This window comes from Oxyura jamaicensis, chromosome 8 (genome assembly GCF_011077185.1).
Source record: "Oxyura jamaicensis isolate SHBP4307 breed ruddy duck chromosome 8, BPBGC_Ojam_1.0, whole genome shotgun sequence".
In the NCBI taxonomy this organism is placed as follows: Eukaryota; Metazoa; Chordata; class Aves; order Anseriformes; family Anatidae; genus Oxyura; species Oxyura jamaicensis.
In genome coordinates, this window is record NC_048900.1 from 17,686,527 (window position 1) to 17,758,615 (window position 72,089).

The window sequence follows — 72,089 nt, forward strand, 5'->3', positions numbered from 1 at the left end:
AATGATTTTATTCTTCCCTCTTGCAGCCTGCACAGGGTAATTATATATTATTAATAATGCAGCAGTACAAATGATATTAAATGAACTACATTTGTTAATGTAGATTTTATCCAACTGCTTTTTTCATTGGTGGACTGTTTCTCATCAGGGGGTACTAATTAGCTGTAATATGTGGAAAGATGGGACAGAAACGCAAACTGATAAATAAGATAGATTCAGAAAAATCCATGAAGGAAGAACACCATTTAAGACTGTGAATGGATTGCTAAGAGGAGACATGCATTTTTTTTTTTTTTTCATATATTTCATGATAATTTGAAAGCTGGGAAGTATCAACTCTTGTTCTCCTATTGCTATAAAGGCCTCACAGAATATTTCGGTTGTCAAATTTTTAATGCTGTTTTCTTTTTCAGTAACAAAAGTGAATATAAAAGCTATCAAAGCCTTTACTATGCTTGTTCTTGCATTTAAAATAATGTATTAATGAAAATCAGCAATTATTTATTGCTGTTAAAAATATATTTTAAAAAAATCACCAGTCTCCTGATGAAGTTTATTTTCCCTGTGTTTGAATAATAGTCTCTTAATTTGTATTTATGTTGTCATACATTTAATATGGTTGTACAACATATATACGTGCATAATGGATAAAGGTAAAGGATTCAATCTGATTGCTACTACAATCAATTGTAAGGTTGTTGTAGGCTTCTGAGGGTGTGTTATGAGCCCACCTAGCTGTTCTTACAGCTAACGTACAGTTGAGACCCAGACCACATCAAAATGAAACCAACGTAATCTCATTTGAAAGCAATTGTTTGCACCTGTGTTCACAAGATGGAAATTAAATTAATCTCATTCATTAAGAAGCTTACTACACATTTTCATTGTATTTCTTATCACCAGAGTCCAGTGGATCTTTTATGCTGTGGGACCAGTCCCATCGGCTAGACAGTTTTCTTTTCCTGCCCTTTTTTACAGGTATTCTATTTCTAGAAGTCACCAAAATATTCTTCTAAATATCTAAAGCATGTGAAAATAGAAACTTGCTTGAGAACTCATGGCAGCAGACTTCACCCTGTGGCACGCAGAGCTGTGTAAACCACCACAGCAGGTGCTGTTCAAAGTCCTCAAGCAAGAGGGATTGCCTCATGCATTTTTAAAAATGATCTATTATAGGACTTTATGTTCCCTTCTGGTGTGATAGAATTTCTCCTTTTCCTTAAAGTCCCCACCCTTGTTTCTTACTGGTGGCGCGTATGATCACCGGTCATGCCGTAACAGGTGCAGCATATCCCACTGCCGTGCAGTGGTGTGCACGGGCAGGGCGTGCAGAGATGTGCCCATGGAGCCCGGCCATGTGTGCCGGGCAGCTGGTGGAAGCCATCGGCGCAGGATGCATTATTGCTGCTGGCAGTCTCAGCATCCAGGAAGCTGTGCCTCTTAAAAAGCCTTCACAGAAACACATAGATTCAGAACTGTTTACATTTTAATACAACTATTTCATGTAATTAGAGTAAACAGATAAACAGATCAATATGTTGAAACAGATGTATAAATATATAGATAGACATATTGCACGGAAACCTTAATATTTCATCCAAATGAAATACTCTATTCCAAATATGCCCCGTAGGAGTTTTGCTCAAGGCTATGCTTAGGTATACTCAAAAATTCCCGATAGCTAGTCACGAGGGAAAATATGTTCTCTTACAGATAATTGCTACTGGCAGCTAGAGACCTAGAGAATTTGATGTGCAATAATGTGACCTGACTACGTATTAAACTTTTTTGAAGGACATGTGTAAAGAAATTTTATATGCTTCTCACACTCCTTAGTTTTTTGGATTTCACTTGTGTTAGCACATTTTTAACAACTTCCCTATGTTTAATCCTGCTAGGGTTCATCCTAATAGTTCTCAGCCATAAGAGATCCTAGTATTGTGTTGTGTTTTTTTTTTTTTTTTTCTTTTTTTTTTTTTTTTTCCAGACAAATGAGGTTTAGAAATGTAGGATGGAGAGGAGAAGGGAAGAAGAATAAAGCCCAAGTAACTTGTAAGGAATATGTAAACAAAGCAGAATTGCATTATTGATGATAGAACGTGAAAAAAATGAAACCAGTAAATAGTTTTTCTTTAAAAATACATGAGATTAACTATTCAACTGCTGCTTGTTTTCCTGCTTTAAATTTCAATGTTGTCTTGTAAGCATCTGCATCATATCTAGATATGTGCTAGTTACTGCCCTGTTATCTCTTAGGAAAGCTTATGATTGCCTTTCTGTATTCAAAAGGGTGTATGTTCGACACCACTTTTTTCCCATTGGAAAGCACATAGTAATTACAGAAAAACAAAACAAACAAACTTTTAACAAACAGTTCTGAAATTTGCCTTTTGGACTTATATTTTCCTTTAGTGCTGGTTTGTAATATTTGTTTCCCAACATTCAGTATTATCACTAAGCTAAGTTTGATTTTTCATAAACCACCAGAAACTGAAAATGAAATTCCAAAAGATACAAAATGATGCAATGACTCCAATAAATATCTTCATATAGCTTATAAAAATACTTGAATCATATTATTTTCTTGTTGGCAGATGTTAACAGGCCATAAATATATATATTGTTGTTCACTGTCCAAACAAAGATAAAAGGCAAGCAACTGTTTTCCATCATTATGAAATCTTCCAATTCCTCTTAAAAAAAAAATAAAAAAATCACAAATTCCATATTTATATCTGTAGTCAATACAACTGACTGAAATATCTTCTTTTTAATTTCTATTATTATTTCTATTTTTACTGGAAATTTTTATATATGAATATAGACAGCAATATAGTGTTTGTATATAGGTAGTGATAATGCTTTGATATAACATGGAAGTTAAAGTGCAAAAACATTTGACTTCGTTTTTATAAACTAATCCTGTCTTATTCTTGTTAAACAGACAACAATGATATAATCAAAAAAAACCCACAACATGGATTTACTCAGTGATAGTTGTGGAAAATATTAGTGTGTGTAATATAATAACTAATTAGAAAAATGAATTACACTCCTGTTCCTTGAAACTCCTTGATTTGGTCAGTTTGACACATTTCTAAGCTTCCTTTGGTACCTCACAGTCTTATGGAGATGAGTCCAGTACAGATGGTTTTGCTGGGGTAAGTCTTAAGTCTTGATCATACTTTCTTTTTAAGATCCCTTTGCATTGTTGCCAAGCAATAAATATGGCCTTTGATTATCAGGGTTATAATGAGGAATTATAAAATTGTCACACAGTTTTGTCAGGAAGGAAGTCCCATCACTCAATTGTCAGTGGGGTGCATGTAATTTAGCCTTTGTCTCTCTCCTAATATGCTGCAGAACTGATCTTTCCACCTTTCTGAAGATACATGAATTAAAAGTGGTTCCATTCGAGTTCTGACAGGTTTGGTACAGTGCTCCTTCAGCTCTGCGAGGAAGGACCTTACTATCGTGTCAGTGGAGTTATGAACATATTGGGAGGGAAATTTATTTCCAACTTTCTGTGTGGTGGAGACGATCTGGTCCCAATTGCTGTATCATGTGAGGTAGACAGGTGGCATCAGGCAGTTAGCAAATAAAAGATGAAGGCAGCAGCAGCAGGTTACGGCCTCGGGCTCAGCAAACTCTCAAATCAGCTGCAGCAGGTTGAGGCCTGAGGCGGGACAGCACGGCTGACTCCTGCGGAAACAAAGCCAGACCTGTCACCAGTGCAGCTTGTCCATGAATGCCTGCAACTGGGATGCTACAGAAGCTGTGCAGAGCCTCGCAGTTACAGGTCAGCCATGCCGTGTGCGACATCTGGCTCACTCCCGAAACCAAGAAGTCCCCCCGAAATCTGAATCAGGTAAAATCTGCTGTTGCAAAGAAAGTATTTATTGAAAGGTGCATTATGAAATAATGCATTTCAGCACTTAGAGGATTTTTGAAGTTGTATTAATGGATGTGAAAAGGGAGATGGATATAAGCCAAGAAAGCGTAAACACAGATGTACCAGGTGTCCCAGTCCTGTGTACCTGCTGCTGCTGAGTGGTGAATGCCTCCCATTGGATCTATGGTAAAAACTGAGGAGCGTGGGAGACGAGAGTACACAGGATAAGCAGAATTAGTTGCTTTTCAGGGTAAAGCATAAAAGAAAAAAAATATTTGCATATGCCTTTAAGGGTTTCTATATTCAAGAAAATTTATATTTGTTTCTCATATGCATATGCTTCTGATAAAAAGTTTTTAGCCCAAGACCTTGTTCATTTTTCCAGTATTTGTCTAATAATTATTTTTATTTCTCTCTGTAATTTGTGCCTGTCTTGGATTCTTATGACCAATGTTGGCTGTAATAGCTTTACTACTACTCTTTCAAGCAGAAAAACAAACAAAAAAAGCTCTTCTTTCTTAAAAAAAAAAAAAAAAAAAACACAAAACAAAACAAAAAAACAAGCCAAAAAAACACATAAGAACTAATGAGACGAGGAGAGCTTTCCACCATCCAATATTCAAAACACAAGATGTGAATTCCAGCGAATAGAAAAAAAAAACATTTTTTTAATTTTGAAAAAGACAATGCAAGTTGTCAGCATTGAAGCAAGGGAAATAATATCTGAACAAAAGTTCAAGTCCAGGTGAAGCTGTGATGTAAGCTACATGAGGGAATAAGCAGTTACCTGTAAGATAATGGCTCACAAAGTGTAAATAGGTACAGACCCTTACCAAGTCCCTCAGCCACAGCGGGCTCTCAGTGCACATTGCTGGCCCTTCATGAAAGCAAATAGGGTGCTCCTCTGGCTTGGCCTCTCCCAGCAGAGCTAACTGTGGTTCTGGCAATCACCCTCTGGGGAAGGAAGCAAATGAGTTAAGTAAGCACTAAAACAGTCACTGCAAATTCACAAAGTTCAGTGGTAAGAGTTGTTGTCCTTCAGAGAAACACAGTGGTGCCTACAAGGTACGTGATAGAGGTACTAGTAGAAGTGACTTCTAACTGGACTGTTTGATGCTGTGCTGAGTCTAAGCTAATATCTGAAATATTAGCTTGAGCTCAGTGGTCTTTTAACTGTGATAATGGAACTTTTAATCACTTTAGAGTGGAGGAAGAATGAGCTCGTACCTACCTGTGGTTACATTACAGTCAAACATTTAGACTTGTTATTTCTGGTGCTTAGTGCCTGAAGTCAATGAGAATATTTCCATTAATATGATGCTGCAGATCAATCCTGAGAGCATAAGTTTTATTCACTGTAAGCTAGACATCATCAACAACAAAAGTGAAATATAATTCATAGAAATCAGCTGATGTATCGATCTTCATTTGCTGATAGCAAAAAACAAGTTTGCTGTTTTTAACAGTATCCTCCGATAAAGTCTTCAAGTGGATCAAGAATCAGAAGAAAGGGTCTGGCATTGTGCCGCCTTTACACATGAAGCTCTTTTGAAATCAGTAAAGCCTGTAAAACGACTAAACTAAGAACTGCATCCAGAGAATCTCTGGGTCAGTGTACTAAGTTTTCTCTTTTGCCAAGCATTCTTAAATTTGCTGCAAATGGGATAAACTTGCCTTGCTGGAAATGTGGTTGTCTTTTTTTATAGAGAAGTGAGAAATTACTGATCTCATCAATGACCTCAAAATATTTGGGCAAAGAAAAGGAATAAACTTCTGGTGTAAGTGTATAATGTTTTACATCAGTGACAGAAACTCTGCCAGTCTGAATTGATCAGTGGCTATGCTTTACTGTGATTTCTAAAGCAAATGCTGAAGTCTAAGAATTCAGGGTGGCAGTTATGAAATATTAAAAAATCCACAGGGGACAAAAATCTGTACTACTAAACACCAGTAAAAAACTACAAAATTACTGAATAATCATTTTTCTTGCAATGAAAAGTATCTTAACTTTTTGAAATAATGCACACTTAACATAGATTGGTATCTCTGAAGCAGATGTCTCCTTGACATGTGCATTCAAGCTGTTGGCGGTGACCTTGTAGGGTGAAGCGGCTTTGAAAATTAGCTTTTCCTCCCAATCTGTGAAAATAATGCTGTACTGAAGATTTAATAAAAGTCATAGCTTCTCATAGAAGCTTATTTCAGCAAAGTAAACTATTAATTAAAATAACAAATGTCAGCTATTTCTCAGCTTGACAGTTAACACAACACAGCTTTTGCCTAGCATGATGTACAGAATGTATGGGAGGTATACCTATAATTCATTTTATCTATGTATGGTTCACTTCTTATATTTTAATACAGTGATAAATTAACAAAAAATGCTGCAGTTTTCTTAGTGGTGTGAGAGCTTGGGGAAAACCCATCTGGCATGTAAACAGCGTATGGCTAAAATGGGGAGAAAAAATAAATTAGGGAATTTCTGAAGGACTTAAGCTTTAGAAAACAAAGAACACTTTTAACCCTGTCACTTGCCCTTTATGTTCCATTACCCCCTGAGGTGGAGCAGATGTGGAGGGATGGGAGAGGAAAGTGTGTGCTATTGTAATGTGTTTTTTGCTTTAAATTAAAAAAAAAAAAAAAAGGCAAGGGCAGGGCATTCTGGCCTTGAGTTTTATGCCACTGTGAAGGTAAATGCCTTTCAGGAATTGAGGCAGAAGGCAGCTGCTGCCACCATTTTTTTGGAAGTTTAGGTCTGGCAAAAGGTTCTGCTGGACCTTACCATGAGTTAAAGCAACACTTTGGGGGCTTGGTGTTGCTGCTCTGTGTGCCAGGGCTATGGCGAGCACAGGAGGAACTGGCATGCAGACGTGTTTGCCTTGCCTATACATGGGATTTTTGTAGAGGAACTGATGTGGGCATTTCTGTGGATGCTGTCTTCTTTTGCTGTGCTGATGGTCTGGTCTAAAAACACAGATAATGAACATCCAAGCTTTTGGGATTTGTTCTTGACTTGCATCTGAGCAATCTTGTTAGGCCTATGTGTGAGAGAAACAGGTCAAAAGTAACCTCTTACTTGCGGCTCTGTGTTTCTGTGAGCCCAACTTGAGTTGTCCACACACTTGTAATTTCAGCTACAGGCACTGCTCATTCGTATGCTCCTAACTTCCTGCCCTCTTCTGTTGAATTCCCAGAACTAGAGAGCACTCTTTGAAAAGCGTGTCCTTAACCTTTGCCACTGGTTTCCTGCCAACAAGGTGTATGGAATACAATACTTTTTTTTTTTTTTTTTTCTTGTCTGAATGTTTTGAGAAATACAGGTAACTCAGCATCTGATGTTTTTGTAGAGTTAACTGCCCCTTACGGCTGAGAAAGCAAATCACAAAGACAGGCAGAAGGCCATTAGCCAATATAAATAAGACGATGGATTCAGAGAATTAAAAGCGCAGATTCAAAAGCAGTCAAAAAACTTATTAACCCTCATTTGTAAAGTTAGCATTTCTGAAAATATGATGGCCAGAAACTGGGAAGTTGAAAAGTCAAAAGCAATGTACATAGTGTGCTTTTTCAGGAGCTAAAGATGTTATTTACTAGAAAACTGTAACTTAACGTGTATTTATTTGAGTGAGAGGCTGCTTTCCTTTTGGGATGTGGTTGGGAAAAACTTCTATTTATATAGTTAAGCATATGAACAATTGAATTCTGCTGTGTCTGACTTTATTTATTTTAATCCTGTATTCTGTGGTGCAATGCTTATTGGTCAAGGGAAGGAACATCATATACGAGCACATCATCAAAATGCTGGTTTTGGAGCTCTGAAATTTCTCCATAAATAGTTGAGAATGCAGCAGCCACAAAAGGGGAGAAAAACCAAACCAAAACAAACTATTCCTGCTGCTTTTCTCTCTCTCTCTCTCTCTCTCTCTCTCTCTCTCTCTCTCTCTTTTTTTTTTTTCTTCATGGAGTGAAGCTGAACGTATGCAGAAATCCTGAATAATTTGCTATAGTGTTTAAGCAGCGTTGCATTCAAAACTGACCTGGTAAAGCATAAATATATATACATATTTTTCAGTTGTGATTCGGAGACCAAATTCTTTCCAGTTTCTAACTCAATGTTTAGTAAGAAAACAAATCAGGAGTTAGATGCTCTAGGGCTGCTGTGAAAAAAACCCTTCATCTGGCATTCAGAAAGACACTGAATGAATTGCAACTTCTCTGATATAATTTTATTCACATAGATGCGGTAGCACTATTTAGCATTTAAATTTGGGCAGGTTCTGGCCTTGATTCCATGCTGTGCATTGCATTAAGTAGAGTTACTGGCATAGAGTAAGAATACAGCACTTTCACATCGGCTTTCTTGCATTCTTCCTCTTCTTATTAAGCCTGAAATCTTGTGTAAAGTACTGGATATTGGGCAGTGTTAAAAATAAGTAGTGCATGGAGTAAAAACAATTGTTTTAGTCATTAAAAATGGCTTTTATTGCTCTAAAACTTTGCAATCTTGAGTAAACAGATGGATCTTTTTCTCACTCTGATCAATGTAGCTTTAGCTGACATACTTTATACAGCAACGTTGGCTGCAACAAAGCAACGGGAAGGAGTCACTGTGCTAGCTGGTAGTCTGTCTGCAGAGCAATTCCACAAGAGGAGGCCAGGAGCAGTATATAGCAGTATGTGCTAGATATGAGGCTTGTGTGGCCAAAGTTGTTGACATTCTCACATTCACAAAGGGAATTTTTGCCTTGTGGGTCTACAATCTGTCAGACTCCAGGAAAGGATGTACTCAAGGTACTGAAGTTAACAAATACAGACATTAAAGGCCAGCCTGAGAACTCAGTATCAAGGGATGTGTCTGGGGAGAGAGCTCCATCCTAATACTTGTATTTCTCTGGATATAAATGACTGTTATTGCAGCTCTGTTCTCAAAGGAAGGCCTTCCTAAGGTGAATATTTGGTCCTCCACTGCAGACTTTTTGGATTTGATAGGGGAACATTTCTTGAAAGCAAAACAACCCATGAAACTTCCACTTAACTAATAATTCATTATTTAATTATGACAATTGTCATAATTGCTTTAATTATGAAAAATTAAAGCTATGACAAATGAAGATTATGACATTAAAATGACAAAATGACAATTAATTTCAAATTAAATCATGGAGTAAGATTTATTGAGGTAGAGATCTGAAAATGTTTAGCAAACAAGTGCATTTACAGAAAAAAAGTTATGTTGTGTGGATGATCCCATCTTTTCAGATGGCTATGTCCCATCTAAGCAGCAGGAACTGTGTGCGTCTTCCCAACAAATGTGAGGTAAAACATGTTGGTCTACATTAAGGTGATATTTCTTTTTGAGAAACTACCTGGAAAATAGCATAAGACAGTACATTTAATTTCACATTTGTAAAGTGCATGCACAGTGTTAGTTACTATGGCTCAGCTGTATGCTTCACCATAGGTCACAATCAACCAGACATGTATAGGCCCCCAATGTTACGCATGTATCTAAAATATACCATTAGGCCAAAACTAACAAAGAACACAGTTGAAAGATGAGAATAGAATGCATTTATGAATGTATTATCTTAAAACATCATGACTCAGGGAATTATCACAGATGGATTATTTGCTGTAAATGATCATGTGGACACACACTAGAGCATCTGATATCAGTAATATCAGGTTGTAAAGAAGCTGGTGTATGGACCTTAAATTAACAGAAGCTTCAGACAATAAATTTGTTTCAGATTTGCTCCAGTTATCCCCAGAACTGCATAGGTCCAAGTATTACAGAACTTTGGCTAGGTGATTCTTTGTCTACACTGGATGTAAACAGACATGAATATCCAGAGGACTGGGGCAGAGGTAACACTGGGACCAGAATGAGGGCCAAATCTGAGACAGCTCTGGCAGCTCTGTGTATCCCCACAGAGTAGAGCCAGTGCTTTGAGCTTTGCACTGCTGAAGACCAAACCAGCTATCAGACTTCAGTGCTGCATTATGTAGCACATGTGCTTTTACTAGCCACCACCAGCACCACTGGGACACTTCAGTGCATTTTCCCCAATATAGTTAAAGTTTTTCAAACCTGAATTCTCATAAAAACTCATATTTGAAGCATACATACAATTTGTAAATAAAAACACTATTGTACTTCAAGTACATGTTTCACTTAATAGTGTTGATGTTTTTTTGTATTTATTTGGTAACAGATTTGCAAAGAAAATATGGTTCTCCTTGGAATCCATTATAAAGTGCTTTCTTTGGCTGATCAGAATGCTGCCTAAGACCGGTCTGTTCTAATTGTGTGATGCTTTTCATAAAGAGGAAGCTGGCCATTTCAAAGAGGGTGCTAAGCTGCAAGAAGGGAGCTATAATACAGAAATGTCGAATGCTGCTTTTGCTGTGCCCTGTATCAATATATGCATGTCAGAGTGGGTCAGACAGAATAAGAACTAGCTCAAACATTTGTCTTTGACATAAATAGAATAAGGTTGTCGTGTTATTTCGCAGGTTTTAAAATACTGAGTTAATAATGGCTATTGCAGTGCCTGCTTCCACTTGATATGTTCAATTACCTTTGCTGTGAGGGAGTAAGGAGCTTATATTCCATTTTCCTTTCAAGGTATTTGTCATACGCTTTCAGCGCTGAAATTTTGGGTGCTTCTAAGGAGTAACTTTTTTGCCATATTTTTTCCCCTTTTCATGTGAGTAAAAGCTGAATGAATGGGTCTCATCATTTTTTATCTGCTTTCCACCCTAGAAGGCAGACAGTTCTACTGCAGCAGGGTCTCCAAATACTCCTTTTAAATGTTTTGATTTATAAAGTTTTGCACTTGTCATAAACAATCCTAATATGTAATTCCTCTGTATGAAAGTAATATAGCCAGAACTGAAATTGGTGGCAAACTGTTTTTATGCATAAAGCTGTTATTACAGGAAAAATGTACTCTCTGTATTTCCTGCAGGAGAATTTCCCTATATTTAGTAGATTTTGAGGAGAAGTAGAATGTATTCATTAAGTCATAGTTTCTGTGTACTACGTGGTATCTAAAAACTAAAATGTATATGGTATCGGTAAATATTTATCTGAGAAATAGTAATCTCCTGACACCGGATCCACATTATATCATAAATTGACACAAAATATATGAATATTTTGGAAAAAAAACCTGTGAATGTACCATTTGCTTTAGCTTTTTAACAAGAGTGTAGTCAATTACATAAGATAAGTTGTTTTTCCCAAAGGTGGGTTGTAACAAAATATATAGTATTTATAAAGCCATTGCAAGGTATTGGTAAAATTGGAACCAACCCATTTTATAAGTAACCTGAGTCATTTTCTGTTCATTCAGAAACAGAGCCTGACAAGCAGTGATCAGCTTTCATCTCTTTTTATCTCCAGATAAGAATATGTTTATTTCCAACTCTTTTTAATTCACATGAAGCAGTGCTTAGAACCACTTGTGAAGACGAGACTGACTTTAGAAACTGGCATCAAACATTCCCTTAGTAGGACATTAACCACTTATTTCCTATAACTGTTTCTAGAAATCAGTCATTGTTCTTAGTGTGAATGTAGTAGTGGAGGATTCTGGCGAGAATTGTTTAAAGTAGTTGAAGCAAAACGTTCTTTATGGGACGTTGTTATAGCCATGGTGGTTAAGATTCAAACTTTCAAAAGTGGCCACAGTTATTGGAACTCAATGTGAACTATCTGTGATCTCTGGAGATTTTAGTTTGGTATTCCAGGCTTGGATTACAAGTATCTCTGAAAACCAGGCTGTTACTGATGCATTAGTGCATACCACATGTTTAGGTGCTTCTAAGAATGGACAGAATGTGTTCTTCCCCATTTTTTTTTTATTTTTTATTTTTACCCATGATATTATGGTTTTTTAAAGGTGCTCCTAGTAAAACCAATAGGATCTGCAGGTACTCTGCACTTTTAAAATCAGGCTAGGTCTTGATTTTATAGGGTGCTAAACACCCTTTGTGCTCAGTGAGTCAGAGGCAGTTGTGCTTGCTCATCAACTCACAAATTTCAGTCCTTATTGCTGATAGGTGCAATTGGAAACACTGGCTCTTTTCCTAGAATGAATCAGGTTTAACACTATGCAGAAAAGGAGAGCTTGTCCTACCCACCCTTTGTCCTCATGCTCACAGATTACTTATATTTAGCTGATATTGCTGGTACAGAATAACTCATTTGGATGCAAAAGCCCACTCTTCATGCTTCAATCACTCTAAAGGCTTCCCTAGCAAGCAATGTTGTAGCTCTTCTGTAGTGAAGAGAGCCCTAAAAACTATTTAAAGCATATATGAAGTGTCTTTCTTGAGAAACGCATCTTATAATGCTGAGTAAGTGCTGCTCAGTTGTGTTTAGTGAAGCAGTATCAGTAGTGCTTGACAGCCAAGTACTTTTAGAAACTAAAAGAAAAATCTCACTTTTTTCTCTGTCTTTGTTGTGGATAAAAAATATTTGTAATGCAACTCCACTAAACTAGAGAAATGGGGATAGTCCTGCTATAAAGTAGGCCTCCATCCTGACTAGGGGAGTTAGGACTGTGTTTTTGAGAGGGTGAATAATGACAGCTGTAGCTCCTGGCTTGTTCTGTCTCTGCTACTGTCACTGATGCTATTAATACCATCTCAACATTTTTTGTTACAAAACACCAGAAGAAGCAATACTAATAATCTAAAATTAGAGGACCAGTCCATCTCTCAAGAAAATTGAGCACCATACCTTGGCCACGTCACAAATAGGGATCGTTATTTTTTATAGCCAGTTACTTTATCTCCTATTCTAGAACACACTTGAGGGACGTCATAAACATCTCATGCTAAAATTACATAATTTATGTTTATAGAGGGAACTGAGATGCTTGTAGGGAGGCTGATCACTTTGTGGAATAGCTGTCTCCCTAAAAGTAATGAATTTCTGCGGTCAGCATATATTGTTGATTTCACAGCTTTTATAGATTTCCCTTGCTCTAAAGATTAAATCTTTCCAGCTACTAGACAAATCATTCATTCATTTAATGGATTGCTTATCTTGACAATGACTATTCCTATTTCATGAATATATATATAAAAAATCTGATAATTGGCCCTATTTACTGGCATTTTCTAGTGAAGTTTAATATATCTTCTATAGATATTGATTTCAAATGGTGCACACATATTGATCGAAATTAAAGTTCTATGTACTCTGCAGTCATGGCTCTCTGACTAGGAATGATGATAGTGGATCTAGGCAAAATATACTGTTTTAAATGAAACTGACATTACTTAGTTTCAGACAAACGTATTTGCAACTTCACTTACCACAGGATGGTATTGGTAGACAGACTGTCTGAAAAGAGACTTGCATCTTTCTCCTGTGAGGGCAATATCAGGATGATTTTGTTCATCTTCCTGTAAATGCAGGGAAGTCAGCTATTAATGGACTTAATTATAAAAGGCACTTTTGGTTTGTGTTTATCATTGTGCAGCAGCAGTAAGAACATTGTATTTTGGCCATCCAGAGGCAATTTAGACTCTGGGTAATACTGTAATAAAATGATAAAACAAAGCTCTTTCTTGTTAAAATAAAACCATATAACATAAATGTGTCTTGGAAACCCTGTCAATATTTATCACAATCTCTATCAAGAAATGCATAACCAATCTTTGCTAAATGATAAAGCATGAAACATCTAGCTTTTACTTTGTTAGGCATAAGAGTCTATCTGGGTCTATTTCCATTGCCTGGCATGGGGGCACATAGTTCAGTGCTAGTGTGGTGGTAGTTTATGAGTCGGCTAGAATAAATCAGAATTATCTGTAATTTGTCTCTCCTGTTATGTGTGATATTATAGTTTGCTTAAATTTGCATGAAAACATAATACAATTGCCTCAGTTGAATTGTTCCCAATGTGAAGGGTGTTTCTCTTCTCCCTTTGGTAATTACTAAACAGGATTTCGTGTTTGGCCTGAGCTGTGGGATATGGCCAGATGAGCTTCTGGACGCATTCTGTTCCATGCCTCTGTCCGGGCAGTTTTCTTGAGAAGGCATCAGCTAGTGGCATTGCTGCCTACCTGACTGGGCATTCCTTCCTTCCATTAATGGTGAGAGGGGACCTCTGGTCTCAGGTGAAAAATGTTAGCTTTCAAGTCTCCTTTTAGAGCACCAAAGCTAGCTGCTTCAGTGTTGCCTCCTCCTCTTGTTTGCTCCCTAAAGACTGGCAGGTATTCTTACCAGCTACAAAAGGCTGTGTTTATTTGCTGCCTTCCAGGAACAGGGAGAAGAAGCATGCCAACAGGTAGTTCTGGTCTCAGCGGGGATTCATGTGGCTATTAATACATAAGGGGCATTAGGAAATTAGGAAGGTTTAGCATAACATATAGCATTTAATTTTTACCAAGAGAGTGTTGAAGATTAAAACAAAGATATCTTTGACTGTCTCCGGTTTTGCTCAGCATTCTGTTTAGATACTGGCTCGTTACTAAAAGCCTGTTGTTGTTGAAGAACAGACTCAATATACTACCTGAATATTAACTCTAACTTAAGTTTGAACTAGCATGAAACCTTCATGTAGAACAGCCTGATAATTCTTATTTTGAATTGGTTAACCAAAAGGGAGTAACACTGCAGCAATAGGTGGCAGAATTTAGCAGCTTGTAAAATATTTTATTATTTTTATTTTTTTTTGCTGGTACATTAGTTTCTCTAATAATTGAATAATCTGATTCTTCAGCCTTTGATAATAACTTTTATTTTTAATAACTATTTTAGAAAATTAGCAGTGTTGTGTATCTTGGATAAGAATAATTAATTTGAGAAGAGATAACTCAGATATTCTTAGCTTACTATGAACACATAACCTGAATCAAAGGAAAGATCTCTGCTATGAACCGAATCACAGTAACACTTCTGCAACTCTTGCATTCTTCTGAAGGTGTTTGATTCAAACACTGACATAAGCTGACCTGGCTTAGTTTGTGTGACCTGATGGGAACATAGTTGGAGGGGGTATGGCTGCAGGCACGTTGAACATTATTATTTCACTATCAGAGCACTTCACTTAATATTTCATCCACCAGTTTATAAATGAAGCATTTATCATGGGGAGGCTGTTGTGCTTCAAAAGATTATGGAGCTCAGTTTTCTTCTACCTCAGGCAAGAATCCTATTTGTTGCAGTGTATTTTTGCCAATGGACCATGAGTCCAGAGTTTTATTTCATGTCTACTTAATAACTAACAATTTGAACTGTAGATCACAAAATAGGTGCTGCTGACTTTCCTTTGCTAGGTGCCATCACTTCTAAAAAAAACCTTCAATACAGAAAACTAGTATCTAGGCTTTTAGAAACTGATGGCCTGATCTCATCTTTTTTTTTTTTTTTTTTTTTTTTTTTTTGGTCATAAGACAGTCCCTGCTATTGTGTTTTTGGTATGCGCAAGAGGTTCCATTAAAGCATGTCAATATTCAAATATTCACCCTAGTATGGCTGGCAGCATTTTTGGCTTTTAATGGGACATAGATCGTTTCCAGAATCTAAGGACTGGAGGAGTGCATATACCCTTGTCTTTCTTAATTCTGGGAGGTGGACAAGACTTCAGATCAGAAGTCAATTAGGTTTGAACTAATAGAACTACTAGCCTTGGGATAATGGGTAAAGAAACATTGATTTTTATGCTAGAAAAATGCATGCACAAAGTAGATTTCTACATTTGTCCTTTACTGTTGCATTGACAAAATAAAATAATAATAATAAAAATCCACACCTGTTTGTTTCTCGTCAGGCAGAATTGTGTAGTACACGCAAATATTTGCCACCTTGCCTGACCTTGTCCTGAGGTATTTACATTTTGGAACCCATTTAAATTTTCTTGTTGTGTTGGACTTTGAAGTATTTGACAGTGAAAGAGATTTTGTTGACATACCAAATACTAAATATTACTCTTAGTTTTAACTGCTTATCACACTGTATATGCTGCATGGAAATTAGAAACATTTCAACAACTTGACTTCATCTCCTGCTCGTTTCAAGGTAGGAGTATATTTATTTAAAGAAAAGAATAAACCACCAAGGTTCAAAATATCAAGCTTAGTATACCTGAGCAAAATAATAACAAGCCCTTTCATAGGTAGATTTCAAAGACCTCTGTGCTTATCACTTATCACTCCTTGCCTTAAGAAAAAAAAAAGAAAAAAAAAGAAAAATATGGCAAAACCCAACTGAGCCATGTCAGTCAGAGGGAGGGAGAAAGGGAATAACAAAACAAACAAGTAAAGGCTATGTGGAAGTGCAGAGGAAAGAAATTACTCTCTACTCTCTACAAATGAGTGATGCTTGACCACGTCCTTGAAGCAGGGCCTCCACGCACGTAGCCGGTGTTCGGGAGGAAGACAGACGTTCTCACAACGAGAGCCCACCCCTCGCCCTTCTTCCTTTTTCCACCTTTTATTGCTGCGTGTGACATCATATGGTATGGAATATCCCTTTGGTTGGTTTAGGTCAGCTGCCCTGATGATGTTTCTTTCTCACTTTTTGCCCACCCCGTAGGAGGGTCAGAGAGAGTCCTGATGCTGTGCCGGCACTGCTCAGCAGCAGACACAACACTGGTGTGATACCACTGCTGTTCTAGCTACAAGTGCAGAGCCCAGCACTGTATGGGCTGCTGCAGGGAAAGTTAACATCCCAGCCAGACCCAGTTACAAACCCAAATGAGTTTTGCTATAACCCTGTTGAAATCATAGTTGACCAACTGCTTACCTAAGTTATAATGTCTGCCAGAGACCCTAAGCAAGGCTGCAGCTCCGCTGTGTTGGGCAGTGAGCACGCATACAGTTAGGGGAAGTTCCTGCCTTCAAAAGTTCATTTTCTAAATCAACCTGGAGGGACACATTGGCCCAGATTTATTAAAAGACAATGAATGATGCACTGAATCCTTAAAGGTGTGGGTTTTGTGTTGGTAAAGTTTTGCATACTTTAATCTCTGTGGTAGCTTTTTCTAATTGATAAACATGAAAAGATGATGAAGAAAAGTGCTGAAGATCGATATGTAAATATTGTGGATCCTGCTGCTTCATTCATTACAATAGCCATAACAAAAGTATCTTCTGAGGTCACCTGCTTCTCATTGTAAAACATATGCTTGTTTTTGTCTTTCTTTCAGGATATTTTCTGATAAGTCTTATTAAGTACTTGAAGTCAACCGTCCCTTATTTGGTGTTTTAGTGCATGTTCTCTCAATGCTTTAGTTAATTGCTTAAAGTTTTGCATTTCAACATCTAAAAATTTTTCACAGAACTTAAATTAAAAAGCTAATAGAATAACAGCAAACCAAAGTGAAAAATCACACTGGTCATGTGAGGTTTTTCATAGAAGGAATATTCCACTACAGGCATAAAATATGCTATTTTATTTTATTTTATTTTATTTTATTTTATTTTATTTTATTTTATTTTATTTTATTTATTTTTTCCTTAGCTGGTTCAGTGCTTTAGCCTCCTGTCTCTAAAATGAGGATAATTTCATTCTTTTTACTTTGCTACCTATTTTGTGTGTACGGTCTGTGGGACAGGGGTGCTCCTCCATGCTGAGCAGAAACACCAACAGCAGTGTTGAGTCCTACTGTGCAGAACCTGTTTGAATGTCACAGGACAGGGATTTCTGAGCAGAATCAAGCTGTTTGATGTTCATATTCTGTTTAGAGGTTCTGCTTGATGGTTTGTGTGGGGATAAAGGAAGTATAAATAACATTTGCTTGAGCATCTGTTTTAATTTCCCCTTTTTCTCTGTCTTTGGGTGAGAAATTTCTTAAAATATAGGCTGGAGGCAGCAGGAAAGGGGTGTGAAGATGAAGATGACAGAGGCTGTGAGGAAGGGGAAAGCGATTAAGAGTTCTGTGGGCTAGGGATAAGGCTTAAAGCAATTCAGGGACTGGGAAAGGTGAAGGGGTGGGAATAGGTTTAATTTAGATTACAGGACTTCCAGGCAGGATAAAGATTCAAGACAAACCCTTGAGGCTTACTAGCATGTTAGGAAGGGAATGTTAGCATCCCTGAATATAGATGCTCTCTTAAAGAAGAACAGTCCATTAGCAAAGGAGTTGTGGAGTCAGTAATGGAACCACAAAGGTCAGGTGCAGTGCAAACCATCCAGCTTCAAAGGATCTCTGTGTGATCAGTGTTGGGGTAAGAGCATGAATAAACCAACAAAAGAACTGCATACTGTGATGGCCTTGTCCTTTACATGGTTCCCACAGGACACCTCAAAAGCCATGAATCCTTGCTTAGGGGAAGCTGGTAATGCTGTTATAGGCTCTGTTTGGAGCTCAGAAGTGATGCGTGATGACTGGGTACCTGATTAATAGCTTTCTTGCACTGCACTGGCATTGAAAGCCAACACTCTCTGGCCTTCCCTGGTTGTCAGTCCAGGTTTATCCAATATGATGTTGACTCCTCTCTTTCACTTTCCTTCATTCTTCCCTAAATGTAATCAGGAGGGAATTAGTATAAATATTCATGTGTAGGAAATAATAATTGCTCCTTTGCCTTTCTGAAACATGTAACTTATTGTAAAGCAAACCAGATTAATGCAGGTCCAGAATAATACCATTTTGTTCTAGTATGTTGAAGAGGAACAACACAAGTCCATTTTGAAAGTTAACCTAAGTCACTCAGTGCTTTGGTAGTTACTTTTCATGTGTTATTTGTTACTGAGGTAGGCACACAGTAGTGCTCCTGTCCCAGATATACAGATGTTGGTAACCAAAAGATAATGGATGTGCTGCAAAGTTCTTTTTTTCATTCTCATTCTTACTAGTAAGAGGAAAGAGTTTTTCTAATTAAGTAAAAGTGGGCAATGTGGTCACTGTTTTGTAGTTAGGAAGAGGGACATCTTTTGAGGTTAAGTATAATAACATGCCTAGATTTTAAACTCTTGCCTAGGCTGAGTTTGGGAACAACAAGAAGACAAAACCAAAAACTCAAAACAACAAAAACAAGCAAAAACTAATTCAAAAACCCATTACTGTTTCTGAAAAGACATGGATGTTACAAATGCCCTCCCTCTCTGGTAATAATTAATCTGTGTGTGGTACTTTCTGCTTCAAAATTCAAGACAAGACCCAACCAACTATTCAAAAAGAAGTTGCCTATTTACACATACAAAATGTGCAAGATATCAGATATGTGAATCATTGTTGAATTGATCTAGGGAAGGCAAACAGCCTGTTAATGAAATTTTCAGATGATACTGAATTAGTGATAGTTGCAAGCAGTGCTCAGAGTGGAAGAATAATTTAAATCATTCTAAGACAATTAGAGTTAAAGGAAAAAAATAAATTGAGATTTATCTGGGGAGAAGGGAGGAAAAGGAAATTATAAAAACAAAGGGGTATGGGAAGATGGAAAGAAAACAATGTGAGAGGAGGGTGGGAAGAAAAACCCTAATATACAAGGGAAAATGGCTTTTTGATTGGATGTAAGCCAATAAAAAAAAGAAATTATCTATGAGGCAAAGGTAGTAGAAATACAGGTAATAGGTCTTAGTGTCAAGAAAATAATTTAGCCTAGTGGTTAAGAATAATGTCCTGTAACTTAAATTTCTGTGATACCAGAACAGCCTACCAAAGTAGCAAAATATCCAGTGCTGGAGATTTTAAAAAGTAAACTAAAGAAAGTACTAGAAGACTTCAGGAAGCAATCTTGCATTGGCAGACGAACACTCTGTAGATGACCTAATAGGTCTTTGTCATCTCCAGCCTAGGTTATATATTACATGATTTGATTCATAACAGTCTGGAAAGCAGACATTTATTTGTCATACAAAAAATAACCTCTAAGCATCAAATTAGAAGTTTATTACTGAAGATTATAATAGCTCCTTTGAGAGAGGACATGGAAGTGCATTTTGCCGTGTTGACATCATATTTATTGGCAAAATGGTAGATGCCCCTTTCTCTCTGCATCCTATCTCCTTACATATATTAATTTCATCTGTACAGTTTTAGTAAAGGCCTTGTCCCTGTATGTTCAAAAGCGCATGTCAAGTTTAAATTGGCCCATATCATTTGGGATTAGGGAAAGCGCAGTTCCTTTATCAACACCTGGAGGCTACTGAATTTGAAATCTTGCATACGATTCAGTGCAGTTCTGGTTGAGCTTAGCCAGCCAGACTTCATTACCATGTTGTACCTTGAAGATAACTTGAAGTGTGGTCCCAAATGGAGCTACATCTTGGCAATCTCTCTCTCTTTTTTTTTTTTTTTTTTTCTCCCCACCCTGTGTAGAGGTTGTATTATCAACAAAGAAAGGACTCTCCCCAGAATATGTATGATCATGACCAAATGAAAAATAACATGCTAAGTGTATTTTAAATGTCTGGGGAGCTGTCTGTATAACAGCTTATGCAGTCATACCAAAAATGAAAATTTAGCAGAGAAAAAATATTAGAAGTTTGAATTAATTATTTAGATAGCTGTGTAGACATTCATTATGTTTTATTTCAATTTTTAATTATTAGCCTTTGTACTTAATAAAAAGGTAAAAAATCCATCTGCAGAACTGTTGGACCCATATTTCAATCAAGCAATAAAAATTATATCAATTAGCTAGAATGTGATGCCCTGTTACAATACTATCAGAGAAATATTTACTCCATGTTTGAAAACTGGCATGCTGAGATTCTGAATGCTTTGGTCTCTTCTCAATCAAACTTTTTAAAAAATAACATCAAGTCATTCATATTTATTTTCCTCCAGAGTAATTTAGAAAGTCTGTCTATATTGGGTACAGAAAGGAATAATACATTGTTTTTCTTCATCTGCAACAGAAAATAAGTGCAGTATGACTGTTAGTGTTAGTAAAGTTGTGTAAGAACATTATTCATACTATTCTGAAATTTCCCAGTATCATGCATGGATCAATTTGTACCAATTCATTAAATTCTGTAGTTTCTTATGGAGCAGGTTCAGCCTTAAAAGCTCCCAACTTTTGACCAACTGAATCATAAGCAGTGGTTAGGAGTAGTCCACACATTCTATTCAATATAGAAACTTGTTCCATGATTAGTTCTCCAAAGCAGTATATACTATGCTTAAATTTGATGCTAATGTTACTTTACATGTCTTTTTCACTATAGTTTTAATGGATTCTGTTAAGCTCTATAACTAGTATGTTTTTTGTGACAATGAATTTTTTACACAGCTGTCATTAATATAGCCTTTCTTTAGTGATAAAAAAGTTCTTTGTAGGCAGATCTTTAATCATGAGACCCTTGACTACTCAGCTTACAGCTCTTTGTTTCTCTGTACTGGCAGTGCTGGTGTAGAGACAGACAAGAATGTATAGCCATGGTTTTAAACCCACGTGTGCTTGTCAGCTTTTGCTGTCTTTAGCCATGTCTCCAAGTGCTCTTCGGTGCCACTAAAAACTACTGTACGCCAGCGGGATTTTGAATTGTCTGGTCTCTTCTAATCATAGAATATTTGAGTTGGAAGGGATCCAGAAGGATTGTTGAGCCCAACTCATGGGTCCCCAAAGAACCACCCAAAAAATCAGACCATGTGTCTGAGAGTATTGTCCAAACATTTGAACTGCAGCCAAATTGGTGCCATGACAACTCCCCTGAGGAGCCTGTTCCATTGCTCTTTTGGTGAAGAACCTTTTTTTGATATCCAGCTTGAACCTCCACTTTTGCATCCTCAGCCCATTCCCTTGGGTCTTATTGGTGGTCACCAGAGAGAAGAGGTCAGTGTCTGCCTCTCTGCTCCCCCTCGTGAGGAAATTATAGACTGAGATGAGGTCTCCCCTCAGTCTTCTCTTCTCCAGGCTGAACAATCCAAGTGACTTTCAGCCTCTCCTCAAACATCTTTTCCTCTAGACTCTTTAGCATCTTTGTATCACTCTCTAGCAGATTTATGTCTTTCTTATACTGTGGTGCCCAAAACTGTACACAGTACTCAAGGTGAGGCTGCACCAATGCGGAGTGGAGTGAAACAATCGCTTCCCTCACCCGGCTGGCAGTGCTGTGCCTGATGCACCCCAGGGAATGAGTGGCCTTCCTGGCTGTCAAGGCACACTGCTGACTCATATTCAGTTTGCTGTTGATCAAAACCCCCAGATCCTTTTCTGTGAGTCTGCTCTTCAGCATCTTGTCCCCCAGTCTGCACGTATAACAAGGGTTGCCCCTCCCCAGGTGCAAAATCCAACACTTGCTCTTGTTAAACTTCATATTGTTGGTGATTACCAAGCTCTTTAATTTGTCCAGATCACTTTGCAAAGCCTCACCACACTTGACAGAGTCAACAGCTCCACCCGATTTGGTATAATCCACAAACTTGCTCAAAAAAACCTTCAGCTTTTCATTCAAATCCTTTATGAAAACATTGAAGAGGACTGGCCCTAAAATGGAGTCCTGTGGACTCCCACTAGTGACAGGTTGCCAGCCCGATGTAACTCCATTTACAAGAATCCTCTGGGCCCTACCCATCAACCAATTGTTCAGCCATCTTATTATGTATGATTTTATCTGTGTTCTGGTCATACTGTCCAGAAGGATACTGTGAGAGTCAGTATTGAAAGCTTTACTGAAATCCAGAAAGATTACATTGACTGGCTTCCTTTTGTCAATTAGATGAGTGATCTTGTCGTAGAAGGAAATTAATTAATTAATTATTTTTTTTTCTTTTAGACATAAATAGTGTAGGCCTGGCAACAGTCTTCTGCATTGGCACTCAGGGAGGGAAAAAAGTGGACTTAGGTGACTTCAGGAGGGCCCAGCTGGGCCCAAGGGTGCCTACTGACATAGCTGAGGTCAAATTCCTGCCTCTGTGAGGAGAGTCAGCTCTGCTAATGAGGCCTTTCCTTGCACAGGTGCTTTGTAAGTACAAATAATAGCAGACTTCCTAAAAAATATCTCACTTACTTAGTGGAGAGCAAAACAGCTGCTGCCTAAAAATAAGTAAAGAAGGAATGTACTTGAAACGTTTCAAGTGAGGGGTTTTAATGATCAACTGTATTTAATATGTGTGGAATACGCAATATGCCATACTGTGAGACAGCTTTCTTTATATGGGCTTATAGCCACCCAACGTTCCCCACATTCTATTTTTTTCTTAGTTTGATAGGGTACTTTAAAAAAGTTTTTAGATATTTATATATATATATATTTGTTTAGGTATTTAGTATATGTTTATTATTTATTAACTTTTTTTTCTTTCCCCTATGTGGCACAGTGTGTGTGTATATTTCACTCGTGTAACTATGATCTATGTTTACTTTTATTTATTTATTTACATTTTACTTTATTGTTTTACAATAGCTGCTGTTCCTGTTAGGAGCACTAACGGTTGAGTTTTACTTGTAGGTGGCATTAATTGATGCCACTCTGTCTGTAGAAGGATGAAGAATAATTTGTCCCAGCTTCTCGGCATTTTGGGGCTGTTGTTTTATGTTTTTGTGTATATTTGTGTGTGCTTCGTGCTTCCAAGTTAAAATTTAAATTAAAAGAGAAACCTGGAGCAATTTAATGTTCCCAGTATTTTTTTATATATATTTATATATATATATTTATATATATATTTATTTATTTTCAGTAAACAAAAAGGTCTGGCCATGCCTCTGCTGGGCTGGCTATCGCTGTTTTGATCCATCCTTTGGCATCCTGCCTCATGTGATGCTCTAGGCATGTGCCATATTAACAGTTGTATAAAATATGTCCTGCAATTTTGCCTGTACTAGAGAGGTTCCAAACAGCTGTAAGGATTACCGTGACCCAGGAATATGTGAATCAGATTCTTCTGATATGAAATTGGAGACCCAAAATTATGCTTGTGGCTTTTCCATAATCAATTGTATTTGTGATATGCAGAATGTTTTAAAATCAGCAATCATATTGTGATATCAAAATGTGAATCTTGTTTTAAGCCAGTGAATAATATTGTATAACAAAATCTGTGATGCATATGGGCATGAAATAATTCACGAGAAATCGATTATTTTAGAAGTCTGTGGAAACAGGTCCACCTACCTCACAGAGCTTATCTATACTTGAAATGTACAACAGTAGTGATAGGAATTTGCACATTAGCCAGTTGGTGTATATAAGTCCTCAGTTTAGGACACCACAGAAACACCTTCAAAACTAAGCTTTACTTAATGGGTGCAAACATACTAGAATATGATACAGAGGAAGCTGAACACTATTGTCTATTTCTGTAAGAGTCTGAGTGCTCTGTACTGTCTAAATGGCATTGCAACTGTTTGATTTCCACCAAATCACTCAAAATTAGTGTAACTAGAGTAAGGAAATGGAAACATCCTCTGAAAGTGCATTGTGTGCACCTTTATTATTTTTAAAAAAGTGTTTGCAACTTTTCTTTTTGAATGCCTGTATTTAAATTGTTCTGCGTCAACAGAATTGCTGCTCATTCTATGTCTTTGAAAGGTATTCAGATAATTTCAGTTGTATTTATTGTTTGAATGATCTGCTTCAATGGTGCTTGCTGCTTGCTTTGTAATTCACTGCTGCAGGTGGCTCCGACTTTAAATTGCATCAGTCTTTATTTGAAAATAATCTTTTTTGAGCAATCTGAAACAACATTCAGCCATTCCAGCTATGCCCCTCATATTTAAAACAACAGATTCCTGAGCTGCTTCGTCTGTTCTTCAGTGTAAGCCTCATTATATGTGCTTCTTTATATTATACCTCTTATAGTTGCTTTGGTATCCTGTGTATCAACTACAAGTAGCTTGTCCACACAGTTCTAGCTATGGTTTTAAGTTTATAATCCATTTATGTTAAGAAAGCCAGAACCTCAGCTGGTGCAAGTTAGTATAGCTCTCCTGAAATCAATAGTGCTCTGCCAGTTTCCACCATTTGATGATCTGGCCATAATAATGTAATATTACTAAAGAGATAACGCAGTGAAAAGGAAGCATTATACTGATTCAGCTGGGGCGGCGATTAGATTGGAGTACTGCTGAGCACATATTGTCTAATATTCATCTAATGGTTGGTATCTTTTTCATGGGACCCAATTTTTAAATCTGTACTAAGCAGAATTAATGAAGTTAGCTTTTCAGTGTAGTGAGGGGATTTTTTATTTATTTATTTATTTTTTAACTCCAAATCTTTACCAAAACGCATGGTCTTCTGTTGGAATAAGATTAACACACAAAAGTAAGTTTTGCCCATTTGTCTGCTTAGGATCTGGCACCAAGGCTCTGGATTTTATTAGCGTGATTAGAATTGAAAAGGTAATTTTATGAATGCTCTTTGAAAAATCCCAAAATGTCTTTCTAGCAATTTTTTTTTTGTGTGTTTGTGAACAGCCATTTTCAGGGTGTGATTCAGTATAAAATGCAGCTGGTTTACATTGTGAAGAAAATATGTGCAATGTTTCCTGACTGGTCTGTAAAATAACACATACCTTTCATTCCATTTCTAAATGCAAATAAGCTCTCTCACTCACAGTGTAAATTGAGATTGCTTTGAAGAAAATGTTATTAGGAATAAAACGTGTATGAAAACAGAATAACAAGTTTCACTTCTGAATGTGCAAAGATTCATAATATATTGGTCTAACTGTACTACTTCCATATTTTTCTCCCGTTCAGTAGAGAAGATTAACTAAAGTGGTCCTTTTTTCAGGTAACTTCTCATAGCACTGTGATATCAAGTGCAGATAGTATTATTGTCTCTTCTTTGGTATGATTTTATATCATTTTTAATCTTTTCCATTTCTACATCCAAATTAAAAAAGTCATAAAGTAAATTATTAATTAAAGTCATTTTTTTCTTGCTCAGTTCACTTCTAATTTAATGTCAGTCAAAAAGATGATTTAATTTTCTTGCTTTTATCTTGTAGCACATGCTAATACTGAAGCCAGTGCTTTTATTTTAAGATCTAATGTCTTAACATGACTACAATATATGCACAGTGCTATGCATAAGCACTTAGGCAAATTGCTGCCAGCAGGAGCACACATAATGTCCAGGCTTGTGTGTGGGGTACTGGATAAAAGTCTTAGGAATACCATCTGTGATTGCTTAGATATATCTTATTTTCAGAATTTATTCCATAAGTATTTTCCTGAAGTTATAGTAAAAAGTGAAGTGTTGAGTCTCTGCTTACTGGATGCCACTGCTCTGTGGTGTTTTATTTATTTTTTTTTCTATTCTTTTTTTTTCTCACTTTTTAAATTGAGCAGAAAAAAAAAAAAACTATAAATAAATTAAACTTTTGAAACTAATATGAATTTTCAGATCTCTTTTCCTCAGAGTTGGAAATGGTACTATCTCCTGGCTAAGTATATTTTGTGTTGCGTGAAAAAACATTTCACAACTTGATCATTTTTGTTTGAAATTATTTTTTTCCTTTTTGTTATTAATTTCAAAATTAAAGTTATGTTATTTTTTGATTACAACGTTGTCTTTTATATTAGAGATTTACTTTATATTCACTTCTTTCAGAATAGCATACATGGCTGGATGAGCATCTGGCAGTGTACTCAGTTTAGGTGTGGCATGCAGTGTAACATCTCAGGTTCACCCATGCTTCCCCTTACTCTGTGGAGAAATAAATTGGACTATGCTTCTCCTGTCTCAGCTAAATTCATGTTTCTAATTCCGCTTTGCTCAGCTCACATGCGGGGAGAACAGCCACTCATTCACCCTTCTTACTGCTTTACTTTCATGTAACAGAGAGATAGCTAGTAGCTTAACTTTTTTGTTCTTTATCCTTGATAGTTATTTCTATATATAGCATGTTTCCCCATAGTTGCATTAATAATAATGAAGCTTGGATGGACATATGGATTAAATCACAGTGGAATAGGCAAGAAAACTCAACTGAATGCTTTATTGGCCCTTGACACTCACTTTTACTTCATCTGCATAGAGTGTGCTTATGCATATGACTGTGAAATTTCACCTTCTACTGGCTGCTTTGAACATAGTTGTCTGGTTGCTGGACTTTAATCTGTCAGAAGTTTTCAGATGCATTTTTCCTGTGTCTCAGAAAAAGTTACTAAAACATAAATTGGTTATCTACACAAAGAACAGAAATGTATGAAGACATTTGTAGTATAAATACTACCTGTTAACATGTTCTATCTTGATAAAAAGAGGATGATTTTATTTTCTTGCACCCTAGGTTGTAAAATGGTAACTACAAAAGAGTCCTCACCCTTTCTAATACTTCACAACAATTGCGTATAACAACTGATGTGATAGCATATCAAACCAAGATGGGGTGATCCCCCATCCCTTGGTTTGATATACTTTCAGCTTCTTTAGAGACTCTTGAGATCAGGACCCCTACAGAGTCTTTGAAGTTTGTGTTTTTCTTTCACTAGAAAGTGAAGCCTTGGCTTTTAATGGCAGCTCAGCAAATATCTCATCAATATTTAAAGTGTCAAGTGTACCTCTGTTAAAGGTACCAATCATAGATCAAAGATACTAGCACTGAGGTGCAGCATTTCCTTCAAAGGTCTTCGCAGTTTAGCTTTTCCTTTTGTTGGAAAATAACTTCTCTTTTTAACAATATTGCTTGCATGAATCTTGAACACGTTGTTTGACAACTGCGGGGAATTAAATGTTTTGTTACCAGAGCCAGAGAGGATGATGCAGTAGTTTTTGAAGAGTCCATCATGCTTGTTTAGGAAAGGAGAGTGCTTGGAAAAGCCTTGTGAACGCTCTTTCCACCTTTCTTGAGTTGACCAAAATCTATTACAGTTAAAGGTAGCAATGACATACTTTTTCAGTGTGGTCAAGAAGAATCCAAGATGAATGAAAATTTAGTGGCATGAACAAATAAGCTGAGAATGGTTCTTCTGGGGACTTTTCTCTTTCAGTGAGGAGTTAGGACGTTTCTTCTATTTTTTATATCCTCTGCTTCCTTTCTTCCGCTCGTTATTTAAGGCTTATGAATATGGTTCTGAAATCTAATCCCTTTATTACTCTTCCAGCTCTTAGTGTGTTTTTATTTTTTAACATCTGTTAAAACAATTACATCAGTAATTACAGTAATAAGGTTTCTGAATACTTTGTTCTTCTGGTTTATCTATTCCTGTATTGTAATTTTGGTTGGCACATACCCATAGGCACCATGTAATGTCAAGGTGTCAGAGTTTGAATGATGGATGACTGAAGTGATGGCTGTTTAGAAAAAAGAGGGAAGTTTGGATTAGGAATGCTTCATAATTATGTGAAGGAAAAAACAAACAAACAAACAAACAAACAAAAAACCAGCAACTCGAGGGTTAGAATGAAGAAGCTTTCAGATGACTCTTGTTAAACATATAATATGTTGATTCCCTCAATTGCTACTTCTTCAAATGCCCTGGGAGTAATAGCAAGGTCTAAAATGTGTGTCACTAGAGAGTCTTTTTACTCTGAAGGCTGAATTTCACTGAATAATATTTGTCTCCCTGTAAAACGAACAAAAATTTGCAAAAAATTTCCTCCACCAGTTTGTAAACTTCCCAGCTCAGTGCCTCAGAATACAAGTAAACATTACAGTGGGATAGATGTCAATTTATACTTTTCAAAGTTGGTTGCAGAGCAGAGTCTAATGCTGGTGGAAAAATACAGTGGAAAAGGTCAATCTACTGTCCTACCATGTGAAAGGCTCTTCATTTGTCACTGTTCAAAAGTGACACGTATGTATTGCATTTCAGATTTTTTTACGCTTGGATATTTGTTTTCTATTCATGTGGATTACAGATGGCGAGAGGTGTTACCAGGTGACCATTTTTCTTTGAAAAAATCTGTGAGCATTAAGGTAGTAATGTGTTTTTAAATTCTTCTTCTTCTTGCAAATGGGGCCTGGATCTGCAAGAATCCTTATTCACATCTGTACGTCTTTCTGTTATAATGTTGTGGCTTGCATCAGTTTGTGTTCTGGGTGACTGAATACAAACTGCCAACTCTCGTTCATCTTTACAGACATCGTCAAGTAGAGATGGCAGGATTTTGCTCTTGACTGGCAGTACCATACACAACATTGCAACCATTTGAAAGTAAACTTTCAGACTGATAGTGGCTAACATTTAGTTCTTCTGCCCCTTTCCCTTGTGCTGGAGTTGTTCACTGGCTATGTTTAATCAACATGGCAAGGCTGTAAATAAAACTGGCAGTGGAAATACTGGCCCAAAGCTGTTAGCAGCACACCATTTATATCGTATCAAAACCATTGAATTGGCTCTATGCCCAGGAATAGTAACGAGTATTCCTGCTCATGGATGCACCTTACATTTGGAGGAAGATTATATGGAAACTGACAGCCCAGTGTAAAAGTTCCCTAAATTCATTTTCATTGGGAATAGACTCCTAAAAGCAAAGTGTCCAGCTGTGATCTGACTACTTCTAGGAATGGAGAATCCAACATCACTGGTGGAAAGTTGCTACCCCATTATTTTTATTTTTATTTTTATTTTTATTTTTTACCTGGCAGTTGAAATCTGCACTGTATTTTGAATTATTTGCCTTTCCTTCAGCTTCCAGCTTTGGAATGAATTATACCTCTGTCTTCTAGACAGAAATAGGCAAAGATATCTTATAATTACTTGTTCGTAGATTTATTGTTTGGTAGGAATACAGATGCAATGAGGATTCTCCATTTGCAATAGTGTTTTGAGACCTATCAAATAATAAATCTTGAACCTTCCATTAAACTCTTCTGAATTTTTATTAAGTGACAAACAAGCAGCTCTACCATTACTTGTGCCTATGACTGAGGTCATATCCACTCATCCATTTAGGTCATACTGCTGAACTTTTAAAGATATGAATACAGTATTAGTTTTTATATATTTTTTTTCTAGGTAGTTCCTTGAGTTTCATGAGCCATCAACAACAGAAGAAGCTTTTCTTTATTTCTTAGATTTGCGTTTTCTACCTGTGCTGTTCTGGGAAAAAAGAAAAAAAAAGAAAAAAAAATGAAACAAAAAGAAGTCTTAGCATGGTAGCTACTCTGTATTATTTCCTTAAATAATTTTTAAATTGTAGTGTATTTTCTTGATGGTATCAACTTATATTGGAATTCTCCCAAGTTCAGAATGGAACTAGTGGGCCTTTTTGTGTTGCCTAGATTTTAATGACATCCTACTATATTAATCTATTACTGTACTAATACTACAGTTGGAATGCATTTTGTTGCTAATGTACTTTGAAAAATCCTTATTGTCCTTAATTGTGCTGGCCATTGATTTCTCATTGATGTTAGCCTCAAGCATTCTAGCAGTCTCCTGGCTCCTAATTTATATTAATTGCTATCAATGTTCTTTTTATTTTATTTTATTTTATTTTATTTTATTTTTTCTTTTATTTATTTTTATACTTTTATTTCTCCTGTAGCTTTTTCCTCTAACGATGGTTAATTTTTCCTTGACTGTGGATTTTGTGGCATTTCTTTACAATATTCTTAACTCTTAGCAGTTATCATAGATTTTGGTTCATAGATTTGAAAGTGGTTTCAATTGCACTATGTTACACTGTATTTTGAATTTCAGTCTCAAGATAATTTTAACTTACAACATTCAACTCTTGGTCAATATTAAACTACGTATTGTTCTATAAGAAAGAAAAAATTTAGAATCAGTCAGTAAACTGTTTCCACAAAGGTCTATAGATTTGTTGTTCATTATTTTAAAAAGACTGAAGTTTAAGTTGGACGTAGATAAATAATTGTCCTCAGAAAAGCATTATTCTTGTCACCTTTTTATACTCAAATGTTTAAATGATTCTGTTGGGAAAACACTGAACCAAATTTACATTTTAAGCTCTCTTGATAGAAGCAAGCTTAAATTCTTTGAATAATTTGGCTGTCACAGAGAAAGGTCAAACAATGGTGTCTAAATATGCAAGATATTTTCTTACTTTAAACATGAAATTTGGAGAAAATTTTTATTTTCTTCTCCTCTTCTGAAAACGTGAACCAGTGGACTTTTTATTTTATTATTTATTTATTTATTTATTTATTTATTTTCTGAAACGGTAGAAAAAAAGCAGGGTCCTCACTCCCTGGTAAGGCACCTCAGACCCTTGAGACTTCAGAGCTATCTCTTAACTCTGATGGATGGTTGGATAAATCCAGCAGTGCCACACACTTTACAGCTGTGCAGCTGCAGTACGTGGCACTACAATAAAAGATAATACAAGATAAGAAAAAAGATCATGAAATTCACTGTAAGCAGCATAACTGTATTGCAGCCTTGAGGAGACACCTGTGTATGTCTCAGGGATATATGAATTCATGCTGAGCTCTGTGGTAACTGCAGCTAAACTAGTTTTGATGAGTGTGTAATTAACAAAATCAAGTAATTTTGTATTGCTACTCAACTGCAGTAAAAGCAACACATGCTACAAGCTGGTACAAATGCACTCAAGATTTTTATCTTTTAGCTATAAAAATTGACATATTCTAGTCTGTGACTATGGTGGAATCAGAGCCAGCATTTGCTTGCCTTTGAACTTTTGAGTGATCTTCCTATGGTCAAAGATGCTACATAAAGCACATCTATCATAGCTAAACAAACACTAAATGCATGACTTAGTATAGGGAAAGATCTATATGTACAGCTTTCAGAAAAAGGATAGTTTTAATCTCGAGCCAGTGATAATTCTGCCAGAAGCACTTTGCACATACTTATATACTTTTCTTCCTATTAAAGGTGGACTTGACTAAAACTAACTTCTACCCTAGGAAGCTTGCAGAAGGCAATGACAAAGACAGGTCTAGATTCAGCTGTTTCTCACAATAACTGTCACCAGCGCTGAATTTGAATAAGCATGCAATTTTTTAAGATAATCTAATATAGGATCAGATTAGATGTAAGCATGAATGGGTCTATGACTCCTTTGCAGGGTCTCTGTCAAGTTGATTGCCAATGTTAGGTTATTGAAAAAGAGTTGAGGATATATAATGGAAACTTTAATGTAAAGGGTAACTGTTGTGAGCAGCAAGTTGTGTTTTAAAAAAAAATTATTCAAATTTCAATATAATGAGGCTGATTCATAGGGCCCAAGAGCATGTCCATATTACCCTTGGCAATGTAAAAATCCCAGGTGATTTTAAAAGTGAGATAAGCAAGGAATGATATTCTTATCCTGGGGCAGTATTTTAGACAAGGTGTTGAAATGACAAGCAACATCCAATAAAAACCCTGATTAATGTCCATGGACTATATAATTTTCCTTTAGACCTTTCTTATTTTTGTGTGTTAAAACTTTCTGAATATAATTAATTTTATTTTTTTTTAATATTTCTAAACATGAGGTATTCTGAACTGAAAAGTAAAACAAATTTTCATTCTGAAAATGTTGAAATAGGACAGCTTATCTGAAACATGTTTAAAGTAGCAAACTTCTTAAAGCTAACTGTATATGGTTTTGGTTTTGATTTACTGATATTCTTAGACGTAAAAAAAACCCTTCTTCACATTTCATTAGAAAATTCCTAGCCAACTCTCAGTTGTAAATTTTGTTGAATAACAGAGATCTTCTATATTACCAAATGCTTATTTGCTGGCAATTTATTCACCAAAATCAATTTCCTGTATACCATTTTTATGCATTTACCTTATAAGGCTTTCATAGGGTAAGTCAGGGAATGCTACTGTAGTACTTACTTGGAGCTGTTTTTTTTTCTAAGTAATAAAGCATTAGCTTCTGGTTCCTTTTGTTCTTTTCCCTACCTATCAAATATCCATAAGCAGAACATTTTATTAACACCAAGGTCACTGGCTACTTTAGGTAATAAAAGGACAAAATAGAACTATTGAGAAATCTTTGCACTGATGGCTTCTTAGTATCTATTAATCTGTAGAAAACATCTTTTTCTCAGAAGATTGAAAAACTGTTTCTGCATCTACCACTGTGCTTCAATATTTAATAAAAAATAATTTTTGTTCACAATGAAGTGCTACAGATTTCTTTCTTTAATTAATAGGAAGTAAAGGACATTCAAATTGGAGAACTGTTATTAAGGAAGATGCATTTGAGTGAGGGAAGTCTTTTCCTCTCCTTGAAAGCTATTCATTATTTTATTTCTATGTTATTTTTATGCTGGAGTAAAATTGCATTACCTTAATAACCAATAACTCAGCAGGACGTCCAAATAGGTAGAGGTCACCTGAAGTTGAACTCCAGCTGAAGTGGCAGAAGACCACTGAAGGCCTGCGGACTGTAATTAGAATACCATAAAACTAGAAGGTAAATGGTGGTAGAACATATCAGCAGTAAAATGCTAACTTGCAAGTGGTAAGTCTGAATTCTTTCCTTTCTATGGGAGTGTTACTCATTCAGGAGCAAATGAAATGTTATGCTACAGAATAAATTTACATTTAGAATCCCTAAAGCTTAAGGAGTGGTGAAGGTTAGTATGGTGATGGAAAAACAAGTGCATACAAATCTGCAGAGCTTTTAAGATACCTTTCTTTCCTGCTCCTCTCCCGCCTTTTTTTGTTTTGTTTCTTTCCATTCATCCTTTCCCTAGTCTGCCTTTAGAGAAAAATATAACAGAATTTATACACAAGAAACTAATATAAAAAATCTTTCATGCAAAGAAACACTGCATCTGTTCTTACATTGTTTCTATTCATGGCTGGCTAGTTTTACATTTTCTGATCAGTGACTGGCACTGCGACCAGTAAACCAGTTACTTCTAAGATCAGCAGTGGACTGTCTGGAGGTCCTGCATTATTGATTTTCTGCTTGCACATTCTAGTTGCTCTGTCAATCAGTGGGTTGAAATGCAAGATGACAGTCAATAAGCAAAAGGACTGAGCTCCCACAGATAGAACAAAATAGTTCAGAAGCTTCAGACGCATGCAGAAAACACCAAAATACTTAGGAAGAAGCAAATCTGATAGCCATTCTAAAAGAACAACACAAGTATGTTCTTCTTAACGCATCTTTTGTTAACATTCATTGAGTCTGTTGGCTGCAAAACCAGTGTGAAAATCTGGCAAGTCCTATATGGAAAGCATATGGGATTGCGTTAAAAAATCAAAAAGTATTTAGAAAAAAATTATCCTGTCAGGCCACATTGTCAAAAACAGGCTCTGTACAAAGCAGTTACGTGGCTGATTTTTTCCCTAGCATCTTCCTTCATCACTGGCATTTGTTCAAGTGAATCATTACCCAGCTTAGGGTATTGCAAGGTATTTCTTCTGTTGTCTCATCTCCTTCCACAAATAACAAGATATTCTGGTAAGGATATCTGCTTTCTATAGATTGCGTTAATACAGACCAAAATTAATTCCTAGTATTACAAAATGAAAAAAAAGTGACCATTATTAAAGCAGTTACTGAAAACTTGTGATGTAAAATTGAATCTCTCATTACATCGACAGCAGTTGAACTATGAGATTATCTGTTCGTCTTGCTCCACAGCACAATTTAGTACCCAAGTTAATTTTAAACAAGCCAAACTGCATACCAGAAGCAGTCTATCTGAGACAGCACTGAGTTTAGCATAGTCTAATCAATTTTTCTAAGAAATGGAATACATCAGCCTGGATGGAACTTCATTGTCATGTTTAGACTACTTTTGATGCCCAAGCTAATTCCCACAGATATCTGATAGCAGGTCAGGTGTCCTTCTATTACACTGAAGTGTATTGTGAGTGTAGCCCTGTTGGTTAATCTCATTCCTGCAGGGTTAGAATACAGATGAGGATTGCTCATAGAAAATTGAGATGAAATAGTAGTAATGTTAGGAGTAGTTTGGTAGCTTCTACTCTTTTCTCTGAGTCAGTACCTAATCCTGTGCTTGGTTAAAAGATGTTTGCAGAGGGTATGGAGTTTCCCTTTGATATTTGCTAATGAGAATCCCCACTTGAAGTGCTTAGGGGCATTCTTCAACAAACTCCCAATTGATTTAAAAAAAAAATTGTGAGAAACAGCAGGGAATCTTTGCTAGGCAAGACTTGAGCTGACTAGGCGAGAGAAGCTGCCCTAAGGATAGAAATGACAGTTGCTATCACATAACTTCATGACCATTAGTAATGTTTATACTTTGCATGATAAATGCAGGGCCGATCAAATAACTTTGTTTAGAATATAGGCTGTTCACTCCAGCGACTAAGAAAATTTCCCCCCAGTATAAACACTGCTTCTTTGGGATCTCTTTATGCTCTCATGCAGTTCCCTCTTTCTCAGAGTAATGTGGGTCTTGGATACACTGCATAATGGAAGAACCCAGAGTGTACCGGTGCTGGAAAATAGATCCTGAGAGGCTTTGTGTGAATCAAGTTTCCTTCTGGCATGCATGTCACTGATTTGGCCTGATAACCACAGTCATTCAGAAACTTCTTCAGAAAGTTTTATTAATTGGACCTCAGCCAAACTGGAGCTATAAAAGTGCATTTGGGCTGGTAAAAAATACACCAGAGTTCTGAACAGCTCTAATACTGTCAAATAGGGTTGGGACTATTTCACTGAAGCTCAGTTCTGGTTCTGGTTCCCAGTTCTGGTTCTTACACTGCTGACTTGGTTCAATCTGTGTAGACAGTAATTTCTGAACAAATTGGTGACAGGAAGACAACTGTTGAGCTCTATATAAGAAACAATGTTTGCAGTCTGACATAGGCATATATTTAGTGTTTGTGTTATCCTAAGCAGAGATTTAAAGATTTTTATAGACAGATTTCCCAAATCTGTGACACGAGAATCTCTTAATTAGCAGGCATTTTCAGCAATGGATTGTAACTCCTCTATGAAACAGTGAGGCTTTAAAAGAGAGAAACAGAATTCTAGTATCAACCTGCACCTTTTATTTGCAAATAATTTTTCACTACTTATATAAAATTTGTAGAGAGAATTAAACTGTATCCAGAGTTTTTGAAGTTGAGGAGGCTAAGGCTTAGTGTTTCAGTTCACTGCTGAAGAGATATTGTAAATTACTGGTTTCTAATCTCAATTTAGATGATCATTATTTATTTATTTTTTTTTCAATTCAGTCCTCTTCTAGTGACAGTAGAGATTTCCATTATATTATTGAAGCGGAACTCAGTATGGAAATTGGAGCAGAGTTTACCAAGACCATGATAAATATATTCTTTGGATTAGAATAATTTTCATGTTAAAATCATAGAAATCAAGTCTCAGTTGGTTCATTGCCTTCACTTTGAGTCTCCACATGAGTAAGATGAGCACATTTGGAGCTGGAGAATAACAGTGAAATCCAGTATGCAATAAATCTTGTTTTTCAGCAACTTCTCTGTGGTCACAGAAGGTGCAACATGGTTTGTAGACTTACATAGTTACATACACCATTGATTCTAGATTTCTTACAGTAAAGCTTAGCATCTGTTTTGTGATTTGATGAATGGGTTTGATCTGTTAATTTAATTGCTTCCTGGTAAGACACTAATGACCTTTTTTTTGTTCCAATAAACACTGTTTTGCTTAGTTGTAAATTAAATTTAACTAAACACTTGGAGCTTTATTACTTGTTTCTGTTGATGGCTAGTCAGGCAATGTGTTAACTCCATATGCAAAGACTTCTGGAATTATCATATCTTTGGTTACATTAGGGGAAAAATCCTTATAATATCCTAAATAAATAATATAAAATATGGATAGATGTAATTAATAGGTAGACAACTGGGTTTTAGTTACTGAATAGAGGAGTATATATTCTCTATATATATAAAGTAAACGATTTTTATAACTTAAAGAAGAGTTTATGGAAGAGCTAATCCAAAAACTTTCACATTATCTTTGTTTGACTAAATCCTTAGTAGCAAATGAAGTGAAGCTTTTTTACTTCATTGACTTCATTTTATGGAAAAATAAGAAAAAATAAGAAAAAAATGATGTGAGGCAAAAAGAAGTCATGTCCAAATGAATAAAGAAACCAACAAAACAGACTTTAAACAGCTGACCTTTTGAATACCCTTTGCTGTGATTTGTGGCGTGATTGTGTATTGTGGGCAGAGACTCTAGGGCTGTCATGGAAGAGAGATTCTTAAAACATTTTGCATAGTGACCAAAGAAGCGTATAACAAAAGCCAGTTCTGCATTGTCAGCTCATAATACTACCTTTTTGCTCAAAGATGCTATGAAATCATTAAGGATCCCTTGGGAATAAAGACACACAGATTTTACTCTTTATAATATGTTTTGTTCCATCTCATATTAATAATCCGCGCAGATGTCCAGTAGGGTGCTGTTTGATGGTAAGTTCAAGGAGATCCAAGGCTGGGCTGCATGTGCTGACCGTATTGCCAGCTGTCTGTTTCTGCCTCTTCTCTAGTGCCATTCTGTTTGTTGTCATGCCGTGACTTGGTCTGGGAAATGATCTGACTAAAAACTATCCCAGTGAACAAGAGATACTCAGTTACACTAACTCATTGCATAGCCTGCTAGGCACAGATGTAGGATTGTCTGTTTGGCAGTGGTCCACAGTTAGATCAATTTAAATTGATCATCAAACCACACCCTTAGAGTCTGAAAGGCGAAAAGTAATGTGAGCTACTCAGGGAGAGGGTCTGCCATTTGAGATTTCAAGTTGATAATAGGTCTCTTGAAAGAGTGCATTAACAGAGTTTGCTGCCCTTGAGGTACAAGTGCTGACTGCAGTTTTGCTCAAAGAAGATTAATCAGAGGTTCAGAAAGCATTAGCAGCAGCTAAGAAATGTAGTTCATCCAAGAACAATTTAGAAGCTTTGTCTTTGGCCTACCAGGTTCTTGCAGAGTGAAACAGGATCCCTACCAATGTGTCTGGGAGTATAAAACCCTGCTCTGTTTACAGAGAAAATGGAGCGAACTGCAAGACTATAAAAGGTGCTGTGTTAGCAGGCATAAGGATAGCAGACAGAGGTTTCCTTAGTGATGATGGGTAAAAAGAGATCTTGAGGAATAACTTTAGCATTCACCTGCCATGGCTGCTTTTCATAGTAAATCTTGTGTGAAATGACCCAGCTTTGCAATTTTCATTAGTCTCAAGGGGAGGAGACTTTTTCAGTAGATTAACTGTCTTTGCAATATTTCTCTGTCAGAACTGGTGGTATTGTAGCTTGCTTACTTTAAAATTTTCTTCTTATTTATTATAACCTTTTGTGCCATTTTGTTACTGCTCTTGAATCTTTGACTTTTCGTATACCTTCTTGCTTCCCCAGAAATACAGCTCTTTTCATTCAAGAAAAAATGGCTGGCATTTCTTCTACTTGCAAAATGAGTCATGTTTCTGTTGTTTTTTATTTGATGTGAAATATATACTAACATTCCCAATGTCTGTCTGTGATAACTTCTAAAATACTCATGGAGGATTATGAAAATTGCCAGTCTCAGTTTAGCTGAATTTTCATATCTTATTCTTCAGGAGTATTAAACAAACAAACTAAACTGTATGAAGTTCAACAAGGCCAAGTGCCGGGTCCTGCACCTGGGGCACAACAACCCCAAACAGAGCTACAGGCTGGGAGATGTGTGGTTAGAAAGCTGCCTGGCAGAGAAGGACCTGGGAGTAGTGGTTGACAGTCGGCTGAATATGAGCCAGCAGTATGCTCAGGCAGCCAAGAAGGCCAACAGCATCCTGGCTTGTATAAGAAACAGCGTGGCCAGCAGGTCCAGGGAAGTGATTGTCCCCCTGTACTCAGCCACACCTCGAGTACTGTGTTCAGTTTTGGGCCCCTCGCTACAAGAAGGACATGGAGGTGCTCGAGCAAGTCCAGAGAAGGGCTACGAAGCTGGTGAAGGGTCTGGAGAACAAGTCTTACGAGGAGCGGCTGAGGGAGCTGGGACTGTTTAGCCTGGAGAAGAGGAGGCTCAGGGGCGACCTTATCGCGCTCTACAGGTACCTGAAAGGAGGCTGTAGCGAGGTGGGGGTTGGTCTATTCTCCCACGTGCCTGGTGACAGCACGAGGGGGAAGGGGCTAAAGTTGCACCAGGGGAGGTTTAGGTTGGATATTGGGAAGAACTTCTTTACTGAAAGGGTTGTTAGTCACTGGAATAGGCTGCCCAGGGAAGTTGTTGAGTCACCATCCCTGGAGGTCTTTAAAAGACATTTAGATGTACAGCTTAGGGAGATGGTTTAGTGGAGGACTTGTTAGCATTAGGTCCAAGGTTGGACTTGGTGATCTTGGAGGTCTCTCCCAACCTAGACTGTTCTGTGATTCTGTGATTCTGTAAACAATGTATTTCAGCCATAACTCAAAAAATGCCTTTTTACTCTGGGCTGTTTGTATTGAACTTCATAAGAGAAGTTTTCTGGTGGACTGAAAAGTGCGTGGCCTGGTTTTCTCTGGGACTTACAGGTACACACTTTGAGTCACTTCTCCAACACAGATAATTAGGAATCTCAGGAAGATGCTCACAGAGCAAGTTTCTGAATCAGCATTCTGCACAAAAACAGGTTAATGCAGAGCTGTTGCAAAAGGCATGGTGTGAGCTGTTGCCTGAGATGGAGATACTGAGAATTCTGGAGTTGGCTGGCTGGTTGGTAAATGCAGACAATGCTAATGTCACTTCAGGGAGAAAATAAGATCTAAGTGCAAATCTGTACATGCTGAAAGTGAGAAAACATTCAGCTCCTTTCAGCAGCAAGAATACATGCACATTGCAGACATTTTGACTGTTACAATCTAGAGGCAAAATATTTTATTAAAGTGAAAAAGGTAGGTCTAAAAGAATAACATGGTGAAATGTTTCAGCTATAATGATCTGTTTCAAGATTTCTTCCAGCTTGCAATGATGAGCAGGAAGAGTGAAGGCTAGAAGCACAGTAAAGATCTATTGATACTCTTGTAGTTTATTATTACACTGCTGGTAAAGTTTAAGGAGCAAATTATTTGGTGACACTATGAATCCATTTTAATTAAAAAGAAATTTTATCTTCTCTCTCTCTTTTTTTTTTTTTTTTTTCCAGGTTTACTATCCCTTTGGTTATTGTTACCTTCACTGCCATTCAATTATAGTTGACACAATGCATAGTTTTTAAAAATATTCTGTCTGTAATGAGTCTGTATATTTTTATGTTGAAGACAGATGTGAAACATTTCTGCAGTGTTTTTTCCTCTACCTTACTACTGATTCTGAGATTTCTCTGTTTTTAATTTATTCAGTCATTCATCTGTAGTTCCTCTTCCAGAGATAGACTCCATTCATGCTTACCTTCTAATCTCTCTTGCCTCAGTCTTCGTCAGCCTTCTTCCGCCAGAGCCCTTGCTTTATTTTGGATTATTCCCTGTCACAAAGTAGGCACAGTCTGCTCCCCTGCATTCTTAAAATAAATAAATAAAAAAAACCCTCTTCTCTCTTCTTAATTATCACTGTTGCTTCTCTTTTATGATACACTTCCAAACTCACTGGGCACGATGTTCACAGCTATTGCCTCAAACTCCTCTCTGGTAATCGAACCTGGATCCATTCTGGCTCACCTTCAGGCTGTGGTGTCCAGCACTTTTGCCTGACTGAAATTGCTTCTGCTACAATTTGAAATATCTTTTCGTAGTGGAGCTTCATGGCTTTTGCTCTCATCTTAGTCTTATAGCTACTTATGACATTTAGAGTTGTCCATTTTAAAATCTTGTGTTGGGTTTGCTTTCAGATGCTCTCCTTTCCAGGCACTCCAGTGTAACTGTAGGTGAGTGGTTTCTTTTCCTAAAATCCATGGGATTTTCATCAGTTATATTTACAGTACTTTGACAATTGATGTTTTAGACTAACTCAAGAATGAGAACAGTCTTAGGATCTGCCGTGACGTGTAACAGGGAGTTACTCACTATTCTACCTTGGTATGCCTCTCTTTCCTTTTCTTCCAGACCTTGTGGATCTGATCTGACATTTGGACATTAGTGACTCTTAGATTTATTACCCTGGTCCTGATCCCTGTCTTGTCATGCTCTGTAAGCTCTGTTTTTTAGCTGGTTCTGCTGATAACCCTCTCTCCAGTTGTGTGTGGTGCTGGTTTTCTGAAACATCTTGTGTGATGGTCAAAGTAAGAGTTAGGTTGTTGGCATGGGAGAAGTAGAAGGGGAGCCTGTTCAGAGCACATGAGGACTCCAGTAATGTAAAAGTGAAATAATTATCACAAAAAGGGAGTGGTGGGTCTGACATGCCACTAGTTATGGTGCCTCATTATTTCACAGAATCATAGAATATCCCTAGTTGGAAGGGTGTGGGTCATCGAGTCCAGCTCCTGTCTCCACACAGGTCTAACCCAAAAATTCAGACCATATAACTAAGAGCACAGTCCAAATGCTTCTTAAACTCTGACAGGCCTGGTGCTGTGACTACGACCCTGGGGAGCCTGTTCCATCACACGACAACCCTCTCAGTGCAGAACCTCTTCCTGATATCCAGCCTGAACCTCCCCTGTTGCAGCTTGACTCCATTCCCTCAGGTCCTATCACTGGTCCCTAAATAGAATAGATCAATGCCTGCCCCTCCATTCCCCCTCGTGAGGAAGCTGTAGGCCACGATGAGGTCTCCCCTCAGCCTCCTCTTTTCCAGTCTGAACAGGCCAAGTGACCTCAGCCACTCCTCATATGTCTTCCCCTCTGGCCCTTCACCATCTTTGTAACCCTTTTCTGGACACACTCCAATAGTTTCATATCCTTTTTGCACTGTGGTGCCCAGAACTGCACATGGTACTCAGGTGAGGCCACACCAGTGCAGAGTAGAGCAGGACAATCACTTCCCCTGACCGACTAGCAATGCCGTGCTTGATGCTTGATTCCAAACAGGGTTTGTCTTGCCTCTGTTCTGGTGTTTGGAGAGAGACATCTGTGCAGTCGGACGCAGACCACATGGCAGCTGAGGTAAATCCCATTCATCTTCCCACAGAAGAATTCATCCAACTAGGCAGAGCTCCCAGAGGCTTCCAGTGCTGCTCCAAGGACGGTTCCCTCAGCTTTCCTTAACTTTTTTATTTTCTGCTCAAGGAAAACACCAAATAAAAGCTACTTGTTGTCTCAGGTTTGTGTGGAAGGGGGGATTCATAACTGCTAATTCCTATTGACTCCTGCTCGGGGAAAATGCTGCTGCGGGGCCAACTGTGCTGGTGAGGTCAGGATGCAAACAGTCCATCTCCACACCAACAGGATCTGTCCTGCGTTGTGCTGTTACTGGGTGCCATAAGGGCTGGGGAGCCAGGAGCTGTGGGGGCTGCCTGGGGGTGGTGAGACAGGTCTAGCAGCCAGGGCCTGTCCCACCATCCCAGCCATGTAGCAGGGCAGGCCAGGGCAGCCAGGAATGTCTCAGGTAGGTTCATGGGTCAGGGTCAGTGGGGTGGGTGGTCAGGCAGGGGCACAGCTGAGGTGTTGTGGGGGCAGGGATGTAAGGCCCAGGGCTGCGCCAAAGTGGGGCAAGATCCATGGTTAGGGCAGAGGGCTGGTCAGGGCCCTTAAGGCTTATGAGTGCCTCTGAGGCCTGGGTGTTAAGGGCAGCTGAATGGAGAAGCACAGCGGTGGTCGGTGTGTGTGGAACTCTCCTCTGTCCCTGCTGAACACTGGGCAGTTGTGGTGGCACTGCTCAGGTGGGCTTCAGGCAGAACAGATCTGAGTAGAGCAAATGGATTAATTTGTTCCCCTCTGCTTATTCTTAAGCAGATGGGAGACTTGCTGGCCAATAAAATTAATGAATGTGATGAGAAGTTGGCACATATGGATGCACAGAGAGGAATGGTTTGGGGAATTTTTTCAAGTCTTTGGAAAAAAGTAATAATTTCTTTGTTTAGAAAATGGGATTCTGTACCCCTCAGTACTACCTCTAATACTTCAGCCTTAGTTATATGATGTAGCAAGTAGAACTTTCTTTCCTGCTATGAATTATATGTATTTCTCTTTTAAGCCCACATATTTACTTAATGTTTGAGGAATGGGAAAGAGAAATGTCTTTGATCACATATTGCACAAATGACAAAAGGATTACAGGAAAAAACTCCAGCTTAAAACTTCTTAATCAACATTCATTTCTGAACATTTTACTTTTGTCAGCTTTTCCTATGAATATATTTAGAGATTTTGTAAATAAAGGGAATGTAAGATGAAGCTTTTCCTAAGCAATGGGCTACAAGGGTATTTTTTTTTTCTTGTGTTTCACTTTCCTCTGTGTTATAGAGGATTAAAACCCATATCAGCCCTCCCTTTTTTCTCAACTCCTGAGCAAGGGACGTAGAACCCCAAGTCACTGTTACTTTGACTTCTGAGATGCTGTATTTTGTTATTTATTAAATATTTATTAAAGTAGATGTGATTTTTTTGATTCCTTTATTAAAAGCTCTTTACTCATTTTGCTTTTGTGATGGAGGAATATTTATTTTCTCCTCACTTTCAATACCTTTATTTCTAATATGCATGTTATGTTACCTGGAAGAAAAGTTAGTTCTTTGCCAAACCAAATTGATCTAGTACAGAACTGCATTAAATAAATATTTAAAGCAAGAGTAGTGGAAATTTATAGCTACTGAAAAGTTTCCATTGGAAAAGTCTGGTTTTCTTAGGGTACCGTGGAATAATACGTGCCTTTTTGATCATTGGGCCTTTTGAAGAGGTCATGGAGCATATTCACTGTGGCCAGTTGAAATCCAGTATGTTTCTCAGATGAGTTCATTCTATTCTTAATAGTCTCAGAAGAGGGTCTTTAAATGGGTGGGAATGTAGGCACATACCCCACAAATTATTCTATAGACATGGGATGGATTATGGTAAAAAAGGGTAAAAGTGAACATGTAGTTACCTATATTTTTCATGTCCTACTTTTGTCTTGAATTCCAGCAAATGATTTCCTGAAGCATACAATATATTTTTTAATCTTAATACCAGCCCTGTTGATATTAGTGTAGTTACCTATGTGAATTTCTCGTACAGGATAAGGGGAAGGGTATCGAGAACAGAACTGATTGTATAGTATAAGGAAAAATCATGGCATTGTCCTTCTGGATTGCAGTATATTGAATATCACTCTTAAAAATAATCCTCAAGTTAATTGGTCAGTTATGGAATCCACTGTACTGTAGTGGCCCAGTGTTAAAAAAAATCTGTGATTTTAAATGAAAGCTTGACTGAGTTTTTGTGCCTTCTAGCATCTGCAGTACTAAGTAATGATTAGTGAGAATAGCAAGGCCATGAGTGTCTTAAAATGGTCAAGAAAACTGAAAATCTAAGTTCCAGAATGATAGATTTTGATTGTTGTTGTTGTTAAATGCAAATAATCGCAGACAGGGGTCTGGATTACAGGGTTACAGAGGAATAATCTTAACTATGTTTAAAGGCATTGTTGATCAGTTGTCAAATGAAATCCTCGTTTCTTGGTATGGATCTTATTACACTATGGTTATTACATTGACATGGTACTGATTCCTCAAGAAGAACAAAAGAACTACAGAAACCACCAAAAATCTGTTTTTGTTTGTCTTCTTAGCCAAACCTTCTGACTCTCCAAGAAGACAGCTGAACTGATTTTTCTCTAATTAAAATATAAATCCCTTTTGGAATGAGCTTGTTTGCTACATTTTTTTTTGCCAAGAAGACATTTTTTTAATGGAGTTTTAATTGTAAACTTCTGAAAACAGGACCGTAGTATAAGAGTGCTATCAGTACTCTCGCAACAGAGTAGCCAGTATAGTACTGTGATAGAAGCTGCATATTCAGTCTGCTCTCCCCACTCCCTGTTTCCCCCAAGCCTGGCAGGGTGAAACAGAAATGGCCCTTCATTGCATTTTGCTGTAGGGCTCACTATATTAAGAAAACTGTCTCATACAAAGCCTTGAGACATTGCAGACCTACTAGACTGTAGCTTGGAATATTGTTTGAAAAAAAAAAATGGGTTTACTGTGTCTGGATACTAAGCTAATCAATCCAGTATGGCTGTTTCATATGGTTAAGCCCATTACAACTTTGTTTGACCTCTTTCATCTTTGTTGAGGATATAGGGTATCATTAATGTTACCAGCTGCATTGTTTTCTCCTAATATCAACAACAGAGGGAAAAAACTGGTTCTCTTGTTTTCCACTTATATAGCCCTAGTATTGCCAAACAAATGTGAAACAGGCTTTTACAATAATAGTATTTTCCCAAATGCCCTGTTAATTTTCAGTAAACCAAAATAAAATGTATTGTTGTTTATTAAGACAGTTTGACTGATATGGATTCCAGATGATAAAAGTTTCAATAAAATGCTGCAATTAGATGTAAGTAACTTGAGTTTTCTTTTAGTTCATGTGTTTATATGTTGCTCAGGACAAGAATGGTCATTTAAGTTGTGTCAGTGATTAGATTTTACTTAGAATGACGATAGTTCTTTTCACTTGTATGACACTTTTCACTAGAAACTTTCCAAGGAGTCTTGAGCTGTCTAGGAGTCACTTTAAAGAGGGAATGTTGTAGGCACATCGATCCTAGCGTATGTTGAAACCTACATCTTCTGGCTTCACAGGAGGATTTAGAGGCTTTACAGGCTATGACTTTTGGGAAAGATGCATGTGTAAGATGGCTCATAAAGTCCATTTTGTGTTGGCTATACCACCACATATTGATGAGTTGGATCTCAATAACTGGATTTTTTGGTATAATAAATCAGTATGAGTTTCTGCTCATTAACATCAAAATAATACTTTCCTCTTACTGTATTTGCTATGACAAATTTGTCTTTTTGTGAATAACTGTCATTATCAAAAATGTTGAAAGTGATTCAGATGTTTTGTGTAGAGAAATAGGACATCTCAGAGTCATAATCAAATCCTACATATGTGTTTTCATACAACAGTGTAGTATAATCATAATGTGATTTGTGTTCTGTCTTCATATTAATCATCTGAAAAAGCTGTGGATTCTTAACAGAGTGGAAAAAGTTGTCTTATGCACAAAACAGGAGCTGAAGAAATATTATCTTCTTCCCTTAAAATATTAAGTTATTAAAATTTTTATAATATCTATAAGATTTTTTCGATTTGCACATATAACTGGAAGGTTATTCCTCAGTATTTATACATCCGCATAGTATTTGCAAGTAAATAATTGACCTACAGGGCCATGAAAAAATATGCATTTGAACTGAACTACATGGTTTCTGTAATGCAAATCTTATAGAATGTACATCATCTCATGGCCTCTTAGTCTAAGTGATGAATAATAATGCTTTTCTGGATAATATATATCTGAAGATGTTTTTCAAAGGAAAAAAATCTTTCTGTTTTTCTGATAACAGCTTGGGCAAATTTTACACCAGATCTTGTTACATACCATACAAACTTGTGAATGCCACCTCCTGCTGTTGAAGAAAATACTCGCATGCCAGAAGTGTCCCAGAACCATATCTGCGCTAAATGTTGAGCTTTGTAAAAACCTTTTCTAACATTTTCGTTATATCTTTGCTTTCTTGTTTCTGCTTTTCTTTTAGTACAGCAAAGATCTGAGTAATTTTGATATTGATAATTCAGTTGTAAATTGCCACACTGCACTCATTCTTAGCTGTTTTCAATTTCCATGTCAGCAAGGCCAGTAAGGCATTGTAATATCATCAAGTTCTTTGCAGTCTTATCTGCATAGCCAAAGAAGAATTGTATGGTCAATATCAAGGTTCCTGCGTATTATTTCATGCTATTTAATATTCATAAATTATAATGTTCACATTCAGTGACTTCCAGAAATTAACTACATTATCCCCAGAACATTTCTTTAGTGGTGCTTTCCTGTAGTCCTTTAAAACATCTGAGGGAGATATTTGATGAAACATAACTAAATTTAATGAAGACAACTATCTAAAACATCAAGAGCCAAAAGTCTGACAGAAGTTCATTCATGGATAAAGGTGAACATTGTAATGAGGAAGATCATGTTTTACTGAATTCTCTACTTCGAAAAAGGATCTGGCACGATTAGCATTTGATATCTAAGAGGAGGTTAATCAACCCGTTAGCTATGTTGATTTATTGTAATGCTGACCCAACCCACTGCGGTTAATAAAGCTGCCAGTTAAAAATATGTAGGTATTTCTTACATTTCTACCATCCTACCACTGTCTTAGCAATGACACAACTTGTGCTGTGATCTTTATGTTGCTTACTCTATATGTAGCGTTTTAGAGTAATACTGTACAAGAACAGTAGGCTTTTACATGCATACAAAAAACATTAATGAAACTAGCCACGTAAAGCAAGATATGGTTTACACATGTCGACAGTGTGACAAGATTGTCTGAAATGTTTTGATTGCATCAGAGACAGTTTCATGCTGCATTTCAAAGTTAGGAATTTTACAGCAAGATCTGGAATGCTTAGGCTGCTTTGTCTTGGCATCAATGTGTTTACCATTTGTTAAGGTAATTCTCACTTTTGCTGTTAGCATTAAATATGACAATAAATTAATTTTTGCTCAAAGATGCTAGGTCAGTTAAGGTTCAGAGGTACCAATACACTGTGCTAGAATTTACTTGCATGTTTATGCTTCCTCACTGGCTTGCAAAGATCCCATTTTTTCACAACACACATTTATTAATTCTCTGCTTTTGTTCCCAAATCTGTTTGTTCATTCATTTCTGATGCTGAGTTTGGCAAGTTACTGTTTAGAGGGTGGTAGAGTTTGAGGAAAATTGTTTTCAAAGTGTGATCTTTATGCAGTTTTAGCTTATTTCATGATTTTCTGTCTAAATTTTGTGATACTTTGTAACAACCAGGTGTTTTGGCCAGTCAAGAGTAGTTTCAGTGTAGAAAGGTTATACGTCGTCTTTGGGTTGGTGACGGTGATGTGACTGGTATTTTCTTCACAGAAAATGTTTTCTGAGTACTTGCTTATGTATCATGGGCTTCTTTGCTCCCTTCATGTTTAAAAAGACGAATAAATTAACCTATGATTTTCTATATACTAGGTAGGCATTATATCATTTTGTTGTGGTTTAACCCCAGTAGGCAGCTAAGCACCACACAGCTTCTCACTTCTCCCACTCCCAGTTGGGTGGGTTGGAAGAGAATCGGAAGGGCAAAAGTTAAGAAACTCATGGGTTGAGATAAGGGCATTTTAATAAAAAAAGAAAAGCAAACCATAACCAAAGGAAAAAACAAAACAAGTGATGCAAAACACAATTACTCATCAGTGACTGATGCCTAGCCAGTCCCTGAGTGATGGCAGGCCTCTGGCCATCTCCCTCTGGTTTTATTGTTGAGCATAAGCCACATGGTATGGGACATCCCTTTGGTCCACTTGGGTCAGCTGTCCTGCCTCCCAGCTCCTTGTGCACCTGCAGCCTCTTTGCTGGCATGGCAGCACCAAAAGCAGACAAGTCCTTTATCTATGTAAGAACTCCTTAGCAACAATTAAAATCTTGGTGTGTCATCAGCACTATTTTTGTTCCAAAACCAAAATCATAGACTCACAGAATCATTAATGTTGGAAGAAAACTTCGAGATCGTTAAGACCAAATATTAACCTGACCTCATCACTAAACCATTTCCCTTAGTGCCTTGTTCATGCATCTCTGAAATACCTCTCAGAACTGTGACTCCATCTCTTCCCCGGGCAACCCATTCCAATTCTCAACCAACCTTTCTGTGAAGAAATTCTTCCTAATGTCCAATCTTGAGGCTGTTTCCTTGTGCCTTATCACTTGTCACCTGAGAAAAGTGACCAACACCCTCCTTGCTGCAACCTTTCAGGTAGTGGTAGAGTGCAATGAAGTCTCCCCTTATCATCTTCTTCTCCAGACTAAACAACCCCAATTCCCTCAGTTGCTCCTCACAAATCTAGAATTCTAGTCCCTTTACATAGTACCATGATCTACTATGAATAACATTAACTCTATCCCAACTAAACCTGCATACTTTTTTTTTTCTTTTTTTTCTTTTTTTTTTTTTTTTTTTTGTTAGATGATGTTGTTGATGTTAAAGTAGCCATAAGTGATTTTGGTGGACAGTACTGGACACCAGCTATGAATTTGTGATACCAATGAGTGGAGCCTTCATTTTTTTTCCCCCAATGTTAATGGTATTATCATATGTCTTTGGTACACAAGAGGTTATATGGTGCAAGCACCTAGATATTTTTCTTGCCAGAGTCATGAGTAGAACGGAGTTTTGATGCATAATTTTTTTTTACAAGATTTAGAGGAAACACAGGCAGCTGAAGGTGATGCTTTGGATGAAGGTAGGGTATATGGTTTTGATAATAGCGACTTCTAGGCTCAATGCATTGCCTTTGTTCTTGTAGGTACTTCAGGCTGGCCATCATGTGGCCTCTGTGGCACTGTGCAGAGTGGTGTCCATGGAGACAGGGACAGAGTTGTTCGAAGGTGGATTTTGTTGTTTAGTTTGCAAAGTGAGTACATCTTTCTTCATATTGTACTTCTAGAGTGCGCTGCTTGGAGGAAATTCTTTGTGGTGGAACATATGAGTTTTTATAGCCTCTTTCATTGGGAGTCCACAGGCAGGTTTAAAGAAAACTCATCATCTTTAAACTCACCTGCATTTTTGTTATGCAGGAGATAGCTTTGCTATTCCCTTTAAAAAAATGATGTTTTTTTACTTCCTTACAAATGTAACGTCACAATAAGCTGCAACTTATGCATGGACTTGAGACTGCACTGCCAAAAGGTGATCCCTCATTTCCTGAGTTGGTGCTGCTACTGCTCCCCTGCATTTGCCGTACTGGTCGTGTTATTGCTGAGTGGACTAGATCACAACCCATGGATCCATCAGAGAAATAATTATGCCAAAAATAAGAAAAAAACTTTCTCAGCAAATTTCACTGATGTCATGGCTATATGCAGTGGGGCTTATACAAGAAAAGGGGCAGGGAAAGGTAGGGATGGTGACTGGCCCATTGGGAACCCATACACAAATTCACTTTTGTGAAACGGCAGAGTTGGTGTGTGCTATTTCCATCCATTGAGCAATATAGGAATTTTTGTGTTAACATACATTAAGCATAAATCTAAATGGTGCAGATTTCTGCACTGCATTATTTAGTCTTTATTTAAATGAGACATGAGAGTTATAGCATGACAGTGGCCCTAGGGGAGATTGACATCCCCCATTTTTCTTTTAATTCTACCCTAATTACCCCAGAAAGGAATTTCACAATTACGTTATTGTTACAGGTTTATTAGTTGCATGTTATCTTTCAGATGTTACATTTAAATAAGCAAATTATCTGCTTGTAACAGAAACTCAGGGCATATAGAGAAATGTTGCTATTTTTCTCCTAAGTGCTGAAGGAACTTTACTGAAGAAAAATTCTGTTTCAGTCAAGCAAAACTTCTTTTTCTGCTTATTTATAAAAGCAGAACTTAGAGAAGGAAGTGATTATTATGTACTCCGAAGCAAATGTGAAACAAATACACTGTCAAAAGGAGCAATGTATAACAGATACTGAAAGAAGGCCTTTCCAGACCCTCAAATTAAACAATTTTATTAATATGACTGTGCACAGAACCAGAAAAACAATAGATAGTTGTGTTCCTCACCTGGTAATTGAGTAATAAATGAGAGCTAACAGCCTTCTAGTTCTGTATCTCCAATCTTTCTAATTCCGTATGACTTTACTAAGTTAAAACTAGCAAAAACTTGCTAGTAGATATATGATTATTTGGACATTCTGTCAGTGATGGAATAACTGACAAAATCACAAGTCAAATCTGCATCTCAGTACTGTAACTGCTAATGAAATACATGATGGCAAAAAGACCAACCAACTAGGAAATAGGACAACAGAGGAATCCTCTGGAGTTATCTATATCATTTGCTTATGTAGTCCTCTAAAACAAAATGTGCAGGAATTCAACCAAGTGATGCATTTTCTAGTTAGGATCAAGATGAGGGAATGGAGAACTCTGGTCTGAAAACTGGGGCTTCTGGTGGAGGAGGTTGTTGCTGTGAAGGAGCATCCGACTGTGAGTTCCTGGAGCAGTACTGAGGTAAAGAGCCTAGTGTTGTCCATGGAACTACAAGCTAGATACAGACAGGTTCATATATTATCTGCAAGATGGCATTAGTAGAGTCCTGGATACAGATTTAATACTACTTATTTAAATAATATTGAGAGGTAGAAGATGAGAACAGAACTACCAAGATTATACTAGCAGTGAAGAAAATGCCCAGGGTAAGAAATGTAGAAAGCCTAGTTTGGATAATTTTAAGAAAAAGGAGGGATTGAGAAGTGGCTGACAGTACAGAAGAAAGTACAACATTATAAAGCTATAGCGAGAATGAGGGACTGGAGGGTGAAGTGAGACTAATGTTAAATGGTGATTACTATACTGAGGAGCATGATAGACCACGAAAAAGCTTACTAGGTGGAGTGGTATCTCTGTATTTAAATCATGATCAAATGCTTTTTTGCAAAAGTGTGCTCCAGCAAAATATAAATTATTCTGCTCAATATAAAAGTGACTGGACAAAATTGAATAGCTTATTATAATAATACAGCTCAAACTGGTGTAATAGAAACTAGATAACTAGGTGTCCCTCCTGGTAGTTTATTCTATGGCTTTCAGGTCCTGGATCACATTCTCCTTTGCTGTGCATCACATGCAGTTACTTAACACTGTGAAGTGGAGTGAATTCACTATTATCATTTCTTTTCTGAGTAACCCTTAGAGCCTTCCTGCTAGCTAGTGCCAGCTTATTCATTAACGGAGTGGCAGTGATGACATCCTGCTGATGGATCACAGTCTCAAATATACATGAAGATTAAATGTAGTTAAACTTCACCAGTTGTCTTTCAGTGTATCTGGCAATAGCGAGACTGTTTGGAGATAGTAACCTATCTTGGGAGGGAAGAGAGTTATCTCTAAAGAGACCTCATTGTGACCTCACAGTATGCTATGACCTGCTTCCTGGCTATCAGGACAGATGGACAATATTTCCAGGGGAGGGCACAAGACCAAACGCTTTTCTGCCCCTGTGTTTATTTGGTCAATTGTATATGCAGCTACTTCTCTGGATGAGGGGGAATTTCTATCTGCATGCCACTTCTATTTGTTATAGTTCATTTCATATTCCTAGAGTGAGAGGCTTTGGATTCCCAAAGAATATACTAAGACATTTTGCAAGTAGATGTTTATAACACCATTAATAATACATACTTTACTGTTCATTCTACTATATCTGTTTATTGTAAAGTAATACTGGTAGAAAACAAATATATTGGAGAAAATACTTTGCTTTGTTATTTCAACACTGGGCTTGTCATTGCAGATGTAGTAACATCAACATTTGAGGGTCTGGTAGCATTTCCATTGGAAATCCCTCGAGTATTTTCGGGGAGTTTACCATTGGCTGGAGAAAATACTTGTAAAATTAACAAAGGGAACTTTTGCAAACAATGTATACAATTTGGAAATAAATTTCTTCTGAATATAGATTTTGACTTTCTTAGTACTTGTGAATTTTCAGAATGAAACAAAAATGAATAAAAATCCCTTTAATAGTTCACACTTCCAATAGTTTTGCTGGTGGTGCTGGTGTTTTTTTTTGTTGTTTGTTTGTTTTGTTTCTTTTTTTGAGGAGGGATTGTTTTTTTAAAGTATCTTTATTTTTTAAGCTCTTAAATTTGTGACTACCCAATATTTTTTTAACCAGTGGTCTGCCAATGTAAGATGGATATTTTTGCATTATAAGACAATTTTTCTACTGTTATTGGAGACCAGCCTGACTTGATTTTTAAAATATAGATCAAACATAGAATATCATAATTATATAAATAGAAATTCAAAATTGCTAAATAATAATGCTAAATTTTTGGTACACAAATCTTGTGAAATTCAGTGGATGTCATTGCAATTTAAAAGTTCTTCTATTTAAAAAAGTGTCTAGCTAGATTTGACAAAACAGATGGGGTTTGAAAAGCCAATTGTATGCTTTTAGATTAATAAGATGTGGAGTTGTCTGTTCAAGTGTCAAGTTTTAGAGTGAAGGAGCTATTACACTGCATTGTGTTATTGACCTGTAAAGCCTAAGAGCTTGTGTAGTAGAGCATATTCCTTGCTGTGCTAACTCCTTGTGTAAATCTATAACTGCTTTAGTTACAGTTTCCTAATTGTGTGCCCTATTATGTACAATTCTAGTATTTGGAATGGCTTTGGGAAATATGTGCCCAATGTGAAACCTCTTTAAAGCATCCACAGTCTTTTAGTGGGTTTTAGAATTTAAGTGCCACCCAGCCTTCTCCTCCCCTTCCTTCCCCACCCCTCCCCCCCATTTTTTTTTACATGCTCAAATTCCTTTTTTATTTTTTTTTATTTTTTTTTATTTTTTCAGAGAATAGTGAAAATATAGTCCTCCAACCCTCAATTATGCATGAGCCTTGCCCTGGGAAAACTACCCTTCAGATCAGGATGTGTCCTTGCCACAAGCAGCTTGAAAGGTAATTTGTTACTTGAAAACTTCAGCTGGAATTTATAGTTCCATCTACCTCTCTTTCATCATTACTGCCTACACATATGATGCCTGCCCCCCCCCCCCCCTTTATTTTTGGCATTGCATAATGCTTGATGGCCATTCATGATTTGCAGCCCATATTCTGTTTTCTCTGCAGTTACTTTGTTATTAAAACTTCAATATATTAAACTTTTTGTCAAATTCGCCATAACAAAATCCAAAATTAAAACTATTCTTCAAGTAAAAATATGGTATGTCATTCCATATTTTCACATACCTGTTGAAATATCAAAAAATGTTAAAAAGTGTACTAGCTCCTTGAATAATTATTGTTATTGATCAGTGTCATCAAGTTAATATAAAATATTAGATGAAGCTAGCGATAGCAAGATGCCTAGAATATTTGACACCTGTATTGTTGCCCTTGCTATTAGTTTCCCTTCCCAAAATGTTCCACAAAGTACTGACAGCAATGATCGGTAATAAATTTCAGGTTTATATTAGATTTAAAGGAAGCAACTGAGAACTTCATGGTGGCATGTTGTTGTGTTCTACGTAATGTTTATAACAATATAATTAATTTAAGTTTGCTTTCCTCCCACAGTATTCTTGTCATTATCATGTTTGTTTGGTTTTGCACTCAGAGTCACTTTAGTAGTGATGTTTTTTTAAAATTTTGATATAACAATTGGTTTGTGACTGAAAATTGTGTCTCATACAAACTTGCATAATAGCACAGATGATTGCAAAGGACAGCTTTTGTGGCTTTGGATCACTTAGGTTACTCTTTCATTTTATATTTTATATTTATTTTATTTTATTTTATTTTATATATATATTATTTATTATTTATTTTGCCAGATACAAAAAAGGACTTAAAATAAATCAAGAGGGGCTGATTTTATTTAAACTAAAATTAAGTGTTATGAGTCAAAAATGGTTTAGTCATTCTTGTTCCTGTTTGTTCATGGATTTGGCCTAACTAGTAACTTCCTCCATTTAAAAAAGTGCATGGTGTGATAGTAATTCCATAACAGTGAGTTCTAGAAATGGTGTAGTAGTTGAATTACAGACAAAAGATTGTTGTAACAAACATTCTTTTTCTTTTTTAACATTCTCTCTTTCTTTTTTTATCAATAAAATGTTCTGAGTGGTCATGAAAAGAAACCTAGAATTTCATGAATTGGTAAAAAAAAAAAAAAAAAAAAAAAAGGCAGATAAGAAAGAGGGTGCAAAATATTTAAAAACCTATGTTTTCCCTCCCAGATTGATTCCATATTTGAAAAGTATTGTTAACATTTGCCTTCCTTACATACTTTAAATTAAAATTTCTCCCACAAGTAAATAAGAGTTACTGATCCTATTTACAAACACTAGAGGCAGAAAAACTGATATATGTTTCTACTATTTTGCCCACCCCTAAAACTAGTGTTGAATTATATGCTGCTGCCGAGATTAGTTAAATATTGCTTAAGGCACAGGAAATAATCTCTCATTGACCCATACTTTCTGATGCTCTCAGTAAAGCATGGTCTCAGTTGCTGGTATAATGTTATGCATTTCATACAATTCATTTCAAACACCTGTTTTTGTTTCTTTGTTTGTTTGCTTTCAAACCAGAAATTGTTTTCAAGGTCATCTTCTTTAATGAAATATTCTGTCCATTGAATGAGTTTCCTTGCACAGTCTGCAGAGAGATGTTCTGATCTGCTCTTTGTATCCAGATGTATCCAGTTAATTGTTTTAGCATAAAGGCATATGCTGAGATTTAGGAAGGACTCCCTTCAGAACTCAATAGCATCATTATGTGCCAGTTTAAGAGTATCAATGATAAACTAGAGATCTTTGTTGCCCTTCACTTAAAACATGCTAGGTGTGTGGGATACAGTAAACCAGATGTAATAATTAGGCAAATAGTTCAATAGTTCATACTGCATGCTATTTGCTATCACGTGACCATTGAACAAGAAGTAAAGCCAACTCATAAATATTCTATTTGGCTTGAAAGTACAGTAACAATTAATGTTAAACACCTCAGTGGAAAAATTACATAGGCATGGGTAAACTGTGTCGACAGTGTAGCAGAGGAAACAGATTCAAACAACTTAATAAAGGAAATGCAACGCTGTCAAAGTCAAGAAATTTTTTTCAACCTAATGACAAAGTAAAAGGAAAGCACGCATTCCACCCTGAGTAGTTTTGTTTGGAATCTCTAATTAATACGGATTATAGCAAAGATAAGAAGAAAAAAGGTATTTGATAGTTTTAATATAAAATAGCAAGAAAAAAATCTTTGAAAGGTAAATATTTGATGTAAAGATTTGTTGAATTGTATTGTTAGAGTCTGTTGAAATATTATCATATACCACATCACAGCCTTTCTTTCCTCTTCTTAGGAAAACAATTGCAAATATTTTCCCTGAAAAACTGAAATTTGTTTCTCTACATTCAAGCCAATCCTTTGTAAGCATTTGTAAGAATAAAGGCACAGTTTCTCCAGGAAACAATTCTGTGATCACTTCTGTAGTGGAACAGACACCAAAACAATTACTGAAGTTGTTAGTGACTCTCACACTATGTTTGTTGGTGGTCTCTCAGAAGCTTTATGTTGATAGAATGTTGCTATATTCTAAATGCTAATTCAAAGAAAAAAAAAATGTTTTTAATACGGTTTCTCTTCATATACATTTCATTTTAAGGGTATTGTGGAAGAAGAGCAGAAAGTTTTTGTAAATGGAGGAGGAAGGAGGGGAGGAAAAAAAAGTTTTTTTGGAAACAGTAAACAGTATGCAAAAGTCTGAGAATACTTTGCAAGGTATAGAAAAACAGATGGTTGACCAAAAAGCTGTTGGAAAAGTTGGTGATTTAGAGCTCTTCTAACTGTAGATGTAGTCAGCTACTGAGTAGATGATGTCTAGGAGGCCTTTCTTCTCTAGGTTATCTGATTTTGTAAAGTCTTTGCCTCTTTGTAAAGTATTCCTTCAAGATGGGTGGCTTCTATTTGTAGTCTTTGTATCTTTGTAAGGTATTCCTTCAAGACAGATGATCCCTATTCCCTTATCTAATACACTAAGAGAACCTTTAAAATAGGCCTGTCTGGTCTTTTGAAAGTGATTATGGCAAAAAAAAGGAAGTATTACAGTTGTTAGAGTAAAGTCTTCTTTCATAAACTCTAGGTAAGTAAACTTTGGCTGGGCTCAATTGTTTATTAATTGTTGTCTTTGTTAGTGATACAGATGACTTTTTCATTCAAATTTCTGATAGTGAGTTCTCATTATCAAAAGTAACATAAATATCAGTGGTTAATAAAAAACATCTGTTCTAACAGAGCGAAGTGTGTATACTCGTGCACATACATGTGTGTGCATGCTCATCTCATGTCTTTTGTGGGTAGAGGGCAGGCACGGGCAGAGGTTCTGTCCTCAAGCAGTGTACTGTATCTGTGGAAGCAGACAAATACCTGCAAAACAAACTTTGTGTAGAAGTAGAATTTGCAGTGGGTCTCCTGTACGTTTTGTTGTTTCTTTTCATCCTGCTCTAAAGCTGCAGATATATTGTTTCCTGACTTTCTGCCAGAGCCCAGCATAAAGTCTCTGGCTACAAAGTGTAAGAGATTAAAAGAGAATGACTTTTGAATGAGGAGGCTGCTTTAAATTATTCAGAGATCCTCCCTCTTCCTCTGTTCCTTTTCTTGATGTTTTGGATCAGCAGCACATTTCTAGCTGTAAATGTCTTTAGAAAATATGTTTTAAAGGAACAACTTCAGTTTATAAGAGACTTTGAAACTAAAGCATAAAGACGTCATTTTTGCTTCATTGCTTGTAATATAATAGACAACTGTCTTTGTCTCATCTGGCAATATGATGAGTCACTAAATACACAAGTTCCACATAATCTCTTAAAATCCTTTCTAAGGAAAAAATCCTTTTTAAGGAACAAACATGCAAGTGAGACTTGCCACAGTAACTGGTTTAACTTCAAACTTTTGGCATCAGGGTCCATTTGCTGATCCTTTTGTCAGTGAAAAAATATGCTTTTCTAAGAGCTCTCTAGGAAGAGAATACTCCCTGAGGGTGCTGAGGCATTTTGAAGAAAATAAAAAATGAGTTAAGTCTTCACCCAAAACTTGAACTGGACCCAAACTTAACATTTCTTTAGGCTTGACAAGTTTGGAATGTTTCCTTCCTCTCCACCCTCATTACTTTTCATTTTCATGCTCGTCTGCATTTCCAGTTTCTGGCCAAGAAGTGAGCTATGTGTTGGTGGAATTCTGTACCAAAAGGGGCAATATTTCTGTGGTATATTTTGGTCTGCTTATAAGAAAAAGAATTTCCCACAGAACTGAAGGGGAACTTGTCCTTGACAGAATGCTGGATTATTATTATTTATTTTTTTTTCAAAAATCAAAAGGTTTAGGTAATAACTTAGTAATAATGGTAATTGTTTATAATTTAAGAAAATAGTTTACAACAATTTCCCCTTCTTTCCCTTTTCAGCTCTAATGCTGTTAACATAATTATCTAAATATAATAATGTTGTATATATTTAGAATTTAAGTAAATAACTGAAATGAACTCTAACTAGAAATGAAGATTTAAAACTAAACAGGACGAAAAAATCCATATTTAAAAAGAAAAAAAATACATTTTTAAAACCTTTTGCATTTGTTTATCACTATCACTAGCCTGAACATCACTAACACTAGACTGAACTGGAAGTTAAGAATTCTGCATACTTTACAGAGACGTGTAAGTACTGTTCCTGTAACCTTAAACGAACTAAGAATCTGACAACACACTTTCTACTTGCCTCTTACACATTTTTCTCAGTATGTGTTCTGCCAGTTTCTGAATGCAATAAAATCTTCAACATGTCAGACATTGAGTGTAAACCTAAATAGCTCTGGCTTGCAGATACCAAACCAGTGAACTAAACCCTTGAGAAATCCAGCCTATAAAACTTGCCTTGATACCTGGAGCTTTTTGCTTCTGAGATTCAGTAATATCGGTTATTACCACTAAGGACTTACACAGTTATGTTGTGATGATACATTGCTGTTCTAATGAAAGATAAAAAACAAAACCAAGCAAACAAATAAAAAACACCTACAAAAAAGGACTTCTGTCTCAGCTTTAAATAATTTTTGAAACATGGCTTCCTTAGGGACAAGCATTCTTCACAGCCAGAAGGTACATTTACTTTCTGACAGCCTGTCTGACTCTTTTTGACAGCAGCTACCCTGAAATTGCTGTGGGCCTTTGGAAAAATTAACTGGTCTTGTTTTATTTGTTTTTAAATAGTTTTTCAAACAGCCTTTATTATTATTATTATTATTTTCCTTCTGATTAGAGATGATTGCCCATGTTTCTGTTGCTCCAGAAATTATGTTAGGAATGGAAATACACTTCCAAAAGGCAAGAATTTAACTTAAAAAGAAAAAAAAACAGTTGTTAAGGTGGAAAATAGCTTTCTGGGTTACTTAGTTTGATCCTGTGCCATTGCATTATTGTGCAGGATGGGTGAGGTTTTGGGGAGAGGGTGAGCAATTCCATTGGGTTAACTCATAATACCTGGCTAAGACATTTTACTCGTATGAAGTTTGCTTTGGCATCCTGTACAGGAAGGTTGTGCCTTTGCACTGTTAGGTATACTACTTAAACAAAGTATTCAAAAATAAAGGTATGGATGCATACCTTTGAGCATAGTTTGCTCATTTTGCTCATTAAATGAGCATAGTTTGCTCATTTTCTGTTTCTGATGCTGTACTGTGGGTAGGATTGAGCCCATAAGAATTTTTTCCTTTGAGCCTTTTCAGTTTAGGAATAGATGCAGAATGGCAGTGTATGAGGTCCAGCAGCCAAATGCCCTTCTTTCGGCTGGATACGCACATTGAACATATGTAGAAAAGTCACATGCAATGGCAGTTGCAAAACAACTGTCTGATTCTCACTCATAAAAATGTTGAACTAATTTAATCTTAAATGTGAACAATTTGGAATTTACCTTCAGTGTGTCTGCCTTCTCTATGGGTGCTTCCTTTTCCAGATAGCTACTTTCCTAGAGTAACTGTTAACCATAGTTGTTCCTAACAGTGTATATAGCCGGAATCTTAGGTTTCATATGTTTGCAGAGCTCTGTGAAGGAGTAAGTGGTATGTTGATTTAGACAAGTTGACAGTTTTGCCTGCAGTGTCAAAATTGCTTTTCCAAGGCCAATGCCATTAAACATTTTTCTTGCCTTCCTCCTGATCTCTTAAAAACAAACAAACAAAACAAAAACAAGGAAGTTTTCTTTTATTCAAGTTGTAAACATTGGTATATAGAAGAGAAATTCACACAACCCAACGTGAGCCATCTAATTAACCTATGCAGGTATGTGCCCTGGGGGCCCATTACCATCAGCTGAGAGCCATGGGTTGTCTCCAGGGTGCACACCAGTGTCTTCACATTGACTGCACAGAAGCCAAGGAGTCTTGCTGGCTAAAGCAACTGCCTAATCATTATTATCAGTGTGCCGTAACTCTCCCTGTCATCATTCTGGTTTATGGTATGATGCTTCTGTCACAGACATTTAACAAATTCCACTTGATTTAAGGGTTTATACTGAATCATCTCAGAGCCCTTAAATGAAACCCCAAAGCTCTTCGGAATTCTTTAGGTTTGGCTAAAGAGCCCTAGAAGGAAAATCCTGGTCCACCTTTTAATGAAAAACAACTTGGACTTGGTTTCTGAGTAGATGACCAGAGGGTTTTTTTTGTTTGTTTGTTATTGTTACAGTGTATTGTAGGCTTTGGCATGTTGATTTGGTACCCTCTGGCTACTTAGATGTTTGCCACACCAAGGTTCATTATTCCTGGGCTAGGTTCTGTACTGTGAGGAGCTCTGTACTGAGCTCTGAAAGAGGAAAGCAGTGCAAGAGCTCATGGAGAGTTCTTGTGACTATTGTGCATTGAAGACAGATACAGAGTTTACTTTATGTTGGGATATTTTTGAACTGGAAATCAAAATTACTATATTGTCAGTTATAATATTTAATAAGGAATTAAGATTGTATAATGCAATTGATTTTTAACATTTGACAGATGTAGTTACTGCTAGTTACTCTAATGCCTGTTATACATGCACGTGTTTGCTGAAGCGGGGTGTATAGAATGCCTGCTATATTTATGAACCAGGCTGAATATGTCTTCTATACCATTTATTAAATGATAATAAAGTATTTATAAATAGGAGAACAATATATAATGTTACCATATGCTCAAAGTAATGATGAGGCATTTACCCTCACTCATGAGAAAATGTTTTGGATCCAAGCTTGTTGTACCATATGGACATGGATGAGAAAAGAAAACAATTATGTGTTTCATGGGAGTGTAGATTTTTCACTTCATTATGGACAAAAAGAAAGGAAAAATTAATCATATAATTAGGTTTCTCAAAAGTATTTCTCAAACTGAAAAGCCTCATTGCATTTATTACAATGCAAATTTTTCACCTCTGACACAGATACCTTGCCAATAATGTACCTCAGGTACAGTTACTGTTAAATAAGTATACTATGTCACATGGTTTTAAATTTATTTGGATAGAAGACTTTTGTTTCTTTGAGGCTGCGTTATTCAGGGAGAGAGAATTTGCAAATTATTCCTTTCTAATTTTATAATAAAAGTTTAAGGTCCGAAGTCTCAGCCAATGTGGAAATTGGCAGAACTCCACTGGAGTCAGAAGGGCTTTGCCAGTTCACACCATCTGAGATGTCATCATTTATTTTATTTTTTGCTAATGATATTGTATAAAAATGTCATGACTGAATGCAGATAAATTATTTGTAATATAATCCCAAAGTTTGGTGCAGAAAATGTTTCTTTTATATCGCACAAAGTCTGTCTTAAATTGCTCAAGTTAAGCTGAGAATGAAAAAACATGAAATGGAAAACCCTAGAAATAGAATTATTCTGTTTTATTATCTGAGTGCTTAGCACTTTGCCTGAATGATAATGTTTTTCTTAATATATAAGGCATAGTTTCTGCATGATTTCAGTTCTCTTTTTCTTCTTAAAAGAGAAATGAATATTTGGATAAGTTAGTGAAGCGGTAAGGGGAACAAAAGAGGTGTTTTTTTTTCTTCAGAGATAATGAGGGAAAGCAAGTGCCCAGAACCAAGTGTTTCTGCCAAGCAGTCAGTCTTTTTGGGTCCCAGGAAATAATAAAAAGGAAAAACAAACAAAACAACTTAATGAAACAAAACCATCCCCCAAACCTTGCCTGCCTATAATAATAAAATAAATTTAAATCCCAGATGGTATTATAATGTTCCCAACTTTCAAATCTGAATAAGATGTGAAGTTTTATATTTCTATAAGGCAGTGATAAAAATTCAAATATATGATTTTGGGAATAGGTATGGAAGTAGCATGGGACAATTAGGAAGTTTCATTTGATATTTACACAACAGCATCCTTTTTCCAAAGATGAGTTAATGGAAATTTTCAGGAACTTCCCTGTGCCTATCTTCTGTCTCACTGATAAGGACTGAGTTGAAGTCCTAAGTAAGACCTTTAAAATGGTCTACTAGGAAAGCAGAAAGTACTTATGGCACTAACATTGGTCCCATGGAACATAATGATAAGGCTGTCAGCTCTCATCACTACCATAAATAAGTAGGTAGAGTAGGAGCATCTTTACAGATTAATTTGTAGTTTCAATTTAACCAAACTTTACAGCAAACTGAGATTTCCTTATGGATTCAACAGATACTATGATAGCCACTCCCTAAACTGCAAACTGCTTAGCACTGTAAACATATATATTATTTTATACATACAGGCATGCATTCTTCACACTCTACCATGTGTTAACACATCATATATATTTTCTCTGCACTGAATAATGCAGCTACTACTCATTTCCCCTCACACCTGCGTATAAATTCCATGCTTTTTCCATATGTATTTTGTTATGGCAAAAAAAAAGGATAGCCTTACCTTTACACTTCAAGGTTTCGTCTTCCCTGGGAAGTGTGGTGTATTCTCGGTTTAGCCATCCTGAGTTAATTAGCAAGAGATACAGTTCCAGTCAAGATGAAGCAGTTTGTGGTTTTCTTATCAGTTTGCTGGTCAAATCCATGTTCAAATTTCATGGTTTTGTGGCAGGCTATAAATCTCATCTAGGAAAATGCTAGTTACTGGAGGGTCAGCCAGTGGCTCTGTAGCTATACTACTAGCAATTCCTGAGCTAGGTAGTTTATACCTAGCTCTAGTATACGTAGACTGTCCTACAGACACATGACATATAGACATGACTTAGGTTTTTAAACATAACTCAAAGTTACTCCAGACAAGAAGAATTTTCCCAGTGAATTTCTGTTTTTGTGCAGCCTGGGTTATAAGCACCCCCGACAGCCAGGCCTGCCAGCTTTGGAGCATGAAATCTGAAAGCTCTGACAGCACGGTTAGCTGAGGTTCTCAGGGCTGCATTGTGCATTGCTGAGGTACAAGTGCTGTGCTGGTTCTGAGGCTGGTTGTGGTCCTACTGTCCAGGCTCCTGGCTCCACAGCATTGAGTCTGGAGTCTCTGAGAGCTTCAGTATAGCTCTAGTTCAAGGGTTTGGCACTTTTCTGTAGGAAGCACTCTTGTGACACAGGGTTCCAAGTGTTTTCAGCCTCCTGGCTCTTAGAAAACCCCACGTAGTTTGGCTGGCCAGAGCTGCAGGGCCTGGGTCCTAGCCAGGAACCAGGCAAGCCCTAGTGGGTGCTCTGCCAGCACACTGATGAAAGTTTGTTGAAACACTGACATGTCTGCAAAACACTTCAACTTTGACAAATTGTCATTCTCAATTTAGTCATAAAATTACTCAACAGTTCTTTTTATGAATGTCTTGTGAGTATATTTAGGTTTCTTTTGGACTATAATTCCAATGAAGGTTTTGATGAATAATTTTACTTATTAAAAGTAAAGATGAGTTAAGTACTTTCAACTTTAGCTTCATTATGATAGTTCTGAATGTGCACATCTGCTGGAGGAATGCCTAACAGAATGTTTTCAGCTACTCATTAACAGCAACTTAAATCAATTGCTGTCTTAGCAGGAACGTTTACCTAAAACACTGGAAAAAATCAAATTGCTGATTCCTTCTGATTGAAATAATCTTATCTGACTTTTTTAAATCCTTGTTTTAGAGACTCAACTAAAAAAATGAAAAAATACAAAAGAAACAGCAGGAACACTAGGGATGTTTTTAACTCAAGAGATATCAAGCCTATAACTTTTGATTACTCAGAAATACACAGAAAATAAATCCAGATAAGATTAAAGAAGACCCAGAGGAAGTGAAATAATATTGTTTGCACTAATATGTTGGATAAATAATGAATAACTTTAGCTTTGAATCACAATAAACATATTTTAAAACTTAAATTTAGAATGTTAGTTTCTGTAGTCTCTTCTACTGCATGCTTTGCAAACTCATTCATGACAGTTGCTCATTGTGAATGTGTGTGATCTGTAAATCACTCTCAAGTACTGTCTGTGTAAGTTTGCATTCTTTTATCTTAGTTTCTAAATGGAAGCACATTGAATTTGAACATTCATATCTTAGTACAAATTTTAAAATCTAAATTACTTTTAAATTCTTAAGTCTGGCACCTGTATTGTACTTCAAGGCTGATCGTATGTAATTGTATCTACACCTGACTTTTAAGAGCAATTTCCTAGTTTTTAGTGTTCCTCATCAGTATTTTTTTGAGTACCTTAGTTGTCCAGATTTTGCTTGGTGGTCACTATTTTAGCTTTCTAATATAGTTTACTCTTTATATTTCTCTTGAGGATATAATTTCTTCTTTGTGCTTTGCTTATTTTCTTCTTGAATACTGTTGAAAGAATGATTGTATATTCCAACCAGCTAATAGGTCATTGCTGACAAAGGTCCCAAAACTCAGATATTTATTTAAGTTCAGCTGAACTGCTTATGTGAATGCTGTTTTGTCTGATACCTTACGGTTACCCATGTCCATCTCTGTCATATCAGCTTTATAATGACCTTTCATACTCTTCATCTCCTCTTATCATGTATGTTCGGGTAATCACAGAATGCATTCATTAGGCATTCAAAGCAGGCTGAGATCAAATTTCCTTGCTATATGTGAGTATGCTACCCCTTTTCCATCTCTGTTGCATTTATAAATGTTTCTGGAAAGCAGACATGAAATAAATCAGCTTCTTTATTGAAAGATCCACTGGGAAAGAAGAAAGGTACCTGCATCCATCCTTCCTGTGGCTGAAGGCAGCTGTGTTGTTTCAGAGAAGTACACTGTACACGTCACCACCTTCTTTTTCCATTGTAGATTACTGTGACAAAAATTCATTTTTATATGGTTTTATCCCACTGATGTTTCTTTTGTTAGGTTTGAATTTGGTCTCACATGTTAATCTTTCTGGGCTATATCTATGCATTTCATATTCGGCATTCTTGCATAAAGAGGTTTTTCTGCACAAAGAATATTTGATGTTTTGTGACTCATTCCTCAGAGTATTTTATTTCATAGAAGACCTAATTCTTATTACCCGTACACCACTTCAATTATAATTATTGCAATTTTTTTCCTGTTTAACAATTTCCATGCTGTCTTCTGTCTCTAAATCTTCAGCTAGCTGAACCCCTTAAAAACAGAGGAAAGTTTTGGAATTCTGTTTCATTTAGAGAATCACTAAATAGATAAGGTTTTCATTATTATTATTTTTAAGGAAATTCAGGCTCCGTATAGTTCTGTCATGAGCCATTCTTTTTAAGAATAACACAAGAGTATGCTATGCAAACACAAGCATATATGTGTGTAATGGTAAAGGATATGTGTTGTATACTATGGTTTGTTTCAGGTTCTTTGAGATGAATGCACCATGCTTGTTTCCATGGAATTTATGAAAGGGCTCACATATTTTATTAAATTTCACTTTATACATTTACTTACAAAAGGATACTCACACCTTTGCTTTTTGTCTACAGTCCTACTTTCAATAGCAGCACTCTGCATGTACAGACATGTTAACAGAAGGTGTGTATGGCCTCATGAGTGGCGTGCTATGGAAGTCATCAAAGTATATGCACTTCTCTCGAGAGAACTTATGACTTCCCTAAAAAGGAAGAAATTATCCTATCTTCATTGGTTTCTCCACAGGTACCTCTGTTGTCAGTTTATATTGGTCTGTAGAACTGCACTACTGTCAAGACTTTACTGGCTTTATATGAGCTTGTGCCTCTAAATTGCTGTTTCTTCTGTGTCATCCTTTCCAGAAAAGTATGGTCTAATCAAGAACTTAGATCTTCACCTGTCCTGGTTCAGTGGTGTAAAAACAACTTGGTGACCATCTAGACTACATAGGAACTGTTCCAACAAAATGCATTTAAGATACACAATTAAAATTGTTCCTTACGCAATTAGAAATTGTGATAGATCAGCAAAATATCTGTGAGATTTTGAAAGAACTCAGTGTATTGTTAGATTAAGCATTGTCTACATTTTTTTTGGTCTTAATTTTGAGGATATATATTAGTTAAATTTATGTAGTCTGGCAATGATAAACAATTATAAGGTCTACATCATAGTAGCATAAATGCATCAATTTCTTTTAGTGGGTTGTGTTCATTTGTTTCTTGATTTGTGATACTGAAGATTCTTGGGAGGCTATTTCATATTTAACCATGAGCAAAAGTTTGTGCTTGTTTTCGGGTCTTCTTGGTTCTCTTCAAGCCATAGGGTATTCATTTAAACTCCTAACATGCCTGACAATGGAGTAGTCCATTAGGAGAGTTCATTTAGTTGAGATCAGTTCTTTTTTTTTTTTTTTTTTTTTTTTTTTTTTTTTTTTTTAAGATTCTGTATGCACTGTGGGACCTGTGATTTATTGCTGATTTTGTTCTTGTTTTTAGAGTCCTCAGACACCTTAGGTTTTGCACTGTGGAGGAACTGAGGAAAAGTTCCTGCTTCTTTTTCCTACATGTTCTTGTTTGGGAACCTTATGAAGCTTAAGAAAAGAGGCACAGTAAAGGGGAGTCTTACTGAGAATAAGCTAGATTTATTTATATCTGGAAGTATATTTGGATTTACATTATAAGTCATATTGAAGACTGAAAGAATCACAGACTTCAGGCAATTCACTTTTTTTTATTATTATTTTTTTCATTAATGCCTGTCATGTTAAAATAATATAAATAAAGACAGTGATTATTAATGCTCAAGAAATAGTCTAGTACCATTATTATATTTGCTTTAAAAATAAAAATAGATTGTAATGCTATTCATTTTGTGACTCTCCTGTTTGAAAACAACTGCTTTTCCATGCTCATACCAATTTATAAAATGAAGACAAATCCCTTATTGTGATGAGTAGTACTACTGACTGCTTGTCTGAGAGAGGTAAGTAACATTTTGTTTGTGTAAGTAATGAGCTGTTGGAACCAAGTCCTGAGACATACTGCGAGTGACAGATGTACTGTAAATATACCACAGGTTTTAAGAGTTTGCTTGACATCTCAAAATATGCTTTAAGACCAAGACAACATTAGTGTTTTTATGGCAATGTAAGTATAGCAATATACGTAAGAAGATGTGCTATATATTTTTGAAGGAAAGCTGACTCATTGTACCATTCATAATTACTGTAACAAAAGCTTCCAGGAAAAGAAACTGAGAATCAATATTAAATCACATTATGACGCAGAAATCTCAAAACTTTTAGGTTCAGGTCTTAGGAATGTGCATACCAGTTACAGATTTGTGTTTACTTTACTAGAAACTAAAGTATGGGCTTGTGGCCAGGATTCATCAAATTGCAGAGGAAATGTTTCCTTAGTTTTAAGCATTTAACAATGTTCTCTTAATTTGTCCTAGCATCTTTTAGCATGGCATTGGTCATAACTAAAGATGTTACCATTCCATTTTTAAGTAAATCCCATTTCCCTAAGGTATGTCTGTGTGGATGTCAACAAGTGAATTCTGTGGGTGTTGATAGTTGTGAAGAGATTATTACTATGATTCTGAAAATCCTTCCTTATGTTAGATATATTATCCTGGCAACTGGAGCTGTCAGATCTGCTAGCAGATGTAGAAAGGGTCACTTCTAGCACAGAAACAATTATTTGGACTGTTTTGCAGAGATTTGGTCCTCTTTTTGAAATTGTAATTCATATATATCTTCTTGACATATATTTACAGCATGCATTCCAGTGCGTTTCTTTTCTGGTATAGATTGCTTGTCACCATTAGTTTTGTGTTATGACAGCAGAGATTATACATCTTCTGGCCAAGCTCTCTATCTAGGCTTCAGTTCTGATAGAAACATCTTTTTTGTCTTCCTGTATATTTCCACTATGAATTCTGTAAGGTGTATTCTCTTTCATCAGTAAAAAACAAAACAAAACAACAACAACAACCACAAAAAGGCAAGAATATTAAGCTTAGTATTTATTAATGCCCACTGTTGTGGTTATTTTTTTGTCTGTAATTTCCATTTTGTATTAGGTACACCTCAATTATGTGCCACATAAATGGTGTAACAGAAAGGAATTCTAAATCCTCTGAAATTCTTTCATATTTTAATGCAGCATTTAAAGATCCGTATCTGTACTTTTTATTTTACTATAATATAAATAACAGTCCCATAGGCCCTCTTGTTGACCTTTTAAACCCATCAACACCACTGAGGTCCAAATAAAGGTGACTTGTATTTCCTTGCTATTATATGAGATTTAGATTTCAGTTTCCTCTTCTATTACAGTTAATGAGCACCCAGGAGGCAGTGTAGTCCATTGGTGTGCAGTGTGTTCTGTTTGGTGCTCTGTCTACAGAGGCTTTATGTATGTATATATGCATTTATTTATTTATTTATAAGCCAAGCCTACAGTGGAGCAGCTTTTCATTCAAGCTTTGGTCTGTTGTTTTTAGCACTGTAAGGCTCTATCTAGATGCTTGACATGTCTCTAAAGACAGTAGCCATCCCAAAAAGAAAGTAACACTTACTAAATTCCTGATTTGCCAGCTCATGAGACTTTTGAGGCCATGGAAAATACATATCTCACAGGGCTCAGAGACTTAACATAGTTGGTAAAACAGTCATTTTCATATTAGCACCACGTCATTAGCATGGACACTCCCTTTTATAACACACTTCTGAAAACAGCTGATGCCAAAAGCTGCCTTATTTTTATTAAGAGTGACTAAACATCCATTCACTTGCAGAGAAGCCAGGAGAGTGAAGATGCCATTTCATATATGTTGTTCCCCAAGCTTGAAGAGGAAGTACCCTTCTGACATCCTTGGTAGTTAACACTTTTAAGAAAATCAGTTACATTTTATTGAGGTTTTATAGAGGGCATCCTTTTGAAAACTTTTTGCTAAGTAATAAGTATATAGGCAAATAAAACTAATCAACAAGTAAACGTTACATTTTTCATAGGCTGTAGGTGACCATTTTTGTAATGTATGTTGGAAGATGTATCTATCCATCCATTAAAGTCCATGTTACTATCCAAATGGATTTACAAACATTAAATATATCTTCCCATAAAACATAAATAATGTAGCCCCATTTTTACCTTTCTGAATGTCCCCATGAACTTGAAGAATGTTCCTTAACAGTATTTTTGGCCAGCTTCCACATGTAGGCTGAATGATTTTAAACAAGGTTAACTTCTTTTTGCAAAGTTATGTATTCCCACCAAAAGCTGTTGCTTTGCCACTGTCCAAGTTTCTAACTTTAAAAAGTCTGTGATCATGAGGGGTTGAGGCTCACCTGTGAGGTGAAAGCATTGACTATCAGAGCAGAGATGTACGACCTGGTGTTCAGTATGTAAGCATGGAAATCAGTGATGATGATCTAGAGAGAGTCTCTGGGTAGCTGTGTGAATCTGGTTGTATAAACAGTGACAGTGTACTCTCAGCCAAATTTTAAAAAATAATTTGGTGGACAGATTGTGGAAATACCCAACGTCTTGTCTTCAATGTAAGAGATGATCTATTTCCTGCCAAGCCATTTCTAGCTCCCTAGAAAATGCCTCCAGCTTCTCTGTGTGCTAATCTCCCACAGAAAGAAAAAATGAGAAGAAAAAACTTATCATTTTTGAATGATTGTTCCACTTATGAAAATGAATATAAAAGGTGTATTCTAAATGTTCTTTGTTGAGCAGAAAATAAAAAGGCAAAATACCAGTGTTCAGCAAAGAATGAAGTGGTGGGGTGGTATTATTATGGTTGTGCTAGAGATGGGAAGAAACGTTGGTGCAGCTGCTAAGTCTAACAGCCACCTTCTCATTAAGCTGAATGAGGGAACAGTTAATGCATATGTGGTTAGAGATAGTTGAAAATATTGCAACAACCCTTAAAAAAATGACTTCATGTATAAAGCTGTTCATTATTATTCTGTGATTATGTTGGAGAGGTCTTTTGGTGGGCCTAAAGTTAGATGCAGAAGTAGCAGAAGGGCTTTGGCTGCAGCTGGGTGTCAGTACGTGTGAGAAAAAAGTCAGATGCTCCAGGAGCACACAGGAAAGGAACAGGCAAAGCTCCAGGTGCAACCAAAGAAGCAGTTATACTGTGATCTTAAGAAAAAGCTAAGAGAGTTTTACGTAAAGTGCTTGCTAAAAAGCGGCATGAAGCTGGGAGCAAGAAAACTATCTCCTGCTGCTTGATTCCTGTTGTGTTCAAGGAAAATGGGCTTTAACATACAATTTTCTGTAGATTGCACTGATGAAATTCTTGACTCCACCATCAGTTCCCCCTCTTGAGAAAACAAGGATTAGTGCCTGAATTTTGGATGGACATGTAGGTCAAAAGAGTCACACTTTTTTTTTTTTTTCAATAATTGTTTGCTTATTATGCTGTTGATAAAGGAATAAACAGGACACTCACTTTTTCTAGGCAATGTAACTATCAAGAGATGGGCCCTGTTCCAAAACACAGCTTTACATGGGTAAGAGGGTAAGACAAACAGAAGGTATGAGGAGGTATATGATATACAAGTGAAGTGAGCACTGCAGCTTTTACAGTCTTTCTGACTGCCCAGAATCTCTGCTGCCCCTCTTTTTTTCTTCAAAACCTCTGCTTTGCATTCCAACCCTTTTTTTTCCTGGAAGTCCATTTATGGATTGAGGGTTGTTACCTGGCTCCCGATATTCAGAAAACAGTCAGCAGCTGTAGTTGCTGTATTTCAAGTTTGAATTTATTGAAATAAATGAACTGATAACATAATACACTGCAGCATCTTTCCATTGATATGGCATGATTAATTATTTAATACATTCCAAAATCATTTATTAGCTATTCTCAATATATTCTCAATATAATGAAAAATGAAAAAAGAGCCCTTTTTTAATGACAACACATTTCAGATACTCGGAAAACTCCTAGGTGGAGTGGTTCAGCCCCTCCTTATAGGTATGATTTCAAATGCACAATAATGTGAAGCTTACTTGTTGCCAGGTTGAGAAGTGGACATAATTGCAACTTTGCAGCTGCTTCTCCTAAAGAAAACAAACAAACAAGAAGACACACTTTTTATTACAACTAGAAGAGAATATGCTCAAAGGGAATATACTTATGCCAGAAAGAAGAAGCCATAACCAGGATAATACTATCTTATCCAACTCATTCCAAGCACATTAACAGCTATACTATGAAACTGCGAGAATTAAAAACAAAACAAAACAACAACAAAAAACAGTGGCTCACTAAGATGTGTTCACCTGATCACTTCTCAAAGAAAATTTCCTGGAGGGCAGATTAATACCTTGCTGATAAAAAACTGTCAGTATTTCATTTTCTTATGTGCCTATGTACAGCAGTAAAGTATTGATACTTCAGGTCAAAACTGTTGGGACAAGTAGTAAGCCACAGTGTAGTTTGTGCTGAGAGTCTTGGGAAGACTTCTGTGGTGAATAAAGGCTTGCCAGGTTGTTTTCATATGACCTGGATTAATCTTTAAGTCAGAATAATTCACTATCTTGATTTGAAGTATGCCGTGTACATAAATTCCTTATCTTTTTTTTATACGCTTGTTGTTCAGCGTAACAGCACCACTCAAAATACCCAGTCAGCCTGTATATAATATGATGTCAAGATGTACATAGAAGTCAGAAAAAATATGAAGAATATTAATTTTCTTGACTAATTCATAAAATATATATTTTATTACTTTTTTTTTAAAAAATAAAGCACTTACCAGAGAAGTAGCAGAGACAAATATTTATGTTTTCTGATGAAGATCTTTTAACCCTTATTAAAGTCACCTGCAGTTCATAATCTGTTATCATTAAACACCCAGAAACAAAACATGTACAGTACAACAACAATACATTCTTTATTTTTAAAATGACCCACATTGCTTCTATCCTGCTTCCCACAGATCAGAACTTTAATAGGGATATAAATAAGAAACTTAACATATGTGACCTTTTGACCACAGAGTGTTAAATTCCAGGGACTATATTGCTCTACCATTATTTTTTTTCTTCTATTTCAATGTGTATTCATCATAGTTCTGTTGGAAATTGTGTGATTTACCATTGATATTAGGTTATGATATGAATTATATTCAGATACACGGAGAGGAAAATAGTGGAGGAGCAATTCTTGCTAAGGATGTTGAAAACAGTTTCCACTTAACCTTCAAATGTAGTGGAAATGACACGATTGCATTGAGGTACAGTTTTATCTTTGGGAAACATATGCTTCTGTACAAAAACTTGATCTTTTTCTGTCCAATACAATAGTTCATGTTAACGTTTGGATCTTGAAATGTGCAATTCCACAAATGTATGACCAGTGTGAATTGACACATGAAGCCTGGCAATGCAAATATTGTTTATTCTGGGCAAAGGGACTTAAAATA

The 72,089-nt window shown here is 36.5% G+C and overlaps 1 long non-coding RNA gene across 2 annotated transcripts; it reads right to left on the reverse strand.

Annotated features, from left to right (window-relative positions):
• Positions 1 to 1,303: 1,303 nt before the first annotated feature.
• LOC118171025 lies at positions 1,304 to 16,780 on the reverse strand. 2 transcript variants are annotated; one of them, XR_004753008.1, is made up of 4 exons: positions 16,659 to 16,780; positions 13,223 to 13,312; positions 4,680 to 4,846; positions 1,304 to 1,449 (listed from the first exon to the last, which is right to left on the reverse strand). It is a non-coding gene; the product is annotated as an uncharacterized LOC118171025 (long non-coding RNA). The 2 variants fall into 2 exon arrangements; XR_004753009.1 differs by lacking the exon at positions 1,304 to 1,449 and adding an exon at positions 2,304 to 3,702.
• Positions 16,781 to 72,089: the final 55,309 nt, after the last annotated feature.